At 37.4% G+C, this 71,026-nt stretch overlaps 5 protein-coding genes across 7 annotated transcripts in view; 3 read left to right on the top strand and 2 right to left on the bottom strand.

Annotated features, from left to right (window-relative positions):
- Positions 1 to 18,978, bottom strand: part of LOC146168565 (calmodulin-binding transcription activator 2-like) — a 24,417-nt gene extending 5,439 nt beyond the window's left edge. For all 3 annotated transcript variants that reach the window (XM_083398010.1, XM_083380342.1, XM_083398011.1), the window contains exons 1-22: positions 18,726 to 18,978; positions 17,125 to 17,245; positions 16,820 to 16,906; positions 16,336 to 16,483; positions 16,008 to 16,048; positions 15,675 to 15,769; positions 14,748 to 15,439; positions 14,135 to 14,322; positions 13,874 to 13,934; positions 13,346 to 13,491; positions 11,380 to 11,503; positions 10,930 to 11,061; positions 10,449 to 10,592; positions 8,809 to 9,041; positions 6,680 to 6,765; positions 6,193 to 6,268; positions 4,797 to 4,939; positions 4,293 to 4,375; positions 3,281 to 3,423; positions 2,186 to 2,282; positions 1,633 to 1,737; positions 778 to 857 (exon numbers count right to left, since the gene is read on the bottom strand). In XM_083398010.1, coding sequence (XP_083254136.1) covers positions 778 to 857; positions 1,633 to 1,737; positions 2,186 to 2,282; positions 3,281 to 3,423; positions 4,293 to 4,375; positions 4,797 to 4,939; positions 6,193 to 6,268; positions 6,680 to 6,765; positions 8,809 to 9,041; positions 10,449 to 10,592; positions 10,930 to 11,061; positions 11,380 to 11,503; positions 13,346 to 13,491; positions 13,874 to 13,934; positions 14,135 to 14,322; positions 14,748 to 15,439; positions 15,675 to 15,769; positions 16,008 to 16,048; positions 16,336 to 16,483; positions 16,820 to 16,906; positions 17,125 to 17,245; positions 18,726 to 18,892 — 3,192 coding nt within the window. In that variant the 5' untranslated portion in view covers positions 18,893 to 18,978. The remainder of the gene's footprint in view (positions 1 to 777; positions 858 to 1,632; positions 1,738 to 2,185; positions 2,283 to 3,280; positions 3,424 to 4,292; positions 4,376 to 4,796; positions 4,940 to 6,192; positions 6,269 to 6,679; positions 6,766 to 8,808; positions 9,042 to 10,448; positions 10,593 to 10,929; positions 11,062 to 11,379; positions 11,504 to 13,345; positions 13,492 to 13,873; positions 13,935 to 14,134; positions 14,323 to 14,747; positions 15,440 to 15,674; positions 15,770 to 16,007; positions 16,049 to 16,335; positions 16,484 to 16,819; positions 16,907 to 17,124; positions 17,246 to 18,725) is intronic.
- A 1,545-nt stretch (positions 18,979 to 20,523) lies between these two features.
- Positions 20,524 to 22,885, top strand: LOC146168564 (catechol O-methyltransferase A-like). Its single transcript, XM_083389283.1, has 6 exons — positions 20,524 to 20,663; positions 20,730 to 20,901; positions 21,120 to 21,260; positions 21,355 to 21,545; positions 22,025 to 22,180; positions 22,511 to 22,885. Exons 1-6 carry the CDS (start codon positions 20,637 to 20,639, stop codon positions 22,718 to 22,720), a joined length of 897 nt encoding a protein of 298 aa, XP_083245409.1. The 5' UTR covers positions 20,524 to 20,636; the 3' UTR covers positions 22,721 to 22,885.
- An 11,398-nt stretch (positions 22,886 to 34,283) lies between these two features.
- Positions 34,284 to 54,868, bottom strand: LOC146168563 (RNA polymerase-associated protein CTR9 homolog). The gene is made up of 23 exons (XM_083386237.1): positions 54,588 to 54,868; positions 50,686 to 50,784; positions 50,444 to 50,545; positions 50,134 to 50,271; positions 49,585 to 49,792; positions 49,151 to 49,299; positions 48,836 to 48,943; positions 48,472 to 48,579; positions 48,020 to 48,148; positions 47,818 to 47,949; positions 45,016 to 45,255; positions 44,350 to 44,533; positions 43,889 to 43,977; positions 42,913 to 43,098; positions 42,082 to 42,225; positions 41,127 to 41,336; positions 40,031 to 40,176; positions 38,971 to 39,178; positions 38,344 to 38,490; positions 36,800 to 36,958; positions 36,208 to 36,374; positions 35,265 to 35,470; positions 34,284 to 34,772 (listed from the first exon to the last, which is right to left on the bottom strand). The coding sequence occupies exons 1-23, from the start codon at positions 54,627 to 54,629 to the stop codon at positions 34,564 to 34,566; spliced, it is 3,510 nt and encodes a 1,169-aa protein (XP_083242363.1). The 5' UTR covers positions 54,630 to 54,868; the 3' UTR covers positions 34,284 to 34,563.
- Positions 54,869 to 55,991: 1,123 nt separating this feature from the next.
- LOC146168562 (NF-kappa-B inhibitor-interacting Ras-like protein 2) lies at positions 55,992 to 56,933 on the top strand. Its single transcript, XM_083382872.1, has one exon. The coding sequence runs from the start codon at positions 56,037 to 56,039 to the stop codon at positions 56,604 to 56,606; it is 570 nt and encodes a 189-aa protein (XP_083238998.1). The 5' UTR covers positions 55,992 to 56,036; the 3' UTR covers positions 56,607 to 56,933.
- Positions 56,934 to 56,990: 57 nt separating this feature from the next.
- On the top strand, positions 56,991 to 61,100 carry LOC146168561 (ubiquitin carboxyl-terminal hydrolase MINDY-2-like). Its single transcript, XM_083382758.1, has 8 exons — positions 56,991 to 57,275; positions 57,376 to 57,433; positions 57,502 to 57,725; positions 57,866 to 57,968; positions 58,292 to 58,434; positions 58,874 to 59,062; positions 59,523 to 59,614; positions 60,023 to 61,100. The coding sequence occupies exons 1-8, from the start codon at positions 57,075 to 57,077 to the stop codon at positions 60,144 to 60,146; spliced, it is 1,134 nt and encodes a 377-aa protein (XP_083238884.1). The 5' UTR covers positions 56,991 to 57,074; the 3' UTR covers positions 60,147 to 61,100.
- The last annotated feature ends 9,926 nt before the right edge of the window (positions 61,101 to 71,026 follow it).

Raw genomic sequence — 71,026 nt, 5'->3', positions numbered from 1 at the left:
ATAACCGGAAAAATAGGGCTTTTTGATTTTATAAACTCTTCAAAATGTCTTACTTACAGCGCCGTGTCTTGCGCGTTTTATTGCAGACATACATACAAAAATCCAGTGTACAACTGGACAAACAAGATTAAAAGTTGGTTTCTCCAGGAAATGTTTTGCATGTTATAACACAACCACATGCTAAATTATGCAGTTTGCATAGACTATTTATAGCGCGCAATGCATTTTAATAGGCGTTCGACACGTAGGCCGTGGTCAAATGCAAGCAATGATATTTTAAGGAAGGTATGTATTTATTATTGTCCGCCGAATTATACACAGTCGTTCGAGTGATTGCTCAACGAACGAGTTGAATCACGATAAACTATTGGCTATTCAGGACTGCGATCTGTTTGCAAATTTTTATTTCGACCATAAGGTGTACATTTATAAAACCATACTTACTGGCTGCATGTTGAGCTTTTGTAAAACCGTACAACTCATATAGTTTAAATCTCTATTGATTTGCTTGACAATGACTTCGCCCGGATTGAATTTACTTAAACAGAAATCGATTGGGCAATGGGCAACTTAGGTAAAATATATAATTTGACATAATTAGCCCATTTTTTTCATAGTCTTGTTTAATTGACAACTTGTACTATTGTATGAGTGACTTTAATAATTTGTTAAAGGATTTATAACCACAAGGATACATATATAAATACCATAAAATTTGATCATAAAAAAACGATATCATTAATATTTGCTGGCAAAAGCAAAAAGGTTACCTCTTACCGGATTAGCTTGACTGCCGAAGTAGCTTGAAGTAGCACAATGCGAGTTAACGAACTGGGGAAAGTTGCGTAGAGTCAAGTCTATCAAGAATAGTAGGGTTTATTATTAAAAGCATTTTACTGACTAGCCTTCCACACAGTAGAGAGACAAAGAAATAAAACAAGAATCCATCACTTTAAAAAAACGCCAGGCATAAAAAGGTGTGATACAAATTAATTTACAGCAGCACTAGCCATTAATTACAGTGCACTAATTGTTCTTGGCATGCGGTAACAGGCATTAGTGACGGGAGAGACCACTAAACATTAGTAACACGTTGTCCGCAACAAATCGATAGCCAATCATCTCACCTGGTGTAACAGCAATATATGCAAGAATGTTCGCATAAAATTCCCAAGAGAAATTAAGAAACCGAATATAATCTCACGTCGTTTAGGTTAGATTAGGCCGTTTCCAAAGTTTTAGTCCTACGGCCACAATATTGGTAAAAATCTCGTGCTTTAGAAATTGTAACATGAATATCGCTGTTATAGCATAATGGAATAATATGGAAATATCTCTGTTGCACCTCAAGACAGTTTGCTTCAATTGAAATTAAATTCAACAATAAAACATAATGCAAATAGCCATGTACAGCTAAATGGCAATAACTTTAGGGCAGTCTTGTCCGGAAATTACAGTTGTACTTTATGGTTCTTTTGCTCGCTAAAAACGTTTTGTGGCCCATCGTTGGGATATTGTAATAGTTGGGAACCATTGGATTATGCGATCCCAAATCGGCCATGACAGCGGTGGTATACAATGTCCTATTTGAACAAACTTATGCCTGGCGTGTTATGTGTGCCGCTGACTTACCCGCGTGGTTGGTGGGAGCAAGAAGATTGCCGCCGTTCCTCTTCACGTATTCGGGCGCGTTCTCGACAATTTGCTCGGCCAGGGCAGCCACACATTCGCCGGTCGCTGGGTAGAAGAAATAGTGACCGTTAACTCAATTGTTTATTATCTATCGTTTGCTGATTTGAAATCTCCATAAAGCCAAGGCAAGCACTGCACTCGTCGTTGGACGTGCGCAAAATGGCGAGAAATTGCTTAATTTACCTTTGGCGACATATTTAAATGAAACGGAACGGTTAAACCTTGTAATAGTTTTGAAATAAGTTTCGCAACAATCAAGTGAAATGTGTTTAGGCCTAAATACCAAAGAATTTGTCTTAGTACAAACACGATTATCCGTAAATATTGTACAAAAATCGTGACAAAGGTAAAAAGAATCGCGATCAAAAATTTGTTCATGACGCACTACTTAGGGGATGTAGAACTAGAAGGCTTGTTTTATAGATAAGAAAAATAGCGAAAGGCCGACCGGAAGACTATTCGAATCTAGTGAAACTGCAAATTTGCTGCTCACCCAGAGACTGGTCGTCGGACAGCATTTCGTCACGTTCCCAGGATGCGCCGTCGTTCTCTCGCGTGAAAGTTGGCCCGCCGCGGTTTGGGGAGTTAACCTGGAAGGAATTTTTTTACTGTTTCTCCAGGTCGCGTTCGGCCACACTTTACCAATGAAACAGCAACCTCTGCCCTTACATTAATAGGAAATTTTAGCAAAATGCAATTTAACGACAGAATTTATTTCACGTTTGTGTCTTACGGCCAGCGGCAAATTTCCGGGTGACTTTCGCATAATATATATAGCACATTTTAGCAAAACGCCATTTAACGATAGTATTGTGTCTTACGGCCAGCGGTAAATTTCCAAATGACTTCGGTAAACTATATATCTGCGATTAAAAATGATCGTTCTTTTATACATCGATTGTATTCCAGTCATACCTTTTGGAAAAGTTGAAAACGCGAAATTTTTCCGATGTGCCCAAGACGCAGATGTAATTGCTAGCCTCAAGGATTCTATATTGCTACATTCTTTACATTATATTAGCGGTCGTAATAGCATTGCTATATAACGTTATACGATGATTATTACATCATTCTTTAAAAGGTCGCGCAAGGATTTAAAACAGCTGCCACTATAAAGCATAAAGCAATGGTCAGTATTGCTACCTAAACTAATATAATTATAAAACAATTATTGTAAAGACCGGATCGGCAATATTGCGCGAAGTGAATGCAATTACAATGTTGTTGTTTTTAGGTGAAAAATTATAAGAATTAGGCCTTTAATCACAGGAGTCAAAAAATGTACATCAACGGTCAGTGTAAAACTTATTTGTTTACTCTCAATAGCAACTAATTTCAGCCTGGAAACGAAAATCAAAAAATAATTATTGATAAATCTTTTCAAGCATAGCGTGTTTTAATCTTTCAGCTGATGTCCTGCTAACCCCCCGAAACAGATTCAAAGCACCCCAGGGGCCTGTATAAGAACCACTGTTCTAGAATACTTAACAAATCTTCGTGAAGACACATTGGTAAGAAAGTTGCATACAAATTACAGAACAACATATTTACATTGAAGAGCAAATATAAAAAAGATTCTAATATTCACCTGTAAAGTTCGCGACGCGGCAAAGTTGCTCGATTGTGAGAATGGCGTGCCCGGAAAAGGATCCCACAAAAAGCTGTCGTCTGTTTCCATGGAATCCTCGCCGGAGTCGATCGTGTCCAAGGTTCCCGAAATTGTCGTGTCGCCTTCGGGAAATGACGCAATCAAAACAACAGCAATACTTGCTTTGGGTACGGTTGCATATCAACAAGTTTGAAACAATTGGATATAGGGCCGTTTTGCTTTTAAGCAGGTTCTATCTATCTACAGTAGGGCAAAGAGTAAGCCGCTTCATCGTTTTCTGAGGCCTGGAAACATGTTTTAATCGGTGATCAGGAAACTTATTTCGTTCGCAAACGATTTTTTTGCTTTTGCCAGCAAATATTAGAGTCAATCCAAATAACCTCCAAGGTTTAGTATAAAAGTAAAAGATTTTAACATCTATTAAATCAGGGGCGGGCAACTTCTCCAGTCGGCGGGCCGGATATGGTAAAATAAAGTACTTGGCGGGCCGTATTCCTGAATCGATTCATTAATTGTGTAGGTGTATGTATTTATCAAACTGTACAAGGGATAAATCGTATTTTGTTGTACTCTTCAAACATGGCAATATTTTTAATGCACAGCAAACATACTGTTTTTTTGGCGTATTTAAGTGAAAAAGTAGCCTATATGAGCATACTATCCTTTAAATTTGCGACACTCCTTGTCAACTCAATAACTTTACGTTTCTTGGCAAAATTCATGGCGTAATATTTATTGTAAATTTTAAATCTAATTTTAACTCAAAACAAGGAATCTAAAAACACAAAGAAAACAATGAACTAAAGAACAACTAAGAGTAACTACCATGGGTCCGGCCCGCGGGCAGTATGTTGCCCGTCCCTGTATTAAATGAGTTTAAGCCCGTGAGTTTAAAAAGAGTAGTATCAGCCCAGCAGTTACTGTGTTTTTCCGCTATCAACAAACCAATAATATTGTAGCCAATGATGAAATCTTGGGATCACTCTCTTACCTATGGAGCTGGTGTCTGCATCGTCTGCTTCTTCTTGTTCCGAAGGCGGACTTCCATTGTGTCGATCGGCAAACATTTCCAGCCTGAAACAAAACAAAACAAGGATTCGTACGATGCTCTTGCCTCAGCGAGGCCAGACGTATGAGACCAGGCCTCAGGCTCAGCGAGGTGATACGTGACGTGACATTTAGGGATAATTGGGTTGGACGTGAGATACCGAACCCCACACTGGGCCGTCGTAAAGCAGAAAATTGCCGGCCCAGTACAAGTGATAGGCTGCAATTTGTCTAACCGTGAAAGCGCGAGGTTCACCTGTGTGAACCCTATGGTAAAAATCTAAATTGCACATTTTTCGACCGATCGGTTTCAAGAAAAAAAAAAACACGGGCAAATTCGCGATTTTAATTCATATTGCATTTTACAGGCCATTTCAGTTGCCGGGCTTCAATCAAGTAGAAGCAAAATCAGAAAACAATCTCCGAAAATTGGCGTTCAGTCACTCACCTGTTGCACACGGCACTGTGACCGCGCTGCCTCGCCACGACGGCGGGCGATCTTCCCAGCACGTCCAAGCTCCGCAGCTCTTCAGATCTCCATCGGCAGAGAGACTCAGCGCACGCCAGCTGACCGCACGCGCTCGCCCACATCTGTAAAAAGCGTTGGATGGTTAAAGCTGGAAAGGCTAACACGCCATTCTCGCTTTGATTTATAGGCATCTGTTGTCGGGAGTTCGAAACCTGCGCCTTGCCTTTCCACAGCTGGGAGCGCGCTTTTAATAAAAACTGGAGCAATAAAAGTGAACAGATGACCTACGGGTGTATACATAAATTTAAAAAAAGTAGTGAAATTCCTATTTTAATCCTGTGTGTGTCTAAACTACTCTAACATAGATACAGGGTGCAAAAACTATAGTAGAATGCCTCGCAAGTGGCCAGCCGTGAACGCTGCGTGCCGCCGGGTTTCTGGTTGAGTAGCAGGCCGCGTGATTTATTTGAGTTGGTTAAATGTGTTGCAGCAATATTCGGCTGAAATGAACCGAAAATAAACGGCGAGTCGGCATGATTTTAAACAGGCACGAAGCGTTAAGGCTTGAAAACTAATTCGTGCTGCTTTTTCAGGAACCCTATAATTTCAAAGAATATTGATTTGTGGCAAGTAATACAATTTCATCGCCGTTAAACAGCATTCAATTCTAAATGAAAAAGCGTTAACTTAAAATCAATAATAATCTTTTCAAGAAACCGCGTCTGGCAAATGTGCATCAGGAACCGAGATAGGAATCTACACTTTAAATGACAATGAAGAAATATTGCTAAAATCCACAGTGAGTGCGTGAAAGGAATCGAACCTTACATTTACTGTCCTCGTCTTGTTGGGAGAACGACTATACCCACAAACGCAATGAAAGCTGAATAAATGTCGCAGGTATAAAAGTATAATGGCGATGCCGGCGGTGGTCAAATATTGGTCAATGTTTCTATTGACATAAGTCTGGAGCCGATCGCGATTTCCATCACATTTCTTTAATCTTGGCTTCGCGTTAGTCGGCCAACTTGGTGTATAATCGGGGCATATAGCGTTCTGGTCCATGCCGCAGCGTATGTTGTATATCAATAGTGTTTAGAAATACGCTCAATAGTGTTTAGCAATACGCTGCAAACACCTATTTTTTAACAATTTTAAGGAAACTGGGTGCGCAAAACAAAAGTGATAAAGCAACGTGATTCACCACAACATAGACCAGCGCTTTTCAACCGGTGCGCCATGGAAGGCTGTTAGGTGCGCCGCGAGCAAAAGGAAAATTAATTTAACATATAAAAGATTGCGACAAGGCACGATAGAATATTGCGACAAGGCACGATAGAGTAGGATGTAGCGATAAAGCCCTAAATAAACGTACCAAGGGCGTGCAGTCGAACTTATCCACATTCTGTGGGTCGCATTCCGACTTGACGAACGCGTTGTCTGATTCCAACCTAAACAGATCACACTTGTCAGTCAAAGTTCATACAAGTACTGTACGCAACACGCTGTTGAAAGACCCTTATTTCAGTATAGACTGTAGACTGAAGTGGGATTAAAACTTCATCGAAAACTATCACGGAAAATTTCAACAAAGTTCAGCAGCGAGTTTGGACAAATCATTGGGTTTATTTAAAGTAAATTGCGTCAAAAAACGTTGCATGGCTCACAAGACAACACGAACCGCTGGCCGCTTCGCGTGTGTTGTAAATGCAGGGGAAATTGGTGCATGTACATCGCGTGCTAAGTTACAACAAAAGTCCGTTTTTACACAGCCCCAGGGGCTTGCTGCGAGCTTAGACAAGCATCCGCATTCACGACAAGGCAAGAACGATAATGAAGTTCGATTGACAAGCAAAATTTACCTCATCGAGCGAACGGCAGCCACCAGTTTGGAGTAGCCGAGGGCCGCTGAGTAATGAAGAACGGTGAGGCCTTCCTTCCTCGTTTCCTGCAGGCAAAAACACAAAGGGCTGAAAAGCATTATTCTACAATACTATATATATGACATTCATGACCTGCCGGGGAGTGATTCCCATAAAAAAACTTGCCAATATAATATACAAGCAACTTGCAAATTATATAATTAGTCGACAATGTCCTTTAAATTGCATGTTTATCAATTACAAAAATGAATTGTTCATTTTTGCGGAGATGAGGTGTTAACCATATCATGAACGAAAAAATAATTTCAAAAGTCGGAAAAAAAGATTGGCATAAGTTGTGTTTGACAGTGACTGGATAATTTTTTTTTATGTCTTTTGCCAGTAGATGCAAAACCAAAAGCGGCATTGGTTAGAATCTGGTACTATCTAACACGTTTTCTGCTTTAAGTCACAATCGTAACTGCACAACAAAATATCTACGAGAGAATAATATTACAGAGGGCCAGCTGCAGATCCAACTGAGCCCAGTAAAGACGCAACGATACAAAAATGCGGACGGTGTAAACAGGTCTCTAATAATGCACAAAATCGTGATCGAAAATACGGGCGGTATGCCTGCCAAAGCGCAAAACTTGCAAGAAAATGCCGTCTATGACTAATTTCAGTAGTCAAGTTTTCTTATGTAAGGGTAGCTTTTAAATATATAACAAGAGCTTCCCTATAAACAAATTTAAATATTTTAAATCATTTACACTTGTTAGTGAGATTGCAGAGCACGCGTGTTTTGACTTTAATAAACAAGTTTTTGTATTACACATAAATAGCTGTAGTATATTGTAATATCGTTTCATCATCACCGTAAAGCGGAAGTGTATGGGGAACGACGTGCTTGCTTTATCGGGCGCGCCGGCCATTGAAATCAGCCCGCCATAAAGTGGTATTGAAATTTATCGTGGCGTGTCACAAAACTTAGGTGTACTTAGTTACAGGACACTTGACAGACCGGGCTGTTGTGTACACGCAATATACTGGAATTCTTACGGAGTTATCCGTGTCTCTCCGTTGGTCTGGCGGGCATATCAAGTTGGAAAAGAGAAACGCCACAACTTGAACGCTTCTAAAACGCTAACTATGTCGTGCCTTGATAATATTTATCAGTTTATGTAAATTTTTATACATTTTTCGGAGCGCGGATTTTGTGGTTGGAAGGCGCATCCTGTAAATTTACGGCACGAACCGCCTTGTAATTTCCAGCAGGCGTGCGATGTATGCGGTGGTGGTGACGCTGGCGTATTGATTTGAAAAGAGACAAACAACTGATTTATTTGACAGGCAATTGCCTCTCTTAACAAACTCACCGGGGTGGCGTTTTATTGACTGAAAATCAATATACAACAGATTAATGGGTTTGCTTCCATCATGATAAAATATGAATATTTCGGTAATCTTATAGAAATATTTCAAGTGCGGGTTGCAATTAAAACACCGTGATAAACGCCCAGAAAAATGCTACCGAGTTTCTCAATAAGCACTTTTCTCAAAAAAACGAAAAAATTGAGCCCTGTTATTAATGAAAATAATGGTTTCGCAAATGTTTGTCTAGCGTTTTATTGATTAACAAGATCACAGGTGGCGGAAGGAACTTGGCGCCGCAGGAAAACACAGCTCATGAAATTGGAAAACAAGAAAACGCCCCTTCGCCATGAACTCATAACTTTGCGCCGGAAAACGATGCCGCACAACAGTCTTTGTTTGCTTTGGCTCGTGTAGCACTATATCAAAAATGTGAAAGCAGACCACCGACCCTTGTTTAGTTTTGGTACCCATAAGGTATAGCTTGATGATCTGTGAAATATATTTCGGCGCAATCATTGCCTAACAGATTCTGCGGCATTTTAAAACTGAGAGCAACGAATGACTGGCAACCTTATAATGTCCACATACTTAAGCAATGCCAACCACGGTGGCCTGATGCTATATAGCAAAACACACATATACATTTGGTAGCAAAACAAGTGCGAAATTTAAAGTTAAAAGCGCCAGTGGAGAAGTTTTAGAATTATGTGCAGCCGGACAGCACAAAAAAATGTCTTCGATCGTCACCCTACCGGTGGCACGGTGCAGCGCGGATCAGTGGTCGTCTTGGCGCTGTTGCTATTAAACACGGTGTTGATCTTCTGGCAGAGTTGAATCAGTCTTTCCTCGAAGTCCAAAGATTCGGTCGTGTTATTTTCCTGCTTCGAAGTGCCGCTGTAACTGGGATTGCAACCAAACGACGAAATATTTTCATCGCGTGTTTGGCTCGTCGTAGGTTGGGCATCGCGATTCGCACTTGGTAGGTCTTAAAACGCAAAGCAAGTGTTACACTTAAAAAGGGCGGGGTGTTGTTACAGTATTGAAATCGGTCGCTATTGATCTAGTATTGTTAAGGTACATTTTTGCTTAATGTTTTTCTTTACTTGTCAGATAAAATAGAAGTGTACAAATCGTTTTCAACACGGAATTGACATAAATAAATAGTTCTGTTCATATTATCCCAGTGAAATACCTTCTAAAGACGTGGGTGCTGATTGATAAATAAAACAAAATTACTCTCTATCGCCTTGATATAAAAAATCATTGTCTGCAAAATAAACGTCGTAATGCGATGGGCTTTTTGTACAAGATTTGTAAATTATTTATAGGCGCGCAAACATTTGTAACTCGATCGACGTATTTCAAGCTGGGGAAAATTTACTTTAAGCGATAAGGTGATATCATACTCAAGACTTATTATCAGGACCTGGCACAAAGTGGTCGCGATAACACAAAACTCTCAGCAACGGGTTAGGCAATTGTGATTTTCGCATATCACAGATTCCAGATAACAAGGACATGTCATACGCGCCTCGCCCCTCGGGCCATAAATCAATGCATTATGGTGTGATGGTCTTTCCTCTTTAGACAAGCAAAAGGGTAACACGAAATGCAATTTACACGAACCTTTTACTCCACGTTTTTAGAAATGCACCCTTGTTTAAATCACTCCAAAAAGTGCTGAAAACGGGTTTGGAAAAGCAATCTAGTTAAGTTAACATAGAAATTTTGCCAAATGTTCAGTTGTTATCTTAAACACACAAAGATTAAGTTATAAATCCACTTTGCTAAAATAAATAAATATGTTAAATTAATACTATGACGATTAAAACACATACGATTGTTAAAAACCCCAAAAATAAAAATTATTATAAAAAACGCATACGGAAGCACAAGAAATTCTTAACCTAATTTAGAATTTATATTAGTTCATTTCAGGTGTTAACTTAGCAACTATGTAACAGTTTTTCTTTGTGAACCGGAAATAATAAAAAAATGTTTAATTGGAAGCAACTTTAATGTCAAGAGTATCTCATTTTGCCCCAAAAATACTAAAATTTGCAAATACTGGTTGAATCAAAAGACAAAATTCCTTATCCTTCAAAAAACTTTTCGTTCGATTTTAAAAATAAATGTTGACTTTCATCGCAAGGCTAAAGAAATCTATAAAAATCAGAATACACTCTGTTAACATCAAAATCAGAATGCACTATATTACCCCCCAAAAAAATTTAACACCGAAAATATTACTCAATAAAACTACCCGCATTGAACGGATATATGACGTCTTCGAGGCAATTCGATATACGCAAGCGCTATAGAAACAATTTGAATACGCAGTGGCCCGAACCCGACCTCCCCATATGCGTTTAAATTATTAAGCAAAAGTCACCTAGGTTGAGAAAGTGCAGTCCGTATTGCAGCTGAGTTGGCGTGTGCCCGTCCCCTCCGCGGCTCCTGTGGTTGGAGCCCAGCGCGGTCAGGTGTTCCTCCATTCGCTCCAAGCGTTCCAAAATCGACATTTTGAACTCGTTCTCTGCGAAAGCCGCAAGAAGTCCGCCCATCAATAATTGATCGCCCGGTTTTTTCGCGTTAATTATTGATGGCATAATTTTATTTTTGTAGCATTTCAGGAAGTTGAAGGGCGCCGCTTTGTCCTGGCTCGCCGTTTGGCGCCGAGGTCATGTCTGTAAACAGCCACCCATTCTAAGACGATACACTGCAGCGATAAAAATCACGCACGAGTCATGTAGTTGGTTGCAATCTCGATAGACCACGTGCAAGACAAAATGGCAAGACTTGCTTTGTGGCGTTTTGTTAAAAAAAACGGGACGCATTAATAATTTAGCGAGGAAAGAAAGCGAAGTGCCCACCATTGAGTTGCAGCCAATCTGCGTTGAGCGTCGAATATTGCGTTGGCAAAGTCTTGTACTCGAACTGCACCGAGTTGGTGATAACCTGCCCGTCACAGGTCACGCGAAGACTAACGTGGCCAGGTATATGAGCTGAAAGAGCGAAAATACATTAATGTTTTAGCAAGTAATTTCAGGTCTTAAAACGAACGATGGGCAACTCAACTATTATCGGGCTCTATATAACAATATCGTACAAACTTGTCTAAATATGACTAAAAGGGTGACACACAATTCGTGTAAAGTTTTTCTATGGCAACACGACATCAATTGTAGTCAGCGGGTTAACTTATATAATCATGTAGAACATATTTATTTATATAGGCTAATCAGGTAGGGTATACTTCAAAGGGCCAGAGTAATCCAGGAACGTTGCAAAAGCGAGTAATTTGATTTATTAGCCGAACCCACCTGGGCAATAGCACCGCAGAACCCCGATCTGCAAATTGATGGCGGGAACGGCCACGTCGCCGAAAACACATTGGTAATTCCCAGAGCGTGACCATCGCCCGGCAACCAATATCTTTATGCCACCCTGGAGATACAAATTACATGATATGTGGAACAGCCCTGCTGTTTCTATTTTATCTGACTTGAAATTGTCGTTTCAGTTGACAATCTCGTAGAGTTATTTAAGGCAACATAACTGATTTGAGTTCATAAATGCATATGGATTAGGTGAAACATAGCAACGATAACTTAATGTCAATACCAAAAGTCAATGGTAAGCACAACCGATGAACTTGTATAATTAACAGGATTGGATCGAAAAAGCTGCATAATGCGTGAACACAATTCAATGAATAATGTTAACTTTGCAAAATGGCCTGGCAATCGGCTAATTTTTCTACTCCTGACGGATATCTGATACATCCTTTGCGTACATGGGTAAACAAATAGGGGAAGGTATAGGCCTTATGTATAGACAAAGATAAATTATCGTGAAAGCAAAACACCGGTCGGTGACGTTTTGTTTTCACATTGTCCTTGTAAAAACCGAAACAGTCAATACCAAGAATCCAGGAAAAAATCTTGGTATATGCGCTATCACCAATGGAATCAGCGATTGGAGCTCTAGTCAATTAAAAAGCACACTCGAAAAATACCCTTTCTACTTGGCATTTGTACTAAAGCAAGGGTCCCAGCAAAAATTGCTATGAGTGCCAAATGAATTTGAGGATCAGAATACACTACAAAACGGTTAACCAATTTTACAAAGGCCCGGATAATCGTAAGAATTGATGAACGGGGCCGGCTCTAACACTTTATGTTAAACCTTATTAACTTGATTATTCGGTCAAACGTAGAAATTATAAATGAATTTGCAAGAAACCTGTATGGAAAAATTGTAGTGAGCCTTGATAAATCGCAGTTAAATTTAAAATTCAACCAAAATTTAGTCTTAAATCGCATCCGACAAATTTTAAAAATACTTTATCTTAATTCGGAAAATGTGCCGCGGCCACGTAAAATTATCTTGGTGGCCCGTAGTTTTGTGACTCCTGCTGTAATAAAACCTAGCGAAAGATGTACTAAGCAAACAAACAGTATAAAAGTGCTGAAGTAAAGTGATTGTAATCAGCGTTAAAGGCAGTTTTTTTTTGCCTAACACCGAAAGCCACGAGACAAAGAGTTAAATTTAAAATTTCAAAGCTTACCTCGTGCCGCGTGTGTAAGACCGATGTACTAAGCAAGGTTTAAAACATACAGTAGTCGGGACTTATTCAAACATAGCAAAGTCAAAAACGTTTGCTTCTTTTCAGTCTACCATTCGATGATGGCCTTCGGAATTAAATCGCATCCCGGAAGATACACTTAACAGGGCGATTGCAGTGAAACCCGAAAACTTTTACATCACAGAAATAAACTGCTGTTTTGCATGTTTCGATGCAGTGCATCGTATAATCGTAAAGATGAAACCCAAAGCCTAATGCAACTCTACACAAGTCGGCCAAAAATTAGGAAGAAAATTAACACATAAAATATCCCAAAATAACAAAAAAACAGCATGCATTCTCTCCTGTTAAGGGCCTCTATAATAGTATTGATTTAGAAGGCACTGGGTCTTGTTCGTTTCGCCCACTCAGAATCAAGCTTGTTGTTTAATGGGCTGCTGGTTTGAAGCATGTGTTTGTTTTTAACGAAAATAAATTATCGTAATACTAATATTATATTTATTTATCCCAATTTGTAGAGATAATACTGTGGAGATAATGTTTATTCGACGATATGATTGTTAAATAGTGTTTATCAGAGCAATCGAAAATAACTCAAGCAGTAAATCGTTTCCTTCTAAACTTTTGCGCCGAAATTAAACCCGTCCTGAGCAAACTTATAACAAATCGAAACACAACAAACCATCACGAGGTACACCCACCTCCGTGTATGACCAATCTGGCGAAAAGTCGGAAATAGAACTCAGATCATTAAGAGGGAGGTCTGTTTGAAGGCTGTTGAGCGGCGAAGACGCTTGGCAGGGTAACGACGACGATTCAAGTGCATCAGTATCCACTCTATCCAGGTCTAGATTGTACACTTAAACTGTGAAAAACTTGAAAAATCACTGTCTGATTGCAAGTACCCATGTGCTGAAACACTATAAGCTTAGGCCGCATGATAAAACAAATTCAATGACAATAATACTAATACTAAATAATATTACTATCAATAAGCTTTCTTTGTAAATGATGTTCTATTTTCTATATGTTTTTTTTTAAATACTTAATAGTTTATAAATTATAACATTTTAATAATCTGTTGTTTATGTTGCTCATATATCGACTAGTTTCACCTTTTCAAGTACAGTTAATGGAAGTTAATCAATCAAATGAGAATACTCTGTTCTTTATGTTGAGGGTAAAAAAAAATCTTATAGAAAACAGCATTTTTCACAAGGCGTTCTTACTGTGTTCCCATAAGTGCTTGGGGAAAAGGTCGCTTACGGCACTTTCAGTGGATGAATTATTCTGCAAACAAATGAGTAATATATTTTAATGTCAAAGCTTTGACAAAGCAAGAGTGCACAAGTCGAGAAATTCGTGATTAGAATGTTTAAAATATTTTAGACAAAACATGAATTCCCAGAAACAAAGTGAAAACTATGTCATCAATGATGTGAATGAGTTATAAAATAAAACAGTTTATACTATATATTTTAGTCGTTTACCGGGTCCGAAGAATCCGGTGATGTAGAAACAGTGGAAGAAGATACATTAAATAGACTTTCCACATCGAACACATCAAGGGATGGATTGTTGTTGAACTGACTTATCACAGCATTAGTGTCAGCAAACGGGGAAGGTTCTGGAAAACTTGAAACCATTCTACAGTTGGGTACCATTGGATCGTTAACTCCTGTTTATACAATATGGTTGTCAGAACAATTAAAAACATCCACATAAAGACATACATTGAGTACACTAAGCATAGATCTTTAATGTAGCTTGATAATGACTTTTAAAAGTTCGAGTAGATCGACATCACCTTGATTAATATTTTTCGCTAATCACTTGTATCATCTTCAGAAATACATTGCTTCAAAAAAATTGTTTTAACCATTTTTCCAATGTCTACATAACATTTAAGTATTATAATATACTTAACTACCTTATGTTGCTGCTATTCTCTAAGTGAGTGAGCCACAATTTGTCATTAAAACTCTTTATAAACTATAAGTTTACCTAAAATGCTTTCACAAATAAAATGGTATGCCCCACAATTTTTCAGGGAAATAAAAAATTAAGGCTGAAAATTTACCAGGAACCATCATAAAAACCTACCATAATTTCTCATTGCTGCGTTTGGAAGCATTTGGCCTAATTTTTCTTCACACATTCTTTCCTTTAGTTTTGTTTGATCTTCATTTTTGTTGTCACCGAAAACCTCCAAACACGTTGTCGTGTTGTATGTGGAATGATTTAACATGGGGGTGTTGTTAACAGAAATATGCCCATCAGCACCATGTCTGTTCGGTACTGCTGGGTAAGTCACAGGATTGAAATTTTGAGAATTAAACAAAGTCTTAGGATTGTCTTCTTTTATTTCTTTAACATCCACAAATGATGGAGAGTTTAGAAGATGGTTTTGCGAGGAACTTTGAAAGTTTACTTTTTCAGTTGAACAACCATTTGCAGTTTGGCAATTGTTTGTTGAAACAGTTGGGACTCTGTCAACTTTGATCACATTTTGAACAGAAGATTTATGAGGACTCAGGTCAGCTTGCACAAGTTGGCATTGCGTCAAATTACCATTGCTAAGGACCAACACAGTGCCGTTGCTGTTCACAGTTGACATTGTCGTTGCCAGTTGCAACTTGCCATTGTGTGGAATGCAGCCATTGCTGACAAGTTGGTAGGTTGCAACAGATGTGGGCAACTGACAAGCTATGGGGATGTTATTGCCAACAGGCGTTCCAAACCTTTTTGTATCTTCCGCTGACAAGGCTTTTGGTTTGATTGTCCGTAGTTTAATCCTGCAATTTATTAAAATAGAATTTACCATATGCTTGAATGATATAAAGGTGACAAAACAATAACACGAAAAAACCCTTGCAATTTAAAACATTATTTCAATAATGAAGTATAGATAGCTGCATTTTAATAATTATAAATTATGAATAACATCCATTTTGACTGACATTTCAATTTAAATGTATACATATATATCTTTACTTTAGTCACGAAAATTTGCTTAAAAAACAAACCTACCTGCCCGCAAATAAATCAACATTATTTTGATTGCTGAAGTCAGAGAAATGTTTCTCCACCAGTTTATTGATAATGACCTCGCCTTCAGCACTTGTCTAAATTAATGTTTAAAATTATTATTGAAATCCATAATTGGCAGGACACACCAAAAGTAATATATAAATAACTTTTACCACAAATTAATGAGCACTTTAATTTAACAGCTAAATTTCAGAGGTAATTCCAAACATAAAAACAATTTGTAAAGGGCAAAACAGCCCACAACAATTTAGTTATATATATTTGTATTTGTAAAAGGAAACAATACTAATTAAAACTAAAAGTTGCTCTTACTAATGGGTCAGCATCCAATTTGGGCCAAGGCATGTCAGCAACTGCAATATATATTGACGAGTTTTAACTGGTTTGAAATCAATATATACTGTTATAACAACAAAGTGTAAAGATTATATCATTTATTTAAGTCTTCATATGGAATAAAGAGCTTATATTGGCGAAGCATAACTTTATAAAATTACCCAACAAAAATCCAAACAATAAAGTATGATTTTCTGTTTGCTTATAAACAGTGTCTTACACTGTGCAATTTAGATGTATCTTTATAAACACTGGTCTGTTTTTAAAAGTACATAAAATACAACTACTGAAGTTTAATCCTTACACATTGGCTTTAACTGGTCAATGACATCTTCCCTGGCCAGATCTTGCCATTGCTGACATTGGTGATTGAGCGAGAAATCACGAACAACATGATTTCCACCCTCGATGTAGGGGAAATTAAGGTAGTGAACAAGAACAATGTCAGGATTCTGCATAACATAAATAATTATGTAGAGAATTATTTTCTAGGGCTACATCTTGTTTTGGGTTGTTTATTGGTATTGCAGTTCTTGATTTTACTGTCAAGACCTGACAAACTAATATAACATATTTTGCACAAAACCACACAAGCGCTTAACCTGTTATCCTGACAGAAAAATCTATTTTTATATGTAAATCACAACATCTGATATAAAAATCTATGTTTATACCTAAATTACAATATCCGATAGCACAATCTGTTTTTATACCTGAAAATATAAAAAATAGTATTTACTAACAGCAGCAGAACTACAAATGTAGACTGAGTGAGCAATACATTTTACCTGAATAAACCAGTAGCAACGTCTGTGGAATGTAGGCATTATATCCGAATGAACATATAGAGCTGTTATACATGGAATGCCTTCAACCTGTCACAATACAATACACATGTTAAACAATGAAGGCCACATAACCTTCAGTGATGTCATACCATTTGTACACAATTGGCTATTTAAATTTTAGAGAAAAAAAAACATCAGGAAAAATAAGCAAAAGAATACTGTATTGCAACAACATTGCAGAGGTTGCCAAATCACCATTAACTACTAAACTGGCAATGTGTTTATTTTAAATACAATTTACTAACTTTTAATTTGACATGGTCCTCTCTGGGCCATTTACTTTTTCGTTTTGTCTTCCATGTGAACATATCCTGGCGATATTTTACCTTCTTGCGGTTGAACATCAGCAAACTTCCATTTTCAGGTCTAAAAAATATTAACAATGGACTATTCATTTTGAATAACTTGCTGCTTTAGCGACTCAAGATAATTTACTTATTCGGATTTCTAATTAAATTAAATAAAACAAATGATTTACAAGATCTCCTAACTGTTAAAATCTAAAAAACTAATTGTTATCATTTATATTTTTTTTAAGTTGGTAAATACTTAAATGTTTACACCCACAGTCTATATCAGTTAAACTATCATTGTTTAATTTTGACAAAGTTTTTAGAAGTATTTGTTTTATCTGTAACATGCAAGAGAGTATTTACTTATGAATGCTCCAACTAAACTATTATATATATAATAAAAAACAGTACAGGGTTGGCAATAGGCACTCGCCCAGAAAATATATTGGACACTACACAAATAATAAGGTTAATCAAGGGTCATGTTTGATGTAATGATCATAATAAAGACTCTTTGTCCCGTTTTAAAAAATCGTTTACCACAAACAATCAAAGACGTCTTTAATGTAGTGATAAATAGTTATGAGTGGGGCGATTATTTTTTGAATTGTCAAAAAAAGTCAAAAATTTGTCAAAATTTACATGTTAGGTCAAAGTCAAAATCGAATAAAAATGCACACAAATCGCTTAAAAAATAGAAAAAAAAACTAAAGTCAGCTTTTTGAAATTGGTTGTTTGGTTATTTTGAAATTTATCGTCCATTTTATCAAAAAAACTTAGTTTTGATATATTATGTTCAAAGTCATTTTAACCGTATGATATCTTTATTAGAGCAATATACGGTAGAAAAAATGCGTGATTAACAACGCCTAAGTTATTTAAATCAATGTATTTCTAACATGTCAAAATTTTGTCAAAAGAATTATTTTCAGGTAAAAATTTGTCAAAATCTTTATTTTTCAGGTCAAAAAATAATCGCCCTAGTTATGAGGTTTATTGTTAACTTAAACGTTGTTAATTTTTAAATGTTTAATCCGGTCGCCTTTGGAAAAGTTTATTAGACTTGCGGTGTACCCAGCGATAAGAATTTTACTTTTCTGTATTTATTGAATTGTTTGTATAAAGTAAATTATAAGCAATTGCTACAGTTTTGGTAACAATAAGATTGAATGAAAATATAATAATATTTGTAAGCAGTGTTTTTTAAGATGTTTTGAGGGACCGAAACGGCCCGCTGAACACTGCAATATTTTGGAATATCGCCTACTTGTGTACCTACAGCTGAGAATAAGCTACTAATCGTCTCACCCTCGCAAAATCTAAAGTTTCCAAACTGGTATTTACATATATATAGAAACCATAAGACAGGTTAACGATAACCCAAGAAATGACTGCGCTATAGAACGAAAATTTACCGACGGCGTGCCAACAAATTTGGCGAGTGTGATTTCGCCTGGGCGAGTGCTGATTGATAGCCGCTCGCCTAGCTGGCGAGTGTAAATTTTTGCTTAGGAACAAGCCTGCAGTATGAACCAAATGTATGCCTGTGTTACCTGTGAACCCTGGAAACTGAGAGCCAGTCAGCATGCTTTGGAAAATTAACAAGGATTGCTGCGATTTCCTCGTTTGACAGCCATGTGTATCTTCTTTCTGGCTTTTCCAGTGCGGGAGGAGGCATTTTGGACATTAAATGCTCAGGTATCACCACATCGCCATTCATGGTAACTGGTTGTCTAAAAATTCTTAACCACCTAAACTTGTTAACAAAAAGTGACCTTTAGCACAACATGATCACCTAATAGTATCAAAAATCTTGAACAATAAATAAAACATATAGATTTATTTATGATATATACTATCAATGTACACCTTAATAATTAAAAAAAGCACATTCAGGGCGCATTTTTATTGGTAGAATAAATTTAATTAGGTTTTTCTGCTGGTAAGAGCAAATAAAGCAACTCAGGCAACCACTTTAATAGGTTTGGTAATATATTTTCTTTATATCAGCCAAAAACGAGAAGTTTTTTTAAGTTTTGCTATGTTGCCATATAACGGGATTATAAAAAATTGGGATCACTATTTCACATGAAATCCAGAGAATTTCCCGTCAAAATATTCCAGGAGAGGAACCCTAATCCCTCATGATTTGATTCAAAATGAAAACGGAAAAGCCTGTTTAACGAGACATTTTGCTACATTTTTGCACACTAAAAACCGAGACACAAATTTCTTGTTTTATTAAATTTGATGATGTTTTTAGAAGGACATCAGCCATAATGAGAAAAGGAGCAACTTTGTGCTAATATAAAACCCCTATTGTTATAGAAATTTGTTAAAAATGACCTGCTTGCTGTTTCTTTTCCAAGGTTGTGCTATTCACAAAATAAACCTTTTAGCTAAAGCAGTCTAGAATCCTACTACATTCACGTCCGGGGCTTTATATAGATAAATTTTTGGGGGTTTAAGGGCACAAGTTATAGTTTGGGTTTGAGTGGGTAAAGTATTATTACTATATTTATCCTTCTATATTTATTTATTTATTTAGTCCAGTTTTTGGATGTTATTTAAAAACATTTTGCGTATATGCCACTGAATTCTTTTTTTTCTGAATTGCAACATAAAAAGTAGGGCGCTGGTCTAGAATCCTTCCACAGCGTTAAAACAACTAATAAAGCAACGTACTTTTATGTTAGAGAGTCGGTTTGTGTTTGGGTGAGGCTAGGTCAATTGCCTAACCTACCCAAACCCTAACCCAATAATGTTCGTTGTGGTAGGATTCTAGACCAGCGCCCTTAATAAGTTTAAATAGGATCTTTTTTTAAACGAGAAAATTTAACGCATTAGCTAAAATTCAAAGAACGGTCACTTCACTCATTTCTAAATCGGATTTGACCCTGAGTTTTGACGCCCCGCCCCGTCCTCCTTACCTTCCTACTACAGTTACACAGTAGTTGTCGCTGGTTTACCCGGCAAACAAAATATCACTATTGTGATTGCCGTTTCGCTTGAATGATTACCTTCATTTTGCAAATAGAAAAAGAAGAACGTCTATTTTGGAAATGACTTTAGATGGGCTGGATTTGCAGACTGGTAAACTATATAAAACCAATAACTATGTTTTAATCAAGTGTTACAATCTATAAATATGAAAGTGGCATGATGTAACATTTTGCTGATGTCCTAAAATGACTGAGCATCACACGACAAGGCGCCGCTAACGTTAGCGGATCAATTAACAAAAAACACGTGATTCCTGAATGTTTTATTTGTTTTGTTTAACCGACGCCTAAGTTGATTTTACTGGCTACGTGAGGCTGACTGGCTACGTGATATAATTTAAAAAATACCCGATTAAGTTTTTTATCTTCTGTTGTCTAGGTTGATTTGTACTTTTATAGTAACAACTAGAACACGCTACTTAATGTAACATCAACTTGGTTTTTAAAAATTACCGTTTGGACATGGTGGAAGAATCACAATTTCCAGGAGTAAGTTGCTTTGATGTGTCATTTGGTTTAAAACATTTAAGGTTTTGATTTGCGTTTTGATTGTAGGAAAAATTACTGGATCCTTCCAAATATGGAAATGAAGAGTATTTGGTTATAACGTTATTAGTTTTTGTTATTTTTGTTGGAGTGAAGCACCTTATTTTTCACACATTTTATTTTTGGTGGTATCAGTATGGGCAGTTTTATATCCCCAACAAGTTTTGGAGCATAGTTACAGGTATGTTTTTTTTTTTAAACCTACTTGAATTAAATAGTAACTAATACTATAAATAACAGTTGTTGCCCCAAATTTGTCGAAAATACCTTAAATTTTACTGATAAAAGGTCCTAAAAGCAATTGATCATGGTTGCTAAAATTGAAACATAATTTCTTATGAAATTGATTGCTCATGCCTAAGTATATTAATCGGAGAATAAAATACATGCTTCTCTCAGGCAAGTCTTTAGCAGAAAGAGTTTTGAGCCATGTCAGCAGTCACATTTCCCAAGAAAACAAACCACTAGAGTCTGTGCTGGATTCTATTGACAAATACTTTGCGGACAAAGAGTTTGCTCCAAGTCTTGGCAATGTTAAAGGTAACTTATTGCATTTTAATAAAAGTAACACTATTACACTACAAATATTTTATGTGATTTAAAAATTCCCTAATGGTTCAAAAAATCTATTCAGGAAAAATACTGGACAGCGTTGTATTGGAACACCGTCCAAATACTGTCCTTGTAGTTGGGTGCCACATTGGTTATTGTGTCCTGCGAATTCTCAAAGCTGCCCCCAGTTCAGTAATTTATGTTGTGGAACATAATTCAGAGTTTATTGCCGCAACAAAAAAGCTGCTTGAAATGGTCAACCTAGAATCTCAAGTAAAGTTATCTTAATGTTAAATCAATAAATATATACTGATTTTATATTATACTGACCTGTTGGAGTTTTAAATGATTGGCTTTATACAACAAACCGAAATAAAATATAACAACCTAAACCACAACACACGCATTAAAAGCATTTTCAACAACTACAAATTTTACCAAATTACCGATTGCAATTTAGTGTAAAAGAATGTATAAACATCAAATCATAGCCTTTCACATAGAAATAACTTTTTTTACATTATATATATATATATATTAAATAAATGAAAAACCCTACTTTGGTGAGAACTATTTCTTTGTAACAGTGTCTCCTGATCAATTGTTTTTAAACGTTTAATTATCTCTGTTAAACATCAGCAATGATTGACAGGCAAACACTGGACTGCAAAATAGCTTGCATAGTATACTCACTGTAAAACAAAGTGACAAAGTGTTTTGGCATTCATATTATCACATGATCCTTTTTATAGGTAATTTTTCTTTGTGGTAAAGCAATTGATGTTCTTTCCTCCCTTCATGCTGACTATGGTGTTGAAAGTTTTGACTTTGTGTTCCTAAATCGAGTTTTTCATGATGAACCGTCACATCTAAACTTACTTAAAAAGCTTGAAGGAGTGGATGCCAAGGTAATTGCTACACAGTTTGCACATGTCCATCTATCTGCAAATTTTAATCAATGGCATGTGATTCGGATGTGGCTGCAAGTCGATAGACTTGATACGATGCTGTTAAATAGATATATTAAGAGCAGGTTTTTATGGAGAAAATGTCATTATAACAGAACGCAAAACAAACCATAGGACTGTAACTTACAAAGCCGTAATGTTGCATTTAAAAATTCTCAGAAGATTTGGGTTTGAATGAAATGTTGTAGCTTTCAGGCTACCAAATAAACAAACAATTAAAAACAAATTAAAGAATTAACATTAGTCAAAGTGAATTTTATTTTATTACAGACACATTGTTTTATGAATGACAACAGCACGGGCAGAAAAACAGTAATTGTTGCTGAAAAAGTGGTTATGTTAGGTGACCCGCAATATTTGAAATATGTACGGCAATCTGATGCTTATGACACCAAGTATCATCAGATGTCACTGGAACACACTTCCCATGAAATAGTAGATGGCATGGAAGTTGCAATTTTCAAAAACGTTAAATCATGACATGTTAAATTATATGATATATTAGTTTTATCAATAATCCACTTCAAATAAAGTTTGTTTTTGTTTGTTCAGCTCTTTTCATTTGAACTGAAATTTATTGCGTTGCAAATTCGCGTTTCCTCGTTTTATGAAGCTTCAATAGAAAAATTGTGTTTTGGTTTGCCATATTTTTGTTCTATTCCAGGCAAAAACGCACACCTTATAAACGTTGTACCTATGTCACTATACACACACAAAAAAAATTTAAATCGAACTGTTACTAATTTGTACTAGTCATATATGCCTTTATGTTAATTTTGTGCTGATATAAAAAGCAGTTTAAGCATGATGGCAAACTACAGTGTCGTTTTTTTCAATGCCGTTTAATTTTTGAACGCAAAAACGCTTTTGTCGAGGTACCATATAGCTAGCGACTATTTAACGAAAAAACAGTTAAAAAGGCCATACCGATTAAAGTTGTTGCAATTTTAGAACATGTTTGTTCACAATGGCAAATGATAAAATAGGGTGATATGCGTCTTAAACCGTCTTGGATGATTACCTAAAACTTCTTCGATAATGATGCGACGACTTTTTCCGCGGCGACCTAAATAATAAACGTAAGTAAAAAAGTAAGCTTTAGCGACCATGGGCGCCCCCTCCCCCATTTCTCTAAACTGAACCTTTTGTATAGCTGAACACAATATAAGACCAAAATCATAAATTTATTTTAATTGAGTTACTGTTTGCCATGTCTTGTTATTTCTTTAAGCGATATCTGCCCTGAAGTAATCCGAATAAAGCTAACCATGGGAACTACTCCAGTCGGCAACCAAATCGAAGGGCATATAGGTTAATTGAGAAACACTGCGGTAAGGTAGGCCTAACCTTTTTTTAAATCCTACGGACGCGCTTAGCAAATCTCCTTTCGTAGATTTGGACTGTCTACCAAAGCAAGTTACGTCACTTATCTATATATTAATCAGGGGTAACACTATCAGGCTTTATTAGGCAAGGTAATTTTTGTGCATTTCCAAACAGCGGACGCCAGACCGGGTGTCCCAACCATCCCTTAACCCAGTGGTACTCAACCTTTCGTGCCTCGTGGCCCCTTCGATTATAAAAAATGACTAAAATTGTGTTTAACGTGTTTTCACTTATTTTATTTCACCACGTTGTTAAAAAACACTTCAATTGCAATTGGAGGAAAGCCAACGAATGAATAAATTAATTAAAATCCGAAATCAGGTGACGTCGCTTCCTGATCAAATCGCAATTTTTTAGCAGAAATAAAATCGGCGGCATCATCCTTTTTTTGGGGGATGCTTTTTATCGCCGTGATTTTGAAGTTTGGAGGGTCGTAATGACGCATTTGACATCACCACCGATCAGCGCAGACACTGCGCACAATCATGGCCGCCTTGTCTAACTTTTGTGAAGCCATAAACACGTAACTGTCGCACCATTTGATGTCGAGCGCAAATAAAAATATCAAGCGCAAAAATTAAACATTGCCTTATCGTTTTCAAAGGATGTGACGACACACAATACGACGGCAGTAGCTATTGCAAAAACGTTATCGATTCGCGCAAAAAAGTTTGAGTCCCCCAGTTGCTAACCTGTTATCAAATATAAAATATGATAAAAAATAGTTTGAACGGTGGATGATTTTATCGTTTATTATAAGTTAGCAAAACTGTAATTAAATAGGGCCGTTATACCTTCGATGATATAAAAACATGCAATGGCACTTAAAAGAGACTTTTTGCTATAAAAGTTAACAAAAGTAGATAACATAGATTCGAACGAAGAGCGAAAATTTTTTGCCGTTTAAATATTAAAGTGGGCAAAAACAGAGTTCGCACAGCGCTGTAGGAGTGGTAGCCAATACAACCCAAACGAAACCATTGGAATCATTGCAAAAAATTTAAATATTAATTTAGAGCTCGCCCCCCTAAGAATTGCTTGGCGCCCCGGTAAAGAACCACTGTTATACACTAACTATAGACAAGCTTGTGTAAGAAATAAGAACATAGCCCACCATATAGCAACACTGATAGTAGGCTAGGCCTACAAAACTCACACCTTTGATTTATTAATTGGTCTTTTTACATGTTGGGTTCTGTTGCTATTTAAATGTTTGCAATACCAATCAAAAGGTTAGGGCCGGTAGTGCAATTTGTTGGAAAACCTGTTTTAAACCAGAAATTCAGCATGTTTTATGGATACAGTATTTTTTTGGAAATAAATACAAGGTCTCACCTAAAAGTCGTGGTAAAAGTATAAGCAACTATTAACTCGAAATGCGAATAAAGAGGACATTTGGGCATTTTTGAGCGTCCTCGGGGGACCATTTAGTTTTCTTAAAAAAAAAGGACATATGGTAGGCCTAAACTATGGTGATGTAGATAGTTTCGTTTACGATATCTTGCTTTACAGGTCTTATTGTATGTTCCCCCTTCAGGGGCCTTTGAATTTGAATTCATTTCATTTTTACGAACATTTGTTACTATAATAATTATAAGTCAAAGAAATTATGAAAAAAAATTGAATACAACATATATTTTAAGGAGCCCAACCGAAACTGAAACGAATAATTTGAAGGAATATAAACCGAACCTGACCCTGTATACAAAAGCGGTTTACTCCAGCATATAACGTCATAACTTGTATTTTACAGAGTCAAAGTTATGCCATGTTCGAAATTAATTGAAATGACTTACAATTTAAAGAGTATTCTCTACATTTATCGACCCACATTTTTGGATTTAACGCAACTTATATTGTATCCGAACCGAAACTTTATGAACCGGTTTGAAATAAGAATGGTCGAACCGGAGCTGAACCGAAACTTTTAAATTGCTCGAAACCGAAACTGAACCGGATTCCGAAAAAATTCTTAAACCCGAAACGAACCTTCTATGGTCAAACGGTTCAAATCCCTGTTTATAAACAGCTGCTGATTTCTTGTTATTAAAATCACCATTGGTTGTGATGTCACAAAACAAAAAAGGTATAATTCATTTTCATTTCCCTATCTGTATTTAAATAAATAATTTTCATACTCTTCCACAGACGAAATAATTTGTTTAAATGTTTTTCCCTAAAGGAAAACTGTGAACGACAACACAACTCTAATTTTATTTATAAAAAATCCAAACACGTCAAGAAAATGCATTAATTACCGGTACCTATAGCAACTATAAACAATGGCAATTGTTAACAAGAAAAACAGAAATTTAATATAAATTAGAGGTGGAAGAAGTTGGATAAAGAGAGAGGTTCGAGCAATATTATATCTAATTTTCAGCAAAATGACAATTCGGGCAATGTTCAAATTGCTTGGAATGTCTTTAGTTTGTATTGGAATTGTGGTGACAAGTTACGCGCAGGTTGCAGAAGACCCGTTCCGCTGTGGAACAGAGGTAAATCAAAACAAGACGTCGGAAATTCAGCAAAACAAGGTACCGTAATGTAAAAATATGTGAGATTTCGCGAAAATAATGTAAAGATATGTGAGATTTCGCAAAAAAAAAAGTTAAGGAACCTTAACTGTTTCATTAAGTTCCAGCTATCCAATTTTTGTTTTTGTTGCAGAAGTGGGCTAAATTTTTTGAACCATTTAAGAAATTATTTATCTTCTTTGTCCGGGGCGCGCCCAGGGGAGGGCCTGAGGCCCTCTACCCAATTTGTAATTTTGTTGCCGTAGCCTAAGTCCAATGTATAAAACTTACTTATGTTTCTTTTTTTGATAGCCCCAAGGGGTAGCTCGTTTCATCGCACTTTTAAAAATGTAAGTTTTCGCAAACTAAAGGATCTTTTTTGTGCGGCATGCGAAGGTTTTCCGTCGCTTAAATATACAAAATTAACCGTCATTTTAAAGCTGCACATTTTAAATAAAATACATTTAAACTATATTGATAGGCCTAACAGCCGCCTAAGTGATAAGTGTGCCGCGCAAATCGTTTAAATTGTAAAAAAAATTTTTTTTGTATTTACATAGTTCACAGCGGCGAAAATACGATTTTGGGGCGAGACCTCGTTCCTTTGAATCCGCCCCTAGCACGAACTAGAATTCAGCCGATTCTTCTAGATCAGAGGTTCCCAACCTGGGCGGTACCGCCCCCTTGTGGGCGTTGGCGAGTTACAAGGGGGGCGTTTTGGGTCTGTTTCTAATTTGGGGGCGCTGAATGCACATAAGGGGGCGTTACATAAAAGTACTTATAGGCTAAATTTTATAAAAAGTTCACATAAAAATAGTAACAAACAGGACTGTAGGTAACTTTTAACCTTAAATGGCAACTTTTGTACTGCGAACTTGTAGTAGTTTTCCGACCATTGTTACGTAATAATTGACTTTGTTGGTTGTTGTTGTGTTTCACAGTTTTATACGCGGCAAAATGTTTGTATATTTAAAGCAGGGGTCGCCAACTTACGGCCCGCCACCTCTTTGACAACTTGACACGAGTCCATTTTAAATACTTTTTGACGATTTTAACTTAGTACGGGCAAAAATTTTCGCGCTTCGCGCCAATGATCTTTCTACGTCCAGTTTGTTTACGTTTTAATGCTGTCTTTGGAATAGATTAGCGCTTTTTTACGGTTGCGGACAAAAGGAAATCGTATTCAAAAATATTAGACATATATTTTATAACATTTTTTTATTTTTTTCGGCAATGTAATGAATACTAGCACGAAATTTAAAAGAAATGTTGGTATACCCCAAAAATATTGCGCTCGCTTCGCTCGCCAGGTGCGCCAGGACTTAAAGAGCTTATAACAAACACTGAATTACACTATCTATAAACACTAAGGTTATCGCGTTTCCTCAAACTAGCTTTATTACACTTTTTATTAGTAGTATGGATGAAAAAAATCCGAGGTCCGCCTGATTCACAGTTGTTCTAACATTCCAATAACACAATTCTTTGTTAACATTTTGTGTGGCCCACAGAGACCTTTCTGAGTTTGATTGGTGCCCGTGACAAGAAAAGGTTGCCGACCCCTGATTTTAAGTATTGGTGCAGAAAGTTGAATATTTCCTCGTAATGACATAACCTGGTGAATTAATCTATCCATAAATTCCTATAGTGAATGTATGTTAGACAACCTAAAATATTACGGACAGCTTATCGAAACAAAAGTGCAGACAATATGATGTTAGACAACGATTAATATGATACTTTACTGTAAAGCAAGATGAGGGGGCGATATGAAATAATATTTAGCCCAAAGGGGCACTAGTGTAAGAAAGGTTGGGAAACTCTGTTCTAGATTCTAGAACGTTTAGTCCCATTTAAAAATAATAACTTACTTTTTATGCGTATTTGAAGGAAAAAAGTTGTTGGTGGCCGATTTTTCAACGGTACATTGATGCCACAGTCCTCAAAATACGAAATCTGTATGTTCACAAAGGAAAATCAGTCGCGGAAAATGGCAATATTGAAACAATTAATCAACGAAAAGAACTTCACGTCAGAATGGCAAAGGTGGGTTATGTCTTAAATTATTCACGTGATCCGAAATTCAAATTTAAGACCTTTCAAATTAATTTTTAGTTATCACTTATGCTAAAAATGTCGATACACAAAATCACAGGGTACATTGCGAAGAGGATTGAAACGGGCTGTCCAGGATTTCCACAACTCAGTTGAAAATCATCGACAAGTGATCAACTTTATCACAAACAGTAACAAGCAATGTTTGGCGGCAACTGTAGCACCAAATGTAAGTTGAATAAAAGAATAACAATGTAATGCTCTAGGCCTGAGACCTGGGAAACATACAACCCGCGGGCCGGACAAGCAATTTAATCCGGCCCGCGTTTATTGTCCTTAAAATACATAGGTTAAGCGAAAATAAGTGGGATTTTATACATGTTTGGTTGTATCGTAAACACTTTTTCTAGAGAAGGGTCGAGTCATGACCCCGCCAAATTCCATTTTTAGCCTGCTTTATACTATCACGGAATTTTTTTCGCGCTTCGCGCGAGTCTCTTTTGTCTCAACTTAGATTCTGATTTATTTTTAACGCTTTGCATAATAGTAGTATGTATTTTGTAATTGCTCAATGCTCATACTAATTACATATAGGCTGCCCACCATTTTCCCTAAGATTAAAATAGCTCTTTAAAAGTGCACGGCCCACTCTAAAGATATTCCAGCGTAACGGTTGCAATTAGGTCAGACAAGGTTTAACCAATACGAACTGTGGCAGTCTTTCTACCGAAGTTTAACAAACATAGTGTTACGTCTAAACCAAGTAACCTTCGGAAACCTATAAGATTATTGTTTGATCTCGTGCATAAATATGCACTTGGTATATTAGTATTATAAATACATTTAAGTTGATAGCTTGTTAAAGACCGGTAAAGGCCTGGTGAAAAAATATGGCGTACCGGAATTAAATAATTTTTTTGCAAGAACACCTTTTGAACCGTTCCTAACCGTTTCGGTTACTTTCACCACTGGTTCAGATAGAAAGAATGGGAAGAAAATTAAATGTGAGAGTAAACAACTGTAGCATCTGAGGTCATTTCAGATGTTTAATTGAGTATTTCAAATGTTTATTGAGTGTGCATTATGTTAATGCTTTTTCACGCTTTTATTGAAAACTTTCGCTGTCACTTTGAGAACCAAGCTTCGGCTGTTTTCAAACATGACAAATGTTTTTGTGTGACACATATTTCCGTTACAGATAAAAGTATTTCACCTATTTGAACACGTTGCTGTCACAGTTCCCGGCTGCCAAAAAGCCTTCGGGTTATAAAACATTTCCGCTTTTCCGTGTCGCCTTTCTTTTTCATGCAAATTCTCAACTTGTATATGCGAGAGCGTTATATGAATATACACCAGTCATGTCTAGTCAATAAACAGGAAGGTTGTTGCTTGCTGGCTTGCTCAACACCAGCCAATGAAAACTGTGTGGACTTGTAATCAGACTCAGACAATCCCGATTGAAGAAGTAGGGAAGATTCATCGGGCAAAGACAATTAATGATAACTCATAATTAACACGCTTGCTTCACATTTTTACAGAATTGGGAACGTCAAAATGTAATAACAACTAAGTCTATTATTCAATTTGCTGAGGAGTTCTCCATACAGCAGCAAAAAAAGTACACCTCTGGAAGCTCGTTGGAAAACATTTACTTCGTGGAGTGCGAAATAGACGTTTCTAAAAAGGTAAAAATGTTAATATAGCCTACTTTCGACGGTTCGACCAACAAAATTTTAAGCATTGTGCAATATTATACAGCGACGGAAATGTATTTAGGCTACATTATCTTTCTTTCATTAATTTTAACTCTAATACAAATACGGTATTATAAAAACTTGCATACTTATTGTTGCATTGTAGTTTGAATCGAAAAGTTGGTGGCGAACCTTCGCGACACTCACTGACAAATTTGTCCAGTGTTTTAGTGCCAACCGAGACATCGATGTTAGAGCGGAAACAGCTGCAAAGAAAATAGCCGCCAACCTGGAGAACAATATAAAAAAAGCGAAGGTAGCCTAGTCACTGTGGAAAGATATCTGCGTTAATTTGTTGTTGTTACTAAAATTAAAACACCTGCTTTGTTAATGCAGGAACTAAGAAGTGCGAAAACAGCGAATTTAAAGAGAGGTTACCGGTCTGCTATTAATAGAGCTGAACAATTTACGAACTCAAACAGGGATCGGATTAAAACAAGTGAAATGTCTCAACGAGAAAATTTACCGGTATAACAATCATAAATTAGATTGGCTATTTCGATAATTTGTAGTTTGGCTGTAAGATTGGTAAAAACGAATGGATATTTGTAAAAAAAAAACGATATAAATCATCTGAAAACAACCCTTTTAGAGTACGGCAAGTTATTAATGTGAAGAAACAAGACTTGTTACAAGACGTAATGGAATACTAAGGAATATTCTTAATGCCAAAAACGTCTCTGTTAAGACCTTGCCTTCAATAGATGTTGGAGTATGACTTGATCGCCACACGAACACGTCTCCTGGTTCGTTGTTGGCTTGCAGAGAATGCACAGCCACAATTCCAAGATTGTCTATATTGTTGATATGCCGGAATTCTCTGATGCTAGGAATAGCAAAATGGTCAAAGGCCGTCCTCTTGATAATGGCCTCAAAAGATCCGTTTTGAAGTCTGATTTGTTGAGTAGTTACTGCACGAGCTTTGAAATAAGAATCGACAAAAGGGCAAGATTCCTGATTTTCAAGTAGCCGATCGGAAGCAATTTGCTCTCTTGATGTGCCTGCACTAAACGGGACGTGGATTCGCCACGAAGGTCTTGGAGCTGGCGGGAGATACAGTTCGTAAGAATCTTCGGATTCCGGAGAACGTTCGTGGCTATTTCTTCTGTAATTGTTTCTTCTTTCCGATGGATATCTTCTTATTGGTGGTGATCTTCTGCTTGATGGTGATCTTCTGCTTGATGGTGATCTTCTGCTTGATGGTGATCTAGATCCTGAAATTCGTCTAATCAAAGGTGGAGTTCTTGGACCTCGAGATGGCTTGCTCAATTGTATTTTCGCTGTATGATTAGCAGCTGCTGAAGTAGATGCTTGAAGTCTATCAAGATTAACGAAGGGTTTACGTACCTTCTTGACAGGAGAATTTCTGCTTGAATCTGAGCTTGCAGAACTGATTGGCGAGAACTCTGGTTCTCGGCGTACAAACCCTGTTCTGTCCGCTTGCTGCGGTTCGGGTGAGTAGCCTCTATCTGGTTCAGTCACAAAAGCACTCAAGTTTGCTGTCTGAGTAGAAGCTATAAAAGCCATTTTATATTGATTGAACACGCTATTTATAGACGAGAATCAGTTAAGAAAATTTCTGCGATAAAGAAAGATTTACGTCATTAATTCTTATAATACTTAACAAAATATCACGTGATAACAAGGCGTGGTCTAAACCTTTTTCACACTTATTTCTGACGCGAAACATACACATTTTACGTCAAAATGCGATTGCGAAACAGCCTCTGACTCCAGTTAAATGTCAACAGTTTGAAAATCACACAACCGGGGAAACCGACTAATGTTCAGACCGCGGTGTTTTGAAACATATACAAAAAAACGGATGTAAATACCTTGACGCATAAAAATTGGTGTCAGCAATTTGAATTTTTGCAAATTCGCTGCAAATATGTCGCAAACATTACAATGTGGTTGCAAGAAATCTACGTAACGGAATTTTACCGAAAACTTTCCGCTTATCGTTTGCACATTGGCTGCAAGGAGTAACGCAAAATTACAATGTGGTTGCAAAGAATTTAGGCCATAGATTTTTACTGAAAATTTTCCGTTACGACACATCGATTAAAAACAAAAATTCTCTGTGTAAACACAATATGACGAAGTGGCTACTACAAATGTCTATATTTTTGTTATCAGGAAACTATAGCAAATGTAACGTTGTACGAGGATATTTATAAAAAAAAACGATATAAATCATCTGAAAAACTCCCTTTTACTGTAGGTTATTGTCTATATTTTTGTTGCAGGAAACTATAGCTAATGTAACTTTGTACGAGGATGTACTTGCCCGCGTTGAGTCGCAGTCTTGGAGCTTATTTGGTGGATATATTTTGTTTGGATGGATTGAAGAAGACGATTTTGAAGTTTACAAAGTGGCGCTTAAGTGGCGAGGAAAGAAACCGCTGGTAATCTTTGTTATTTATTTTAAAGAAGGTATAGACCAGTGTTTCCCAACCTTTTTTACACTAGTGCCCCCTTGGGCTCAATATTATTTCATATTGCCCCCTAATCTTGCGTTACAGCAAAGTATTATATTAATCGTTATCTAACATCATATGGTCTTCACTTTCGTATCGATAAGCTGTTAGTCATAGTTAAGGCTGTCTAACATACATTCACTATTGTAATTTATACGTACATTATTTCACCAGGTTATGTTATTACCAGGAAAAAGTCATATCTTTCTGCACCAAGACGTTAAATCCTTTTCTAGTCGCGGGCACCAGCCAAACTCATAAAGGTCCCTGTGGGCGGCACAAAATGCTAACTTAGAAAAATGTTAGAACAACTGTGAATCAGGCGGGCCCCGGTTTTTTTTCATCCAAACTACTAATGAAAAGTGTAATAGTGTTTGTTAATGTTTTGAAGTCCTGGCGCACCTGGCGAGCGAAGCGAGCGCGATTTTTTTTGGGGTATAACGGCATTTCTTTTAAATTTCCTGCTGTAGTTTTTATTACATTGGCAAAAAAATAAAAAATATTAAAAAATATATGTCTAATATTATTGAAAAAGTTTTTCGTTTGTCCGCGACACACTTGACAGCCTTTCACGTCCCAACGGTAAAGAAGCGCTGATCTAGTCCAAAGACATCATTGAAACGTAAACACACTGGACGTAGAAAGATAATTCGCGCGAAGCGCGAAAATTTTTCACCCGTACTAAGTTAAAATAGTCAAAAAGTATTTAAAATGGACTCGTGTCTAGTTGTCAAAGAGGCGGCGGGTCGAGGGCCGTAGGTTGGCGACCCCTGCTTTAAATAAACAAACATTTTGCCGCGTATAAAACGGTGAACGCAACAGCAACCAACAGCTTTACATAAGAAAGCCAATTATTACGTAATAATGGTCGGGAAACTACTACAGTTCGCAGTACGGAAGTTGCCATTTAAGGTTAAAAGTTACCTACGTCCTACAGTGCTGTTTGTTACTATATTTATGTGAACTTTTTATAAAAATTTGATATAAGTACTTTTATGTAACGCCCCCTTATGTGCGTTCAGCGCCCCCCAAATTATGAAAAGACTCAAAACACCCCTTGTAACTCGCAAACGCCCACAAGGGGGCGGTCCCGCCCACGTTGGGAACCTCTGGTATAGACTATACCGGTACGCAAAAACCTGCATTCACTGCCTTGAATCACTAATTTTTAAACGGTAAGGTTGATAAATGTATCCAATTAAAAATATTTTTTTATTCAAGCAACTGCAACCGGCCAAGTCGTTATTTAAAACTACCAATTTCGAAGAAGGATTTGTATAACTTCCAAATTAAATATGCAAACAATTTCGTCAATCTAGGTTATTGAACCTGCGAGATTTACCGAAAGAGCACAAAAGTTACCGGTGGAACGTCGAAATATTTTGCGCTTTCTATTTTTGTTTATTTGTTGCGTTTTTGCCGAGGCGATTATCAAGCGTCGTATTCCGTTTTTCTGTTATTTTAATTTAAATAAAAAGTAGAACAAGTCAACCAGGCTGTTTTTAATTGCCATAGGCATTAACAATACCAATACATTCATAATATACATGACTGATCTCGCTTAGCTCAATACCTACCTATATTTTGAGCAAAATGCCAGAAAGCCTTGTTTCTCATATTTAATCGGGTAACTATGAAACTCATTTTGACATCTACTGTAGCTGGCAGTTCACTTATTTAATCGCTTCAATCGTCTAAAATATATGATACAGTAAAAACACTCCAAAACAAAATCACTATTTAACTCGCTGTATTCTCAGTAAGATATGATATCAAACTAATTTGGTTTTGAACGAAACCTTATTGGTTATACAGTTTACTAGTTGCCCTGGCCTTAATAAGAGGTAGCATGCACAATGCACATGTGTATTGACAAACATTAGATCAACCAAAAACGATATACAAAATGTATATGTTCTTAATGTGGTGCTGCAAATTTCGCCGTGAAGGCACTACTTTACTGAACGGTACAAGACCCTTTTAAGTATTTTTCTCAAAAAAAAAAAAAAATGTGTTTGTAAACACAAACAGTCAACTTAATGCACCCTTACAACAAGTTGCTCGAAATTGCTTTTTGTATAGCAGCAAGCCCAAAATAATATTATCGAAACGACACAGCGTCGGCTTCAACTTCAATCGGAATCCGACGCCGCTTCCCCTTCGCTGCTGGAAGCTTCGGCAGTCACGTGTTCCTCAGGTTCGTCATCGGATGCAGCCACGTCATCGTTTTCGCCTCCGGATTGTGCATTTTCACCATCAGATGGAGCATCACTCTCGGGAGCACTTTGTTCTTCCTCTTCGGCGTTTTGGTCTCCATCATTGCTTTCGTTATCGTTTTCAACTGGGAAAAAAAACTTTTGTTAAGCACAATGTATTGGTTCAGTGGCATATTTGGATGTGGATCGTGGCCATTTAATGTGGTGGCAGTAATGACGCAGTTAAGCAATTCAAAAGTCAATTGGCAAGTCAAACAGTTACAGGTGAAAGTATGTTGGCACATGTGGGAAACAGTGGACAAGTCCGCATAACAAACCTTATATTTATATATGCGATTAGTATGCTTCTTGAAAGCCGCTTGTATTGATTAAACCTTGTCTGACCTAATTGCAACCGTTACGCTGGAATCTCTTTAGAGTGGGCCGTGCACTTTTAAAGAGTTATTTTAATTTTAGGTAAATGGCGGGTATATGTAATTAGAATGAGCATTGAGCAATTACAAAATACATACTACTATTATACAAAGCGTTAAAAATAAATAAAAATCCAGATAAAAAGTAGACCGCGAGATAAAGGTTAATAATGTTTTAGAGCAAGCAATGCGTGTTCTTTTTACCATCTGATTGCTGCTGTTGCTCAGACTCGTTGTCATCCGAGGACGCTCGCTCATCTTCTTTGTCCTCTTGCTCTTCTTGATTTTCGTCTTGTTCCTCCTGGTCGCTTCCCGACGATTGTTGCGTAACTTCCATCTGTTCCTCACCCCCGCTTCCGCTCTCGTCCTCGGACGAAGAAGCAAGGGCATTGGATGCGGAAGGCTGCTCACTGGTTTAAAATGATAATTGAAACACCGATGGGAGGTTGTAAGAAAACTGGTGTTTAACTTTTGAGGATGGAAACAACTGTATGCAATTGCATAATCGCAATAAGTAATATAAATTAATTATTTAATGAAAGGTGTCTGTGTAGTTTAGTTGGTAGAGTGATGGTCCCGTTATGACCGGAGGTCGTGAGTTCGAACCTCACTACAGGCTAGCTGTTTTTCTAGGTTGCCCATCATTGATCGTCATATTTGGCAAGTCTGCGATAAATTCAACTCCGCAAGTTACAGTTTGGGCGAATGGCAACACAAAAGCATGCAATATATAAATTATTCTACGACTGAATCCGAAACCAAAAATTTAATGAGTATGGAGATATTTATTGACAAGGCTATGGCTTGATCATGGAGAATAATACCGTGATACTACAGAACAATGAAACAATGTTTTGAGATGAACACCAGTCTAAGTGGGGTCAATATTGCTAAGCCTGGCATTAAAACAGTGGTTCTCACGTATTTTTAGCTTGCGAAAACACTAAAAAAGTAACACTAAAACTTAACAATCACTTTAACAACACAGTAAGGTAGTAGGTAAATACCATAATATTTATAAGTTATGTGATAGATAGCGTGCATTCAGGGCTCGCATCCTTTTTTAGTTGCAAAACGTTTCGCGACACACTTGATAATCTCCGCACTAAAAGTCTGACCGTTTCTTGCTTAACATTAACATTCGTACCTCGCGATGGCCTGTTGCTGTCCTCCATCTGAAGAAGACGAGGAATCCGACTCGGAGATGTAGGCACGTGACTTGATCTTAAGTTTCTGTTTGGCGGATAAGACTTCCTGCTTTTTAGACGCTGGCTTTTTGCTCTGCTGTGTTTCAGCGTCTGAATCGCTGTCCGCCTGCAAGGAAATAAAACTAAGTTTGAAACTGAGTTGCATAAAATGGATAAGTGAAACGTGTATCGACTGTTCCGGAAGCATTTAATATTTGCCTTGCAACACCAGTACAGTGTAAACAAGTATTTTTTTTAATAATTAAAACCACCGGCTGTTCCTATTGATAATGCACTGACATGAAAATTTACCACCAATCTAAGATAAATAACAAAGTCCCACGTTAGTTAATTTAACGGAAACTGTTAAATTATTTTTAGCGGAGCTTTTGTTGTTTGTTTTAGATTGGTAATATTTACAAAAACTAAAAAATAATGCATTAAAAACCTTGTTTCTGTTAAACGTTTATCCTTTATGTAGGTAATAATATTTTAATGTTTAAATCCACCAATATATTCACTATGAACTCTGTACAAAACAAAGCACCCTACATTTGACAAGTTTCCACCGCGTTCCTTCTTCGACTTGAGTTTCTTCTTCTTCTTTCCCTGCTGATCTCCTCCTCCTCCTCCCTTCCTCTTCTTCGATCCTCCCACCGCGTCATCGCTACTCCCGTCGTTGACGAATTCGTCCAGGACCTTGGACTTTCTCTGATGGACGATTAATGTAAAGACCAGAAGTTGTTGATAGAAACTCGCTTGCGTTTATGCAATTATGATATTTTATTGGATTAATTATTTATCAACGATGTAAAAGCTCAATGGAATCGCAACCTTATCACACTTGAACGCCGAAAAAGGAAATTTATTTATAAAATTACGTAAATTTTTAAATACAAAAGGTTTTAAAATGTTAAACACATTTCAGAAACATATTACCCTTGAAAAAATTAATACCCCTCAAAAGGCATCGATATCTATATTTTATCTAAATATCTGCCACAGGTAGAACTGTATCTATACTGGAGTTTTCTCTGAATTATTTTGGATGGAACACTAAACAGGGATCTGTTGATTATCTTCAGTAGAAAGAGAGACTGCACTGATGATGGCAAAAGAAATTGCCGAAACGTTTGCTAATAAAAGAATGAATCTTTTATCTATTATTTGGGCCACTCTCTTTCTACTGAAGATATTTTGGATGGCTATTGGAAAAACAGTCATTTTTTTAACATGACTCTAACATTACAGATATTAGTGCTACATTGAAGAAAATAGATCTAAGTCAAATAACTATATAAACCTGGATAAGTAATGTACTACACTTAGTACACACACTCACTTTTCTAGGTTTTCTTTCCTTCTTAGGAATTCTCTCTGTTTTTGTTACTTTTTTCGTGATCTTTTGTTTTCGCTTTTTCTTTTTCTTTTTCTTTCTTGGCTTCTATAATTGATTTTAGCTCAAAGAAAACTTAAATGCTTTTGGAAAATTCTTCATATTATTTGTTAACTCATCATAAATAATCAAACAGTAATAACGCACCTTTTTTAAACTGCATGCTCAAACTACGACAAAAAACATTGCTTTTTGTGTCTTTTTGGAATGAGATACGAAACAGCTATATAACAAATTAGGACTGCAAAGTTTCACTAACTGACAAACGTATGGTGGATATTGTTCTTTAACTGGGCTATCAATTTTCTGGTTGAATGACTTCCATCATTTGGATTTTATACAAATTCCGTGCCAATGACAGCCATGCTAAAATTGGTCAATGGTCACCACTTCTATTGAACAATCGTTCAGTTTTAAATCTAAATACATTGCTATTTTTTTTCAACTGGTTTATCCTAATCCGCTGTTTAACGTCAAAGAATACGTGCAACTTTTTTTTAATATTACTTGCTATTTCTAATACAGGCATTTTGTTCTAAACTAACGTCTAAATCAGTGAGTTTCATACTGGTCACTCGACATGCTAGGACGACAATAGAAGATAATTTTTCACAAAAACGCCAAACAAAGCTAAACTTTCTGTTAATGTACAGTTGGTGACCTTGACTGCCTACTCTGAATAAAACAGTAAAGGCATCACCTTGGATGAAGACTTCTTCTTGGGAGCTTCGTCTTCCATCTGTTGCTGCTCCGCCTGTTGAATGAGAGCCTTGTTCTTGTCGCGAATCTGAGCTCGCTGCTCCATCAGCGCTCGCATCTTCTCTTCCTTGGCTCGGATGCGTTGGCGCTTTGGGGAAAACAAACAATGATATATGTTTGTGGAACGCATAACATTGTCATTGCTTCTGTTGGTATATCAATTAAAACAAAATATATCAATCAAAACATTTTTTTTTAAAGAATCTTGTTCAAGATGTCAGACCTATTGCAGCCAATACCAAAAAAAAAAAAAATCACTAAAGACTAATTAATTAATACCTATTTTTATCTCATTTCAGACAGTTTTGTTCAGTTCATTTTATATAAGAGGACATGGTTTTCGATCTATTTTATCTCGAAATTAACCTGCCTCTTTTTTACCAAGCGCTGATTCCATCACGTTAATCAATTATGATTCAAAAAGGAGTTACTTTTATGGCCATCGATATTTTCCCAACTCAAGTTCGCCTGGTGGCATTGCTTTACAAACGCGTAAAAAACGATGTTACATTAAGCGATTGCAGCAGCCAAAGCCCGAGCTTTGTCATCGTGCAAAGGAGCAAGCTACCTCTTCCTCGAGCTGCTTTTCCCTGTGAAGCGCCTTCTCCCTGTTCTGCTCCTCCTTCATCTTGCGCTCCTCCTCGTCCTGCCTCCTGGCGCGCGACACGTGGTACTGGGCCTGGGAGCGCAGATCGCGACATTTGCTCGCTTCCTTGCCCGCCTGGTTCAGGTCGAACTTCATCCGGTCGCCGTTCTTGTGCAAGTAGGTGAAGTAACTGCGCGGGGGATAAAATATATGGGAAAATTAAAATAATGAAGGTATCTTTTTGAGCGGATTAAGCGGCTTTTAAAGTTGCCAGTAGGTGAAGTAACTGCACGGGGCAACAAAATTTGACAGGGTGAAATCAAAAGGTGTCATCTTCCCGAGCCACTTCGAAGCGGCTTTTAGAGTTGCTATAGTAGGTGAATTAGCTGGCCGAATGAGTCAAAGCGGTTCTGTTACGGGCAGTTTTCTTCTAATTTTGGGCACTTGCGCACTTTTTTTTCACGGAAGTGCGCAAGCAAAAAAATTAATTAAAAGTTGTTCTTTTTACTAAAATTCGACCCCCAGTCGTCTCCCGAAGCCCACATTATTACTATTTTGAAAAGTTTATTACGGCTTTTAGGGTTGCTATAGTAGGTGAAGTAGCTGATCAAACGAGGGAAAGCAGTTTCTCTTTGGGGTTATAAAGTTACTTAGCAATCTTATTTTGTGATCGTCGTTTTGTTGAAAGTTGCGCTAATGGAAACTGCTCGTTGTGCCGCGGTGTTTTAATACAATGAAGTGGTTTAGCAATAACACTGAGTGATCGTCGTTTTATGGGCAGTTGTACGATAGTGTTTGTTCGGAATTAAAACATTACGTCTTTTTCCCCCATAGAGCGCGTTGTAATGTTCCTGTTGCGAATATATTTACACTTAAATTTTCGCAGACCAATTGTTTTTTAACATGTTAAACGCTTTTCCAATTTTCTGTATTTTTTAGGCCACCTAAGTACAAACAAGCAAAACTCGCCGATACTTACCAACCCCGATCTCCATTTCGAGTACCCCACAACCATCAAACAAAACAAACGCATCATTCTCACCCCTGAGCCAGCTCGAGCTCGTCGACCGCTCCTAACACGGTCCGGAGGTCGCTCTTCTCGTCCTGAAGCGCGGAGGTTGCCAGCTGCTGGAGGACGACTGAGGTGTTGTAGAGGACGGCCGTGTCGTGCGGCGCCACATGCCTCGCCTGTAAGAGCAGCATTACGGTCGATCATGTCGAATGGCTTCCAGCGTTACTTTTGAATTTTTAAATTAATGAAACTTGATCGTAAAAATTTTTATTGAGGTTTATTATTTAATCGACAAGATATTTAATCAACAAAAGGTTTATATGTGTGTATCTTTGTGGGTGGATTGGTAGGGTTGTCTCCCGAGACCAATAAAGCCTTTGGAGTCAAAAGCGGATCGTCCGATCCCGATGGTTGTTTAGGGGTCGGTTATTAAGGTATAGGTGACCTGGTGTTGGGGATATGACAAAAAAATTTTCCAGGTTGCGTCTATACCAGAGGTTCTTAAACTGGGGTACATGGACCCCTTGGGGGTCCGCAAATTAGTTTTAGGGGGTCCATGAAGGCCTAATTGAAATATTAGTTTATATTTAAGAAGCAAACAATTTTTCAAAGAACAAAGTTTAAATAAAAATATTATGGTTTTGCACTTGTATTAGACTGAATTTCACATTCACATTTTTAGGACCGAAATCAACAAATTTATGAAGTTTATTTGTATTTGGACGTCGATTTATGACAACATATCTAAAATGTCCTTGCTTACCGTTGAAGCCAAAATAATATTTTGGGGTCCGAGGTAAAAAAAGTTTAAGAACCCCTGGTCTATACAGACAGGCGGAATATAAAAATATAAGAATTGCCGCTGCACAACCAGTACGCGTGACACGCAGGTCTCTTTAGGAGTAGTCTAAAAAAACGCTTACTTTAATGGACAAATTGTACAAAATGAAGTATATGTAATATGTATAGCAAACTTTTTTTTTTATATATCTGGTAACCACGAAAATCAGTCATGGGTCCATAGTAAAGTCTATATAACGCAAAGTTAAGCGCAAGGCAAACGGACAAGTATTATACGAGGAAAGGGTATTGAAAACAGCGCCAACAAATGAATACAAATACTAACCCTGAGCAGCGTCTTCTTGCACTCTTGCAGCTTGCCGCACTTGAAGTAGGCGCGGGCGAGGTAGAGCAACAGCTCGGGGTCGCGCCGGCTCTTGAACTTACGCGCGCAGTTCTCGTACATCTGCACAGCGCTGATGTACTGACGCTGCTCGACGTAGACGTGCGCCAGGTTGAGCCACACGTCCGGCACCTCGGCCGTGGCCTCGCGAACCTGGACGAGAGGGGCGCTTTTTTAACAGTGTTTTTTAAAATGGCCTACTACTATTGCAGTAGTGCAAGCCAGTCAGAAACAAATAGCCCCCTTTTCTAGAACTCAAATTTACTGCATAAACCGTGCATTGTTCTTGACAATTTTCACGCACGTGTAATATTACTGCGAGTGCCGTGAATTTATATTTCTCCCTGAGCGATAAAACAACTTATTATATAAAACACTCGAAAATACTTTTTAAAACTTATTTCGTACGTTGTAATACACATAAGTCAATTTGATAAAATGCTTTTTCCTAAAACCAGGTGATTTAATTGACAATTAAAGGCTTACGCGGACGGATAAAGTTTAAGAAGCACTGTTTTACAACAAAAGGATATCGGTTCAAAATTACTTTTTAGCACAAAATATTGTCAGGGGTATTTGCAGGAGAGATTATAATTTAATTTTAAAGAAAAATTCCTAATTCCTTATGTTACACTTAAAAAACTGACCCATATTTTAAAGCTTGTTGGATTTGGCGCGGTTGATGTAATAACGACTTGTCAATCGCCATAGTCTAATTATATCCAAGTTGTCAAACTGACGAACTATATATAGTTATTAGTTATATACGCAATTATCTTTGAGTAAAATGGGGACAAGCGAAAAAAGCATTGTAATAATTATGAAAAAAACGGATTAATAGGCCATAAGGAAAATGAGACTCAACACCAATAATTAAAAAAAATATTTATTTACAGACCTGAGCAAATATGTCTCTGGCCTCCCTGATGTAGCCTTTGTGTGCGAGCACGGCCCCGATCCCGTTGGCGGCGAAAATGTTCTTGGGGTCGTTACGAAGTACTTGCTTGTACATGGCAAGCGCTCGATCCTGGTGCCGCTTCTCCTGCAATGCGACGCAATAATTGTTCGCGAGATTGTCAAATACGAAAGTGCACGAACTTAGCTTTTAACCAAGAATAGCAAATCAATTTAGAATTTAGGCCGGTAGATTTTCGCGAGTAGTTGAATGCGAATAACAGTAGGCCATAATCATTGCTCTTAAATTAAGTCAGTGTTTCTTAATCAGGTGAATCGTTCACCTCAAGGTGATTACATTTTTTGCACGGGTGAACCAACCAAAAGGGGTGAATCAGAGTGAACCGTCAGAAATGGATGGTAGCTTGCGAGCAGGGCGGATATTCCGCTGTTCGGTGAACAGTTAACCTGTTCAGTGAACAGGCGAGAATTCCCAAAAACAAATTCATTTCTAAGTTTTTCATTTTTATGAAACAACGGTGAATGAAATCTGGAGATAGATGCTAGGGGTGAACAAAACTAAAAAAGTTTAAAAAGTACTGAATTAAGTAGTAACGTCGTAGCAATAGGTATGTTAATCTACAAACTATTTATCAAATACAAATGTCACCTTTAGAGCGGTAAACTGGCGAGGTGGGCGCAACACTGTTAAACAGTTTAATCAAAAATTTAAACAGCACGCTAACAGTTCATAATTTTAAGAATAAAACAACGGTCGCATCCGCTTAATTTAAAAGCGCTTCGCCAAGAACGGGTGGCATTTTCAAGTCCAGACCTTTTCCTTGTCCCTGGTCGGATTGTGCAGGGTTTGGAGCCAAACGTTGCCCAGAGCCAGCATGGAGTAGGCGTCGTTTTGCGTGCTCTCGTGCTTGAGGATTCGCTCGAACTTCTTCTGCCCGGGTCCCCATTCCTGTTTAGCGAGGTGCAGGTTGCCGATCAGCGACCAGGCGTCAGGATGCTCCTGAATAATGTGCGTTTACGTTACGTAGGCAGGGAACGTTACGTATGGCCACCTGGGGTATAACGTGCTCGGCGACTTCGAACGTTTGAAACCCTACCCTTGGATCTTGTCATTTGACCCGTGTATTTATCGGTGAAGATTGATTTTAGTCAGCAATTAGAAGCTAATTAGAAATTAGTCATGTTTCGTGTCACGTAATACAGGACATTTTTAAATAAACGCTGGAATGTAAATATAGGTGTTACAGAACAACGAGCCGAATTTAACCATTGTATGGATTATTATTATTTATGTTGAAGGTACTTTTCTTTATAATAAAATGCTATTTTCAAACGCTATATTTGTCCAATAGCAATGGCGGTCCGTGTAGCAAAAAATGGCCTCCAGTAGATAAAGAGTTTGGCAGGGAAGCGTGCGAAGGCCCAACACAACGAACTAAAACAAAACATAAAACAATACAGTATCTGCTTGATAAAAATTAATTTAAGAAATGTGCGCTAACTTCGGCATCTACTTATCATATTGGCTAGAGAAAAACATCTTTCAGTGATAACTTAATAAAAAATAAGAAAAAGTTCACAGTATTAACAATTTGTTTTTATTGTACTCAGCAGACAAACGGATTTCGGCCTCAATGATAGTCATTTAACGACAAGATTTTCTCTTGAGTTATTAAATAAACCCCAAAAAGCGAACAGAATTTCGATATGGTTCTGAAAGGAGATTGGTCTGCTGTTTAAAAAGTAAAGACTCAACACAAGAAATCAATACACTAAATTTTTTTTATTACCTGGTTAATTTGCAGAGCTTCCTTGAACCACTCCGAAGCCTCGTAAATCTGTCCTCGGTCCCTTGCCATGCAACCAAGCCGAAGGTAGCCTATGTGCATTATACAAATATAAAACTTGTTTAAAAATTAGACATAATCCATTTCATTCTGTACTAAAGCAACACATACAATATAAAAGACTTATTTTCCGAACTCTGCCTTCGGGTGTCAATACAAATAAAACGTTAAACAAGAAGGTTCATTTATTTTAAACTAGACCAATGTGCGAGAAACAACATCATGAGAAACCTGCTGAGTTCTATTAACTTATTTAAAAATTAGACATCACCATTTTCATTCCGTAGTAAAGCCACACATACAATATAAAACCCATTATGAGAACGCCGAGTTCTATTAACGACGGAAGAAAATAGAACAACGTAATCCAGTTAAGCGCACGCATCTTTCGTTAAACGACTCACAGTCGATGTAGTTGGGGTGTTCGCGCAGAATGTTCTTGTAGTGGTCGACGGCGTCCTCGAAGTGGTACATTTCCTCGCACAGCCTGCCGAGGTTGTACTGCATGGTGACCATGATGGAGCGGTAGTAGAGTGCGTCGTGAGAGGACTCGTCATCACAACGCTTCAGCGCCACTTCGTAGTATTTCTGCGAGAAGATTGTTTCTTTCGGTAAAGGGTTTCCGGCGCATAACTTTATCACGTACGAATTTGCTCAAAACAAGTGCGTAAGTTTAAATCCAATATATTTAACATAACAGTTTGGCCCTGGCAGCAAATAGTTGGTCTTAAACAGAGCTTCACAAACTGAACATTGTGATCGTTACATGGAGTAGCACTAAGGGTTTCTCATATGGCGCGAGCAGTTGTATAATGTTTCGTATAGTGTTGACATAGATATATATCAAAAACAAATCAAAATACAATCGCAGCATGCCTCAATCCGTATTTGATTCATTTATTTATTTTATTTTTTTACTGTTTATTTAAATGAAAAATCTGAAGATGCCACTTACTTGGCGAAATGCGTACTTAAAGTTTCTAACAAATTGCTTACCGATTTTTGATCGAAGCAGTATTTTTTATGTCAACAAATAAAAACAACGCTGAAAACATAGACCAGCTGCTCACCTTGGCTTCATTGAGATTGCCAAGGCGAAAATGCAGGGCGGCAATATTATTGAGAATTTCCGGCGGCACGTCGGCCTGGACCCGGTCCCTGACCAGCGACGTGGCGGTGCCATAGGCGGCCAAGGCGCCCTGGACGCCGTCCGACGCGGTTCCGCTGCCCGACGATGGCGAAGGTTGTCGCTCGAGAAGCTGAGCAAGTTCGATCCAGGCTTCGACGTCGTCCGGGTATTGCTCAGTAACCTGGTGCAGTTGAAGGTTGATTGATTTGCTTTTAGAAGGGTAATAAAGGTAGGACATTTTTTCTAAAGTTTACTTGTTTAGGTAAATCTTTGTAAATGGCCGTATTTGTCTATTGCTAAATAGAGGGATCAGGTAGCACTATGTAAAGACAAATGATATTGTATTCTCGGCAAGTTTTCGCACAAGCGTGCTTCATCAGGTCAAAGTATAAATGAAAACGATTAAAATGCACGTAAAAGCACTCGCCAGCTTTGCGAGCGGCGATCAATCAGCACTCGCCCAGATGAAATAACACTCGCCAAATTTGTTGGCACGCTGTCTGCAAATTTCCGTCCTAGTGCGGTCATTTCTTGGGTTATCGTTAACCTGTCTTATGGTTTCTATATGTAAACATTAGTTTTTATAAAAGTCTGATCGTTTATTTCCATGCATGGATGAGCAAATTAATGACCCATAAAGCAGTTTACGCTTAAAACAATGTTTTTAGCCGAGATATTTTTACAGTCTTTAGTGAAAAAAAACAACACTGACAATTTAGTAGCCACGGCCTGCCTGTTTTCCATTTTTCCAAAAATGCTCGCGCTCTTGTTTTTTGTATTCTGACATTTCTTTGCTTGAAGGACGTTTCACCGCAGGTTGCTTCGCACCACAAACAAAACGCCACATTTCGCCTAACACTATAGTTACTGGTTGAACAGCAAATAATCACAAAATAATTATAAATTTAAACCATTCTTTCGCAAAGTTAACAACCATATGCCAGAGGTTCTGTGCTGTGCGACGTGGGTCGTTTCAATTTTCCAAGGGTAATTGCCATAGCCCATATAAAATATGACAGTTATTTTTTAACTTTGGCTTGGTTGACCGCTATGGACTTGAGAGATCGCAACAACATATTTACGTAGACTTATCGCTGATTCTCAGCTGTTGTTACACAAGTAGGAGATATTTTAAAATACCGTAGTGTTCAGTAAGCCATTTCGGTCCCTCAAAACATCTTAAAAAACACTGCTTACAAATATTATTATAAGACATTTGCATTCAAACTTATTGTTACCAAAAACTGCAGCAATTGCTTATAGTTTTCTTATACAAACAATTCAATAAATACAGAAAAGTAAAATTCTTATCGCTGGGTACATCGCAGGTTTAGTAAACTTTTCCAAAGGTGTCAACGACATTTAAAAATCTACAACGTTTAAGTTAAACAATAAACCTCATAACCAGGGCTGGGGAGCCGGAGCTGGAGCCCGGAGCTAAGCATTTTCTCTGGAGCCAGAGCCAGAGCCGGAGCCGGAGCCATTGTTATTATTTTTGTGGAGCTGGAGCCGGAGCCGGAGCCGGAGCCATCTTTATTATTTTTGTGGAGCTGGAGCCGGAGCCGGAGCCATTTTTATTATTTTTGTGGAGCTGGAGCCGGAGCCGGAGCCCTTTTTATTATTTTTGTGGAGCTGGGGCCATTTTTCAATTTGTGGTGCTAAAGCTAAGAAATTATATTTTGTTCCATCTCCAACGTTAGTTAGCCAAAAGCAATTTTTAAAACTTGCCATTGAATAAGTGACTGGTGGCACCGGAGCTGTAGCCGGAGTCATTGGGTGTGTGTTTGATGGCTCCGGAGCTGTAGCCGGAGCCAAAGGATTGAGTTTTACGACTCCGGAGCTGGAGCCGGAGCCATTTAATAATTGCTGGATGGCTTCGGAGCTGGAGCCGGAGCTAATGCTATTTTACGGTGGCTCCCCATCCCCAGCCCTGCTCATAACTAGTTTCCACTACAGCAATAACGTCTTTGATTGTTTCGCCGGTAAACGATTTTTTAAAACGGGACAATAAGCCTTTATTACGATCATAGAACGGGACAAAGAATATATGTGTATTGTTGAATTTATTTGCTCCTTAGTGTTTAACGAAAGTAATATTTCGGTAAGAAGTGGTGCTTAACGCAATTTAAAAATGTCTCGCCGAACCCACTCGCCAGTCGGGCGAGTGAGTGTCAATCAGCACTCGCCCGGAGCGATTTGCACTCGCATTGGCGAGTGGGCGAGTGGGCGAGTGCTTAAGCCCAATCCTGAAATTGTAAGAAAACTAAGAAGTCAATATATTTTATCTTACTCTGACACTTTTTTCATGTTTAATAGGTTGCTTCGAAAATATCTTAAAATAAATTATTCAATAATACCAATAATTCAACAATTGTCCAGTTTATAAATACTACTTACTAAATTGAAATATAAACAAATAATTAACAACATAATTAGCTTTTAACAAAAACGCACTTTGGCACTTTAAATAGAACAATGCATTTCATAGCTGACAACACTACGTGCCAGAATAAAAAACACCTTTAGGTAAACATAGCACAATTAAAATAAGTACCTTAAAATAATACCAGCTTAAAATAAGTACCTTAATATAATACCAATTAAAACAAGTACCAGCCAAGATCGACCAAGTTTGTGAAATGAGCCGTCACACATGCACATATAGATAGCACGCCGGTAAAGAATAACATTAAAAATAAAGATACTGGTAGTAAGACATATTTTAGGTAGTGGCTTGTCTTACTTTCTTTAGGTGCTTTTTGGCAAGCTCTTGTTTATCTGGATGATCTGATTGAGCATAAAGGGATCCGAGAATCTTCATTGTTTCATAATTGCTCGGGTATGCCTTCAGCACCTTCTCAAAGCACTCAGCAGCCTGGCAAAAAAACATCTATGATACTGTTTGTGCCTATACAATTTCTGATAAAAACATCACTTTCACCTACCCTTTCTCTATCCTGGTCGTCCCCCTTGTAAATATACATCTGACCAAGACCGTAGTAGGGAAGTACAAAGTTTTGTGAAGCAAACTGCGTGGCCTGATAGTAGTACTGGAAAGCTTGATCGAAGTCACCCTGTAGAATAAAAATAGTCCCATAAAACTTTTTAAGTAAGAGAAAATGCTTGATACATATAAGTATTTTTTACATATAAGTATTTTTATATCATTCCAAAGACACCAATCTACACAAAATATGATGATTTTTTCCTTTAAATTTATACTTGTATTATTAGTGTGCCTTGTTTACAGATGCAAGTTTCTAGTGGGATAAGTGGATTTAAGACAGAGCTGGGTTACAACTAAGGATACTTTGCAAGCTTATGATGTGTACATTCCAGAAAAAAGGATTTACCCAGTGCCCTACGAGCATAAAAATTTTTCAATGTTTTATCTTACCTGTATGTGAAAGCTTCTTGCAAGTTGGTAGCAGCTCTCAGCCTGAATTGCCTCGTTCTCAGTGTTGTGAAAAGCATGAAGGGCAAGATGCTGTACTTTCTCATAATCCTACATAAAACCAAAAATGTTTTTGGTATTGCAAGACAGATTACCAATATCATGTTATTTTAAGCAACAGTGACATTTCTTTTCAAATGTAAAATATGTTTCCATTGCCTTAATTTGTGAATTAATTTTTTCCTAGTCATAATATACTCATAATATACATACTTTGCACACTATAATAAAAACCTACAATAAAAGCAGAATTATTGCAAGGGATAGAATACCTAACTTTAAAACCCATGTTTAAAAAATGTAATACCTTCTTGAAGAAGAAGTGATTGGCAAGGTGGTTTAAAACCATTGGATTGCTCGGGTCGATTTGATAACCTTTTGAAAGCAGCTTAATTCCATTACGAATGGAATCAACCTAATACACAAATAAAAAGCAATTAGTTCTTAACAATATAGGTATTTTACACTTTCTAAAAATTCTATTCATTTTATATAATGTTTCTACTCATAGATAATAAACAGGTTTATTGCTCTTAAATGCAATTTAACACAAACATTTTTATTAACAGTGGAAAGTTGCAAATATTTTATTTCAATATTAGAACAATTGTTCTAGACATACATCCTTATTGTTTAGATCGAGTAATGCAATGCCGACCAGTGCTCCAACATTGCCTGAATCTAGGTCCAATGTACGCTGGAATGCTTGTCTTGCTTTTTCCAGCTTGTTTAGCTTATAAAAGCAATGTGCCATTCCCAAACGTACATCAGCTGAAATAAGGTTTATGCAAGTTAGTATCCGTCTGCCAGAAAATTAAATGTAGAATGAACTGCATTGGCAAGATAGTGTAAGTGGTCTTCCTGTTAATAATGTGGAAAGGATAATAATCTTCCCAAACATTACTAAAATAGCATGCTCATAATAAGCTGTAACACGAATATACATAAGCATTTGAAGAATCTTGTGAAAAGCCGAATGTAACTTGAATTTTTTATAGCGCTTTACATATATCAACAACCAAAAGGTTTTATTTTAGCAATCATCAGCATATACACCTGGACAATTTGGATTGCTTCGTAATGCCTTCTTGTAATAAGCAAGAGCCCCTTTGTAGTCCTTCTTGTTAAATGAGATGCAAGCTTTGCCAAGAAGAGAGGGGATGTTGTCTGGCGACTGATTCATGACAAAATTAAACTGGGCATCAGCTTGATCCATTTTATCTCCCTCCAGTAGACAGAAACATGCACGGCCCAACAAGTGGTTCTACATAATAAATGTTGAAGAAACAATTAATAAATATAAATCTTTAACTATACTACCTTACCTGTTACAGGTAAGCCCTATTTTCTTGGTGGTTAACAGAAAACCAAACTTAGTAAAACTGTAATTGTTTTATCAAGGTATATATATTATATATAATATATATAATATATATATAATCAACATATTCATATATATTTATATATATGCTTTTTAAGTAAATTATCATTATTGGAATATATTTTTTTTTAATTTGGTAAAAATAATTGGCAACATAATAAAATAGTTTTGTAAAACATGCTAAATGTGTTATCCTTTTTAGTTACCACATGCTGGCAGTTTACCTGATCATACATGATTATCTTATCAGCCATAGTGTAAAGTTGGGTTGCTTGCATGAAAAGCTCAGTTCTGCGATCCTTATTCTTTTCTGAGCGTGCTTGCTCAACATAATATGCAGCAAGTGTATCAAGGCATGTCATCTAATAAAAATATTACATTTAAAGAGCATCCTTGTTTTTTTAACATATTTGTAGTACGGTGTCACTCATTTAAACTCATTTAAAACAGATTACCTGAAAATACTAAAAGCTAAATGAGAAATTCTGATACTTGAAATAAGGGAAAATGAAAGGATATGTAACATATATATACCTGATCTTTTTCATGATTGGAGTACTCAAGGTTTGCACTAGTCCGAGCATTTTCTAGGATTTGCACAAAATCTGGAACTTTTCCTTGTTTGTAGTACTCCAACTAAAAATTATATATATGTTGCAACTTGCAAATCACATAAATCTAGTTTTGTCTACGCTATTGGTGCTAAAATGATATATGGTTATAATTAAATATAAATCACAATAGCTGATAAATAAAACAATAAAACTACCACATACTGCCAATGTAATCCATATGTTTAGTGTAGTGTTTTCTTGCTTTAATATTCCAAGAACCTCTTCACCATCGGGAAGCTGAGCAAGATCCAACTCAATTACCTAGAACAGAACATAAGCGAAAAATAAGTACGTCAATTTGATTCTTAGTAAGGCATAAGTAAAAAAAAAACATTTATATTAAAACTAATATTTCAATTCCATGAAGCATACTAATAAAATGCAGCCAGCATTACAAACCTGAAATACAGCAGTTTCATAGGTTTAAAAAAAATGTTTTGTTGTAAAGGACTACAGGCCTATGGTTTCATTTAATTACTGATGACCACTCTTGCACAACTACGACAAGAATTTGTCCAAACGCATTGAATATGGTAAAAAGTCCTATGCATTCAATATTTTCACGTCGAAACAGTTGAAACGGTCTTGTGGAGCAGAAAATAGTTATTTTGATAGGCATCTGATTTGTTTTATAATACTTTTAGCAGAGATGTTGTGGTGTGAAAATAACATAACAAAAGCTTACTTAATTAAAGTGGTTCATAGAGACTAAATGTGGATAAAAAACCTACGCGCAACATGCCAAGATCATACTCGCCAGCTGTATGGCTAACTTATTGTTGCCAGGATGGCTCTATTTAACTGTTTGTTTTCATTCTTAAAATCCGAGTATGACTTACTTTGTGTAGAGGACAATTATTGTTTTTTGAGAAAATTACTGACTTATTCATAATAATTTAAAAGTTGCCCTTATAGTAGTAAGGTAGCTCTATAAACTGTCACAAAAAAAACATATATTTATTACTTTGTCCAGGGCTTTTGTAATGACTATAAATCTATGAGTCGGATTCAAGGATTGATCAATAGTTCAAATTATTGTTAATTTGGTCAACCTATTGTGGGGGATTTTCAATAAAAACATGAGTTAATGTCAAGCAGAAAACTACATTAGATATATATGCCTGGCTTGCAAAAGCAAATTCTAATTAAGGCCAACCATTCTACAAAAGAACTAAGGTTACTAACTTTTAATATCAAATTAGAATGTTCTGGATCATTTGTGCGGGTTTTATACACAACTAATAAGTAGCAGTGAAAGATCATGAAGTGGAATGACAAGTAGGGTCCAAATTGTAATTCACAAGGAAGGTGCTTAAGCAGGTTAAAATTGTATGGCTGTAATTATACCACTGCTAGAAATTGTATGACTGTATTAACAGTACCACCCAAATCTGTAAGTGCAACTTTAGTTTTTTGTTAGCTGACTCAAGTTTGAGCGACTGACCAAATTTAATGATGATTTACTACAAATTGTGCGGCTGCAACGCGACTGAGTATGTAACTGCAGGTTAAACATTTTAGTTTGGAAGGGACATTTCATTCCTTGTCAACAAGAAATACTCAAACAAAATGATTCAGAAAAATTCATATTTGTTAAAATTTTTGGTTTAAATTACAATAATATACATATATTAGAACAGAAATGTAAAAAATAAAAAAAATGGAATACAAACGATCCAGTCTTCTTTTTAGGCTGAGATTTCTGGTGAAATCAAGGTTTTATGCACACCGGAGGGTTTGGGAATTTAGCAACTAAACCTTTGTCTGTCTGGAATTTAAGTTACTAATTAAAGCGCGCACACAAATTACTTCGGGTGTGCACAGGGCACAGAATGCGGACCATCAAGGGTAGGCCTACCTACCATACGTCCTCTTTTAGGAGGATTTGTCCTCTTTTCTCAAGAAAACTGAATGGTCTTCCGAGGATGCTCAAAAATGTCCAAATGTCCTCTTTTTCGCATTTCGAGTTGATTTCTTATACTTTTAACAAGATTTTCAGGCAAGACTTTGTATTTATATCCAAAAAATACTGTAGCCATAAAACATGCCGAATTGCTGGTTTAAAACAAGTTTTTCAACCAGTTGCCCTATCAGCCCTACCTTCTTGATTGTTATTAAAAACATTGCGCCAAAAAAATGGCAACAGAACCTCACATCTAAAAAGGCCTATTAACAAAGCAAATATATGACTTCATTAGGCCTAGCCTACTTTCAGTGTTATGGTATGGTAGGCTATGTTCTTATTTCTTACAGAACTTGTCTATTTAGTCTATAACAGTGGTTCTTAACCGGGGGTTGCACCCCCGAGGGGGGCGCCAAGTAATTCTTAGGGGGTCGCGAGCTCTATCTTGATATTTAAAGTTTTGCAACATGATTATAATGGTTTTGTTTTGATTGTAGGGCCTACACCACTCCTACAGCGCTAACAAACTCTGTTTTTGTCAACTTTAACATTGAAACTGCAAAAAATTCCACGCGAATGTTGTGTTTTCCACTTTTGTCAATTTTTTAGCACAAAGTCTCTGTGAGTGCCATTGCATGTTTTCATATCATCTCAGGTATAACGGCCCTATCTAATTACAATTTTGCTAACTTATAGATATACGATGAAAGCCATCTACTGTTCAAATTATTTTTTATCCATATTTTATATATGAAAACAGGCTGGCACCAGGGGACTCAAACTCTTTTGCGCGAATCGATAATGTTTTTGCAATATTGCTGTTGTATTGTGTGTCGTTACATCTTTTGAAACACGATAACGCAATGTTTAATTTTCGCGCTTGACATTTTTATGACACCACAGCCTTATAACTGTCGATAAATGCCCTCACAAAACATTTGTCAAAATCAGGTCGTGCACAAGCAATTTGTGAAAAAAAAAATTTTATGAAAAAAGCCTTTGACTTTACAGTACAGCGCCAATTCAACCTATTAAATTCAATTTTTTTTGCAATTCGCGCGACCGACATCAAACTTCACTATTTTTAAGTTGTCTCAGTAATATTTAATTAAAAATGACAAGTTGCTTTTCGTAGGGGCGCAAGACATAGGGAAATTACCAAGGGTGTCCTTTAGGGTTCCTCTTTTTCCCTGATTTTTTCACTCCCGGGAAACGGGATTGAAAAATAAAAATTCCCGGGAATCCCGGGATCCCGCCAAAAAATTATACATAAAATGACGTCATTATGATGTTTGAATTTTTTTTATTTTAGCTCCAAACATTTAATAAAGCTCATTTATGGGCGTTCTTTCACTTATGTACGGGGAAAGTTATGCAAAAAAACAAAACAAAAAAATACCGCATACCACAACTCATATTGTTTGGGTTAGTGTTTGGGAGAGGGTTGGTCAAGTATTATTATGTTTATTATTAATAATAACGCTTGACCAACCCTCACCCAAACGCTAACCCGCACCCTAACCCAAATAATATGCGTTGTGGTATGTGGTATTTGAAGACCGTATTTTTTATTAATTTTTACGTTCATAACTGAAGAAGCGCCCATTTATGTTCTGTAGTATTGCTTCTGCCATCTTACAAGACCTTCTCGTAGTAAAGTCAGGACCCTTATTTGTTTTTATTCAAAAAAAAAACGCATGCATTTTTATTGGTAGAATAAATTTAATCAAGTTTATCCGCTGGGCACAAAATAAAGCAACTCAGGCAACGACGTTAACATAGTTGGTACTATTTTTTTCTTTATATTAGTCAAAAACGACAATATTTTTTAAGTTTTTCTATGTTGCCGAATAACCGGGATATAAAAAAAAAATTCCCGGGATTCGGGATTGTTAAAATCCCGGGAATTTCCCGTCGAAACATTCCCGGAGAGGAACCCTAGTGTCCTTGTTTCAGAAAAGAACAGACTAATTTTAAATATGAATGCATTACTAGTGGATATGGCATGTTATTCTCAAACATAACAATTCTAATTTTGTTTTACTTGCAGGCAAAAAAATGTCCTCTTTTTGGGTGCTGAAAATATGGTAGTCCTAATCAAGGGGTTAATCAATTATGTATAGAGAACCTAAAAATTGTGGACTGATTTTTTGCACCATACCTCATCAGTGTCGCGAAGTGGAATCTCTACAGAAGTAGCCATGATTTGTTTGTTATATCCCGATTATAGTGGTCCAGATTACGAGTTATTGATCCCACTTTGAAATGTGAACCTTCTTCTTCTTTGATGGGTCGTAAATGAACTTTCTCTCGTTGTAAAGATGAAGGGACAGTGTGAGAACGAGAAGGGTAGACAAAGCACCGTATCCAAGTTTTTTTGCACCTGGCAACTTGCTCCACCAGTCCCTTATTTCACCCATGCCATAAAATAACGATTTTTTTACAAATGTCTAAATATATAAGCGTAAAGATAATAGTTTTAGGTTAATATTTTCAAGTTTTACCGTTGTTTAGATTTTATACAAGCTCAGCTCTACACATTTTAATTCTTCATACTTTTATAAGAGTTTTTATAGCGACATGTGTCTTCATCAAGAAGAATCCGTGCGTCATCACGGATCAGTGGTTTCTTTTTGATTGAAAATCCAACGTCAAATTTCCAGGCCTATAGGGTACTTGTAAGGTTACGAGGTTACGATTGTAAAATGCATGAGCGACTAGCACCTTACCTATTCGGCGTACTATTACCTTCCTAGCATTAGGTTAAAAAGTTTGTTTACAAAATTCTGAAACGTATTTTGCATATCACGACACTAACCGTACAACCTCAGTTTACGTAGTCCCTAATTCCACAAATGAATTGAGTTTTTTATATCTTGTTGTTACATTTTCGTCAAAACAATTTTACTGAACGGAAGGCTTATTCTTTTGGCATATACGGTGTCATGGAATTTCTGTTGTGACTAATCGCACCTTAAATCGAGGAAACTTCTTCCAATGTACTGCAATATACCCAGTAATTGACAAATGGTCGCTGGTCTAGAATCCTACCACATTTATTTTAACACTAACTAAACGAGTTGTCAAAGTTGAAATCGCAAGTAAGGCATAAATAATATAAAATATCTAAGAAGAAATATAATTTTAATACTTGAGACCAACCCAACCGCTAACTCTGTGGTTACATATTGGAAAGGTTACAATGATGAAGTTTGCCTGGCGCTAGAATCCTACCACAGCATTGAAACAATTATTAAATCTACACCCAAAATTTGGATTAGGGTGCGAGTTTGGGTGTGGGTTGGTCAAGTATTAGTCTTTTTACTACTTAATGATAATACTTGACCCATCTAAACCCAAACACTAACCCCATACGCCATACCCTAACAATATGCGTTGTGGTAGGACTCTAGACCAGCGCCGTTTGCCCTCCTGTGATAGTATTTTTTATCGCTTCAAAAATCAAACTAAATTTTATATTTCAATGTGAAATAATTTAAACCAAAATTTACATATCAATAAGCTGTTTGCAATGCCTAATATTATTTACTTATACAGTGAGGGCATATATGGCTCTATTTATTCAATAGTTACTGTATGAGCTTGTAGTATGGGAAAAATAATACGGCTCGTCATTTGTGGGGCAAGTAAAACTGGAAAAACGTCAATGTTGGAACATCTCATATATGGTGAGCATGCCTGCAACGTTTCATACAAGACAATTGAAGATACCTACCTGGCCCAAATAGACACAGATCGTGGGGTAAAGGAAACTGTCAGAATTCAAGACACTGGTGGATCAGATTGGTTAAATACTGCAATTTATTCAAAAAACTTGCATTTTGGGGATGGCTTCATCTTGGTGTACAGCATCACGGATAAAGACTCTTTTAAATGCGTTGAAAACATCAAAAGAGAAATTGACAAGGCTCGTGAAAAGAAAGACATTTCCATCGTTGTTGTCGGGAACAAATGTGATCTGGACAAAGAACGCACAGTGGATAATGCGGTTGTTCAGAACTGGGCAACCAAAGAAAAAATTAAGGCTTTTGAAGTCAGCACAACCAATCGAAAACTTTTAGCTGAACCATTTATATATTTGTGTAGCAAAATGACCCAGCCTCCAGTGAAATCAACACTTCTAGGTAGCCGTCGGTTGAAGCAACAAGCTACTGAATAATGGATATACAGATTTTAGTTTACAAAGTGCAATCCTGTTACCCAAAATGCACCTATGCATGTTATTTAAACAGACTATATTTTTGTAACCTGGTACAATTTCATTTATATACATTTAAAACAAGAAACAATTTATATATAGTAAACACATATGGGAGTAGTCTAAATTAATAGTTCAATTAAAAAAAAAAAAAAAAACTAGGATCCTAAAGCTTTGGAAGTCTAATTTAAAGTTGATTTAACAAATATGCTCGGATCTTTATATGAAACAGTTTTATATTCACACTACAAATAATCTTTGTCTATATCTATCCTATGTTTTTTCTCTTTATGCATAATACAATTAATCTATACTGTAGTACAGATCTTTAAATTATGTTTTTCACATAGATTGTCTGATTGGTATATATTCTGTTTACATTAGAGATTTTTGTGTACACATGGTAAACCAAAGTAATTATCATTCATCATGAATGTTAATGATGAGGTCTCCACTGAAACTGAAAACAACCTTTCAGCATCAACAAATATTGTGAATAAAGATGAACCGTCTATTTATTATATTAAGTGGATAACTTGGGTTGATAGCAAAACCCCGATCATTACCCAGAATCTCAATGGGCCTTGTCCTCTTTTGGCTCTTTTCAATGTTTTATTGTTATCAAAAAAGGTAAACAGCAACTTAAACTTTAAATTTGGTACTTGAAGTACTTTCAATTTGTTTAGGGCTGTGAATTCTGCTTAAATTATTAAATCAAAATTTATTTTAGGTTGTGCTTCCAGAAGAACAGGAAATGATATCTTCAAAACAGATTATAGACTACCTAGGTTTGTTTGGCTTGATTTTTATTGTAGTGGCCTAGTGGGTGCATTTTTCAATACGGATCTTGTTTTAGGTGGCCTAATTCTTGAAGACATGCCAAAAGACTTGCCTGATACACAAAAGACTAATTATGAACAAAACATGGCTGACGCCATTTCCATTTTTCCAAAACTCCAAACTGGCATTGATGTCAATGTGCAGTTCAAAAGCACATCAAGCTTTGAGTACACACCAGAGTTAGTAGTTTTTGACCTTTTACGAATCTCTTTGTATCATGGGTGGCTTCCAGACCCACAGGTAACTATTATTTTCATTTATTTGCATAATCTGTTATACTTATTTGTTCAGTACTCTGTTAAACATAGCATTATTTTGTTCTTTTTACCCCCCAAAAATATAAAGGTAGCATAAGGAATAACTTGTGAAGTTATGTTTAGGATAAACTTGCATTTGATGCTGTTAGCAAGCACAGCTACAACCAAGTGATTGATCATATTATTTCTAGCAAAGATTCGTCAGACCAAAATAAAATAGAAGCTGGTAAGTGATTACACCCCTAACAACCAAACAAATGTAATTTGACATTTGCAGTAGGTTGTAGGATTTAGAGTTCATAAATATTTGATCTTATGGAAAAAAATGAGTGCAGAAGTCCAGCATTTACACTGTCTGTTGTTTAAATTAAAATTATTGAAATTTACTCTTTAAAACTTGAACTAATAAATGCCAATGTGATGCCTTTTAATCCAACTGAAGGTGGGAATGCTGTTTTTGTGGATTTATTTTATTAACATGGTTACCAACCCTAAAGAAGGGTTAAAACAATTATATAAATCTCAAACATATTTCTTGTATTTCTGCAGGGCTCGCTGCTGAGAATTTTCTAAACAGCACTGCGGCTCAGTTGACTTATCATGGGATCATTAGCATGTTGGAAGCTATGAGCGATGGGCAACTTGCCGTTTTGTTTCGCAACAACCACTTTTCCACAATTATCAAAAAGGGGGTAAGTCTGCTGATCCAGGCTTGCTGGACCCAGCATTTTTTAGAACGACACACAGTTCAGTTATTTTATTAAAGTATTTGGTTTGATTGGTGTTATTTTCAACCCAAAACCCATTGCAGAGATGCTATTAGTTCTTGCAATACGAAAACTCTTTTATAGCATTTACGTTGCCAAAACTATTATTTTTCATGGTGTGATAAGATGAGTTACTACTTTGGAAAAAAACATTTAAACTACAAGTAGGATAGAATTATTTTTGCAATTACGCAGTTTAAATAGTAAAAAAATATCTAGTTTTATGCAGTGCACCACGTTCTCCCCATCCGCTGCACCCTGGATCCGCCCTTGTGTTTAAATTTAGATTGATATAAAGATTTAAAAAACATTTTGTGTACACTTTTATCCATTTGTTAGTTATGCAAGTGAATTTTGCCGACAGAGTGAGCTCTTTACCCTTGCCACCGACCAAGGATTCCTTAACAAGCCCAGTATAGTTTGGGAGACGTTGTCCAGCGTGCAGGGAGATACCCACTTCACTGACGCTTCGTTCTTGACCGCCCCAACGGAATCGTCGTCCAACGAAATGACAGTCGACGCAAACCTCACTACAGATCAACAGCTTGATCAGGCATGTTGTTTTTTTTCTGGCGGCGGTAGTGCCGGTATAATATATTGCTGCTTTGGCCATAACGAAACTTTATTCGATTAATCACATTAACTGAAGATAATACAAGCTCGTAGCGAAACTTTTTAATCAAGATGATGTCGATCTACTCGAGCCTTTTGGCTTTGCAATTTATTATCAAGCTATACATTACAGATCCGTGCATAGTGTACCCAAACGAAACTTTGTTCACTTTTCGTGTACAGGCTTTTTTGGCTATATCAAAGATGGTTAGAACGTGACAGAAAACTAGACATTCTCTCGAAATCCTATTGTTCTCAGAATAACATTTCTGAGGTTAGGTATAGAACTCCGGGTCGCCGAGCGTGCTAGGTCGAAAAACAGCCTTTTATATCATTTAAAAAAAAAAACTGATAACTATATACACCATGTGATAAGTTAGGCTACATTTGCTGTGTTTTAGGACATGATGCTTGCCATATCCCTCAGCCAAGATCAGGAAATGTCACCGGGAACCTCCACAACAGCGCCACAAAGGAACACAGGCGAAAGCGAGTAAGTGCAGAACGACTAAGTAGTGGACGTCGGTTTTAGATGTTACAAAAAAACAGCTGGGCTTCATGACGCATATCCACGTTTCTATAAGAACAACTTTTTTATTACATTTGACTCTTTGGAGAAGAGCATTTTAATTAAAATGATAACCTTAAGCAAAATATATTACCAAATGTATTAAAAAGATGGTTGGAGCTCACCATCTCTACGGCGTTTCTCTATAAGCGTTAATGCAGGCGAATGAAAACTTTATCGTGATTTAGCGGAAGTTTTTTATTTGACTAGATCCTTAGGTCGGTTTGCTCGTATTTCTTTTCTATTTTTCCTTTGTTGGTATTTTTTTTCGTTTTCTTGAAAAATGTACTTTTTACGTACTTGCGGCCCAAAATCTGTGTGTGAATATTTCAGTCACGAGATGGCGTCCCGACTTCAACGCGAGTACGACCAGCAGGTGGCGACAAGGAGTCGCGAAACGCGGCCTCGGCGAAGAAGTTCGAATGAGGAGTCAAAAAGCAAATGCGTTATTTTATGATCGCGGTTTAATCGCTGGTACACATCGTATGGCATTTGATGCCACCTTCAATCAACTGCCTGGAAATTAATCGAAACGTTGTAGTGTAGCGGATACGAGTTGCATGATTCACATAAAGATCCGACATAAAATCGTTTGTAAAACAACAGGATTACCTCCGTTTTTTTTTTTAAAGGAATTAACGAATTAGTACATTTTTCTTGGCGGTGTAGTTTAGGATTTGGTGGTATTTTTTGGTATTTTAATTTACGGCAAATAAAGTTCTCTTTTTTAAAATCATATGCCGGTATGTTTTAAGCTATATTAAATGGTACCAAATATATATAGTTATATATTTATTTTCTTAACTTCCCAAATCGTTTAATTTTGGACTTGCAATACTACGACTTTAATATTGTAAAGAAGAATATAGAGTAACATGCTTTTTTACCGTATATTAGCAACCAAATTTTTACCCACTATTTAGTTGCGTAACTGAAACATAACTTACTCTCAATATCGCCATTCTGAGCGATAATTGTTATATAATGTTTATTTATTGGTTTTCAACTTACGCACCTGGTTTAATGAAACCGACGGCCCGGGTTTTAATGATGCTATCGACTGTGTAATCCTGTAGGGAAAAACTCTCGCATGACGTCAAAGAGCTCGGTATTTGTGGTAAAACGCATTCGATATTTCGGTGCTTAAAACCAGTTCCCCTAAAAGTAGTACCTTTGCAGTAATGCATCCATTAGTTTTGCCTGTTACATTGTTGTAACTTTTTCCGCACCTTACTGAAAATATTTACCAGCCTTTCAACACTATTTTATGCAGTATGCTGCATTTTAATGTATGGTGGCGTTTGTTACTATAGTTGTGTATTTGTGTAATGCTTCGCAAGCGAACTACAGGTTGCAATTTACCAGTGGTTCTGCTACTCAAGTTACACAAATAAAACATTTTATTTCTGTCGCTGTGTTTGGTGTTTGAATTTTGTGTGTCCTGTGATCAGCAAACCACAAACTCGTCGACAAGCAGATGTTTTAAATACCACGGTACTACATGTCAGTTGTGCAAACAAATCATTTTCAAATGACGCATGTGATTTAATCCGGCGCGGAATTTTTTTACCATTTCTCTTCAAAATTGGTTGCCCTTTGCTATAAATTGTGTTTTTTGTAAAATGTTAAAGCTTTAGAAAGCCGCCATTTAACTTCGGTTAACAACCTTCATCTTTACACAAACGTTTTATTTCAGTCATGTTTTTGCAAAATGCAAAATTGCCTTTGTTTTGTCTGTTTTAATCAATTTTTACTTTAATAGCTTACGGATATGTGACATATGACCTTTGAGTAGACGAAAATCCTTGCAATAAAACTTTGGTAAAATTTTAAAAGGTCAAGACGCGCCAGGTGGCAACAACTGTAGCCGCTTTACTCATCCACAGATTAGCAACTTTCAGAAGGGCACTGACATACTTTGTTATTCTGCTTGACACGTCATTCAAATATTTAAGGCCTACAAGGCAAGATAAAAATCTAAATTGGCAAAATAATCGACCTAACGATCAAGTGAATTTTGTGGATGGTATCAACATTAGCTTTATCTTCTCTTCCTAAGTCGCACGCAATATTGATTCTGGTTGTCTGTCGGCTTGGGCGTGGATCTTTGGCACTTGGATAAAGTCCAATATGTATTTTTTATCATTAAAGTTTCGATCCATACGTGGTAAAAAAACTTTAAAGTAGTAAATATATTTTGAAACAATGTTAGCAAAAGTTAAAAAACGTGAATTAAGAATTTATTTTTAATTGATTCACATAAGATTCATTTTAATTATTCCTGTTTTCGTTAACTTAACTCGTCGCCAAAGTTTAAAATGGTACGCAGCTACGAAACACGGATAGCGCCACGATCTACAAACCACCTTCACTAGCCACGCATACCTTCTCAACAAACAAATGGAGAGATAATGCCAAAACGAAAGCCGGCCAAAAGTTTTCACCGACCGAAAATACCGCCGACCTGAGAAGTGTTAAGTGCGGATCAGGGCAGAACCAATGGATTCCTTTTTAGACGGCATAAGGCAAATATTTTCCCGGTGCGAAGTTTAGATGCCTAGTTTTGATTCCAATCAATCACGATTGGCGATCGCTCTTTCGAAATCGCGCACGATTGAAGTTCATGACCGGCCTCTATGGTCGGTGGATTTACGGCTTTGCGAACTTTCCAATCAACCGTAAACCGGGCGGCACAGTTACACAACTGCTCCCGCCGCAAAACTTTCGGCGCGGCTTTCTCGCGTCATCCCCGTTGGACAACCTATCCGCGGCCGTTTTCGTTTTGTTGTTTTTTCTTGTGATGCCACTCGCACGGGGCAAGGTGGCGATGCGATGCGCGCCGGCCTGTGTACGACCCAACAGTTGTGGCAGAACAACAAAAGCAAAACGCCGAACGGCGTGGGGGGCGAACACGGTGCTGGGGACAGAGGTTCTCGGGTCGGATGTCGCGTGCCGCCGGCCCTTCCATCGCGTGCGACCTCGCTCGACGGCGAGTTCGCGTGCGAGAAAACAGCACGACGAACTGCCGTCAGCTCCTCCGCTGGCGAGATGCGCTTCTACCGACTTCCGCCGCCGCTACCGCCCGTCGAAGCGGCCAATCTTATGTTTTATTATGAAAAAAATCGAAAGGCTGGTAAGCCTTGTTGCTCTATCGAGGGAGCCGTAACCTAAAAGCAGCGCACCACTTGAGCAAGGGGCATGCGCCGGCACTTGTGAGCGGTCACGATTTTTTTATGCGAGAGTGCCTGTGTGCTATTCGCTGATGGTGCCACCATCGCCTCGTAGCTCGTCAGATCGTGCCAGCCGTTGACGGGATTACGCTGTCTCGGCAAACATCGACAATCAATGATCGCGCGCCGGTCAGCGAGCGGGGGAGCGTATAGACACGCGAGGTGAAAACAAACCGATTTTTTTCGCTTTTTCCGCGCCACTCTGACACGCAAACGCCGCCTCCACTGACCCTTGGGTCGCGGCCTGCCTCACTTGCGCTCGGAAGCAGTGCCGGCTTACCTGGCGCGGTTAATCGGTTCCCAGTAAACTGCTAATTTTTCTAGACCGCAACCCGGCAACATGAAAGGCGATCGCGTGCGCGGCAACAGACAGCCAACTGCCGGTAATCGTACAACGCCAATTCCCGTCGCCGCTGCATTCCACGAGGCCGCCGTAGTTTGTTGTTGAAGGCCTCTAAAATACAGAGCTGCAGACTGGAGTCCGCTGCCTGTGCGTGCTGCTAAAGTCTCTAGGCTGACGTGCGCGGATTTCCTTTGGCGTTGCGCAAATTGATATCTCCACTGTCGGGCAACTGCGCATTAGTCGATCGGAAGCTCCCTTTCATGCGCAAATCTTCTCCGCCAGGGACAACAATGACGCGTGGATTTTAGGCCTGAGTATATACGGTCGTTGCCACTGAGTCCCATTAAATTGCTACCGTGTGAAATCATCATATTGTCACGATTTTCAAATGTTTCAGATATTCAACAACCCCGTTCAGACCAAATATAATGAAGCGATGCATATTGTTTGAATTATTCCATTTAATCTTGTTTTTGCGTGGTTGCTGCGTTTGACGATGCGTGATGTATTAGGTTTGGTTCTTTCTGTAATTTTAGCCATACAAGAGCTGATGGGAAATGCGCGTGACAAAGGCCAGAGCAGTGAGATCGGGTTCCGAGCAGTGGACACACGCTGTTCGCGAGCCCAATTAAATAAAAGTGCTCGTTCGCTTCACACGCGATATATTTGATGCGACTTGCAACGTACACAAATCGCCGTTCTCAAGTTGCAGTTTTACTTGCTGCAAAAGTCGTCACTCTTGACAGATGCGGGGGCAATCTGCGGACAACGAAAACTTCCTCCTTTCCTACCCGGTTGAAAGTTTGAATATCATAATTACGGCTTATATTATTGCTGTTCAGCGCACCCGAGAGCCTGTCCGCAAATTTTAATTAAAAAATTAATATGGATACGCAAACTATCTGTGTTGTGTACGACAATGTATAACATCGACCCTGCAGCTGCATGGCAATTAACATCGGCCCTAAATAGGATTTTTAAGGATCGGCGTGGCTGCACAGCAGTTCACGCACAAAGTGGGAAGGTCTTCGTGACGGACTGCACGATCGGAATTTGTACTTTAAGCATTTTCACGATCTATTTTTTTAACGACATGGCAATATGCAATTTTGAATTTCCCCCTAGCTATTTTCATTTAGTCAAACTGTTTCACAATATAATATGGCCAATTTGCAAGTTATGCTGTAGTGTGAGTGAGAAACAAGACACCACTAGCTGGAGTGGTCATACGTTAAGGTCAGATTTCAACGGGTTTGAAAAACGTTTCAAGGTGAAACCACATGGTTTAAGTAGGAATCAAGAAATATTGCAATGTTTTTATTGACGAGATGTCAACGAAAGTAACAGAACTGTTAAGAGTTGAAATTTGTGAATCGGTTAAAGTAAGATTTTGTATAAAGTTAAGTAAATAACCAAAACTCGCGTTTGCCTTTCAATAGACAACTTTTGTTAGTTGTGGCAAAGGGCTCAGCAATTTGCTTGTATTAGTCATAAATATAAATATGTTTAAAGAAGAGTTTTTATTTATTTTAGGTAACACCACTGTACATTTTGTAGCGTAACATTTCAAAAACAGTTTTACAGATTCGTATAATTATAAGCACTATTAAACACTAAGGAATGACAACAAAATCAGCTTTTTTAGACCCATCTTGTTAAACTCGTGTTTTTTTTACTGTTACATAATAAGCGTTAATTCGATGTTCCAAATTGTGGGAAATGCTTCGTCACTGTGCTGCACTGGCATATCCTTACAATTAAATAAGAGGACGCATCTTTATCTAGGCAAAGTATTGAACTAATTGTGCCTTTTAGAATTTGCTAATCATACAATTATGTATTCTCGGCGAGAAAAAACGTGTATTGTCAAAGTTCGCATTGAGTCATACTGACGGGAATGATTAATCAAGCTAATCTTGGGTTTTTGGCGCCATAAGAATGGACTTCACTTTCGGCGCCGGTCATTGCGGTTCTGTTTCGTGGAAAACCAGCAAAACTAGAGTGGCACGCGTTTGCACAAATTGCCGAGAGCAAATAGTTGCCCTCCACGCAGTTGTGGAGAGCCATGTGGACTCTAACCAGCGGTTAAACCCTCACGCGATGCACATACCGGCCCATCAAACTGTTGACTCTCGAAATGCGGTCCTTGTACCTTTACACTCGCCCAAAACACGACTAGCGACCTTTCGCCACCAAGTTATACTTAATTCCACCTTTTGGTGGCATTACGTGTTTGCAAAGCGACCGCACTACGTGCATTTAATCGTATAGCGATCTGCGTCACGGACTGCAAAACATGGTACGATCGCAAGACAAACCAAGGGTCATCGGGTCATTGCAGAACTTCCAAACGGATCGCAATCCAAATGCGCTAAATTGATTTCTGTTGCGCTTCGCACAGTATTACTTTTATTGGTTTAATTCGGGAAGTTATATGCAAATGGTGCTTTACCAGATTGCTTTTGAAACGTGCCGCTTGTGTCGTAGTAAGACGCATGGCCATTAAGTATGGTTTGCGGGGCATTTTTATTCAAAATTACCATCAATGCGTCTTTTTTAAATTGAGCAGAACTACTGACCTCGTCTATGAAGTTTCTATTTACTGCCTTGCAACAATGTAACAACAGTTTTTTTTTTTTTTTTTTTTTTTTTTGGAAAAAAGGGCAAAATCAAACAAGGGAAACACAAACAGTTTAAAAGTTGTTAAGTAACCTTTTAGTATCTGAAGTGGTGAAATATAGCTTTCGTTCAAGCCAGGGATTCTTAAACTGAGGGTACGTGAACTAGTGATAGAGTATCCTAAGCCCTAATTGAAATATTTTTGTAATCCATTTGTAGTGTGACACCAATTTATGACGTCATCTTAAAAATTTCTTGCCGACACTGCGTCCACGCGAAGCAAAAATATATTTAGGGGTGTACGGTCAAAAAACTTGAACCCCTAGTCTAAAAGTAGAACAAATCGGTTTGGATCCAACACAGTGTATATTTAAATACATTTTAGTTAATAGTAGAACACAACGTGCGGTTATAAAGTGTAACAAATAGTCGAGCATGAAAAGAATATGCAACTCGTGCCTGTTGACATTTAACATAGATCTACTGTTTGTTGTTGTGTACTATTAGTTCGAAACAAGAACTTTCATATTCCACCGAATCGCAAACTTGCCGATACCAGCAGACAACAGGTTTTTTTTTAAATCATTTAAAGTAAACATGACACATGTGTCGATGACACAAAGGTTATGTCAACTTACGTAACACATGTTTTGATTGATTTCGTGAATGACAACTTTATTTAATCTCAAGCTTAGAGTTTAATTTATTTGTACATATTCAATGGCCGAATTATGCCAGTCATGTTTTAATATTCGGTTCTGTCAATTATGAAAAAACCCACGTATCCCTATCTGGGCGAAAAAACTATTTTCAGTATAAAACCACCACAAGGTAAATAATGTTTTTTATAGAATACACATTAGTGACCCTTAAGTTTATAATATATTAAGGTGTAATTTACGTTAAGTGGAGTTATGACAGCATATATAGATGCCCAGCAATTTGATTTATTATAGAGAGCAGCTTATTTAACAACACACAATATATTCACAATTATATACATAGGGTAAACTTAAAAAAATATATAGTTATATATAATAAATATTTGGCACATGTCACTCGCGGTAATTTTTGTAAGATCGAGAACACCTTATTTGGTTTGCTTTAACTCAACTTAATAAGTTGCTTGTTCAATAAAGCATATTGGGCCGAGATGAATTAGATTATTAGATTGAGTAAGCCGCCGATAAGTTTGGTTTTGTGCAAACGATTCCCCATTCAATTTTCTCATTACTGGTAAACACCTACAACTGGGGCACGCTGGAGTAAGAGTTCACAACAACATTTTCGATTCGTGTCTATCTTCCAAAGTACAATATTAATGACATTCCGTGCTAAATGTAAACTGTTAAGTACCAGACTAGTTTATGTTTAACATTATTGTGACGGTAGTTTCACAGGTTTGTCCCATGGTATACAGATAATTCTATTGTAATATGATAGGCCAACAGATAATTCTATTGTAATATGGGGATTCATTCATAAATAATCTGACGCAATAGAGAATCATTTAAAGTCGCCTAATCTACCTAAAAGATCAATCACCGTCGACAAGATCCCAAAAATCCCATACTATACCACAACGTTTTGCGTTACACTGCAAATTCCATTTCGAATCTTAAAACCGACGAGGAATTTTCGCGAAAATGACTCACCGCTCGACTTTCGATTTTTAACCGAAATCGTTTCTGTTGTTCGTATGATTGCTCGAGAGCAGCCTACTTGCTACCGGGAAAATATTTACTACGAATCAAGGACGTAGCCTTCTGTATACGTCGAAAACTCCTAAATTCCTTGGGAACTGTTTAGCCCCTGGCGAGCGGTGATGTAGACGGAGGCGTGTCGTGACGTCATAAGGCGAAAAGAGACAGAATTGGCGGTGGCTTGCGCACCCGCCCACAACGGCGGACGGGCATTCGCGTGCGAATCGCGGGCCTGAAGTGCGAGGTATGTGTGAGACCGCCGAGCGCTGACTTTCGGTCGACCACCTGGGATCGCATGGGCAGCGACGCAGAGCCGCCTTTAAATGGTCAACGTCAGCTAATTGGCCACGCTTCGCTTGCGACTAAGCGAATTAATAATTACTTATATTAAAGTGTGTGTCGGCCCTCGAATCCCGCCATACGCACGGAACCGCCGAATTACGCAACAGCGCTCGATTGTGTTTCTATACTTAGACAGTTTTCCTGTTGTTTACTTTTGCTAATTGCGCTGTGCAAGCTTTAAAAGAATGCGTTCGAAGGTATAAGGGTAAACCTTAAACGCCAAGGAAGCCCACACAATTCTTTGCTTGCCATGTTATACCTTTGAAGTGATTCGTGTTTCGTTGAGCAACGTTTTCACGAAACGAAATTTGAAGAAACACATTGGCACCCCCCTTGGTGTTAGATGTTGTTGCCCAAGGCTTTTCACGGGAGAATGTAACCACCCATTGCTCCACGCACACTACGACCACGCAAACACATCATGTGCAAGGTCAAAGTCGTGCGCTCGCTATAGGTGACAAACATACTTTTTATATACGGCATGTCAAACTGTTGCGCGAAGCGCGTCACTTGACACACCCACTTTTGCCTAAGCACACTGACAACATAAATCATTCAAACTTGTCTCCCTTCAAAGGTGTGTTGCGGAAAATATGGACATATATTACGAAAAACAAATGATATTTTAAATTACGCTAAAGAAACGTATCAAAACTTTTTTTGGCACAATTCTTCTTACATGGTCAACTTGTCTTTGTCGTTCACTATTAAGTTGCAACGAACTAAAATGGTGTTTACCGATTCTCGAGGTTGTTTGCGTCATATGTGGAAGTGAAAAGTGACAATATTGAGGAAGTGGATATCCTTTATATGACGAGTTCCGTTAATCGTGATTTGGCGCCGAATTAACTTGCTTCGGACACCAAATAGTAAATAAAAATCAGTCTGAGTTTAGGCCTTTTGGTAGAGAAGGCCGTTTAGTAGAAAATAAACCAACATGTAAATATAGCTAGCAAATAGACGAAAAGGCAACTCTAAAAAGATTTAGTGTCTAAGTTTAAAACGTTTTCAAGCAAAAGAAATCACTAAAAAATAGTGTTAATATTTCCTATATCTGTTATGTGGGTCGTAGCATTCTCAACCCCGTACCCGCCATCGTTCGCGGCGGCCCAGTGAGTATAGTTGTTAAATAGCATAGCAAGTTTCCGTTTTTCTAATAAAAATTATGCTAATATTTCAAATATTAGGTTTATCGTTTAAGAAGTTATATACCGTATAAACTGTAATTTGAAAACACACTGGTCCACGCGAAGCAAAAATATATTTAGGGGTCTACGGTGAAAAAACGTTTAAGAACCCCTAGTCTAATCTCAGTGATAAAAAATCGGTTTGGATCCAACACAGTGTGAAGTTAAATATATTTTAGTTAATAGTAGAACACAACGTGGTTATAAAGTGTAACAAATAGTCGAGCATGAAAAGAATATGCAACTCGTGCCTGTTGACATTTAACATAGATCTACTGTTTGTTGTTGTGTATTATTAGTTCGAAACAAGAAGTTTCATATTCCACCGAATCGCAAACTTGCCGATACCAGCAGACAACATATACAAGGATTTTTTAAATCATTTAAAGTAAAACACATAAAGTTATATACCGTATAAACTGTAATTTGAAAAACAAAATTAATAGTATTTCATGTAGTTTACCTGCATTTTACGATGAATTTACAACAAAATAAAACTCCAACATTTCCTATTGGCATGCTTTACGTAGTATTTGTGTAGGTGAAACATTCATAATGGTTTTGGCAAACGTGTTACATCCAATCCAAAACAATTGATCCGAAAATAAACTCCAGTGTATGTATTTCTGAAAGCAGCGCATTATACGGATGCTGAAAGATCGTCGAAAATGGGGCGTGGCGCGCAACTTTTCATCGAAAAAAAGCACTTGAGCCCGCGAGCGCATTTGGCACACGTCGCTTCGTGCAGAAGGGCGAGGGGTGCGTCGCATAAACGTGATGACAAATAGCGAGCGATTAAGTTATAAAACTCACTATATACGCAAGATGCGTATCCTGTAGTGTAGGGCGTAGGCCATCTGTTTTTGTCGTGTCGTCATTCTGTACATTGTCGAAACGTTGAAGCATAGCACGGGATGACGCCATGCCCAAGCGGGCATCAATAGTCCTCGCGTGTAACCCCCATGTATCGAGCGGGGATGTCCCCCATTTCCCCGCGAGTTCCCATGATTCTGCGCTCGCACTTCTTAAGTCGGGCGGAAGTTGTCCAGCGCCAAACCGGAACCTTGCCTTGCATCTTTCAGATCTTGCGTTTTGATCAGCGTCCCGGTTTAGACATTAAGTAGGTCAGTTGTGAAAAAAATATTCAACATCATTTTTTCTCCCAAAAACGATTTTTCCAGGTAAAACTCTAATCTTGTACACATTTTCTTAGAACTCATTATTTAATCGGTCACGTTGCTCGAAAATCACATAATCACATTCTAGAATATACACAAAACAAACAATTAATAATTATATTTTAAAATCATTTTCGTTCCTTATTTAGTGTATTGTGAAGTACTGCATAATAGCAATGTATTTTAATATTTATTTAATCCTTTATTTACTAGATTATGCCGAAGAAAAAATTGTTTGGTGTATAGGGCGAACGATATTTTTACGTAACAAATTCTTAAGCAATGACGTTACTCCTAGTAAACAAGCCCAAATTCAGGTTAAAAACAACTTTCCGGGAAACTTGCGCAGACTCGCTTTTCTGTTGTGCTGTGAGAAAAACTGATATAAACGGGGAAAACGTTCGTGATAACGATTCCAGATTTTCACTTTGGCGAAGCGAAGCGCATTTCAAGGAAAAGGAACTGGGAATAGATTGTCACCTCGATAGCTTATCTGAGTTTATAAGAAGTCAGTTCAGAAGAAGGATCGGGAGACAGTTTATATTGAAATACAACTGGAATAAAATAAAGCGTGTATAATCTAAAACGAGATGCTTATTTGCTACAAGGTAACATTTGGGTGCCCTAAAAACGTTTTGGTTGAGCTGCAATTAAACTAAATAAACTGCAAGTTTTGATTAAAAATCCATGACAATATAAAACGACAAAGATCAAAAATCGAAAGAAACTTGCCGC

The sequence above is a fragment of the Ascidiella aspersa genome, chromosome 1 (genome assembly GCF_963924565.1).
Source record: "Ascidiella aspersa chromosome 1, kaAscAspe10.2, whole genome shotgun sequence".
Classification (NCBI taxonomy): Eukaryota; Metazoa; Chordata; class Ascidiacea; order Phlebobranchia; family Ascidiidae; genus Ascidiella; species Ascidiella aspersa.
This window is presented reverse-complemented; position numbering and strand designations above follow the sequence as displayed.

Excerpts from the sequence above, each read along its gene's own strand:
- LOC146168562 (XM_083382872.1), top strand. The coding sequence starts at position 56,037 with ATGGGAAAAATAATACGGCTCGTCATTTGTGGGGCAAGTAAAACTGGA.
- LOC146168564 (XM_083389283.1), top strand. The coding sequence starts at position 20,637 with ATGGTGGAAGAATCACAATTTCCAGGA. Across the intron at positions 21,261-21,354 it reads AAGTCTTGGCAATGTTAAAG|GAAAAATACTGGACAGCGTT; the intron begins GTAACTTATTGC and ends AAATCTATTCAG. Across the intron at positions 21,546-22,024 it reads TGGTCAACCTAGAATCTCAA|GTAATTTTTCTTTGTGGTAA; the intron begins GTAAAGTTATCT and ends TCCTTTTTATAG.
- LOC146168561 (XM_083382758.1), top strand. The coding sequence starts at position 57,075 with ATGAATGTTAATGATGAGGTCTCCACTGAAACTGAAAACAACCTTTCA. Across the intron at positions 57,726-57,865 it reads GGTGGCTTCCAGACCCACAG|GATAAACTTGCATTTGATGC; the intron begins GTAACTATTATT and ends AGTTATGTTTAG. Across the intron at positions 57,969-58,291 it reads CCAAAATAAAATAGAAGCTG|GGCTCGCTGCTGAGAATTTT; the intron begins GTAAGTGATTAC and ends GTATTTCTGCAG.
- LOC146168563 (XM_083386237.1), bottom strand. The coding sequence starts at position 54,629 with ATGGCTACTTCTGTAGAGATTCCACTTCGCGACACTGATGAG. Across the intron at positions 50,785-54,587 it reads CACTTCGCGACACTGATGAG|GTAATTGAGTTGGATCTTGC; the intron begins GTATGGTGCAAA and ends GTTCTGTTCTAG. Across the intron at positions 47,950-48,019 it reads ACGACCAGGATAGAGAAAGG|GCTGCTGAGTGCTTTGAGAA; the intron begins GTAGGTGAAAGT and ends TTTTTTTGCCAG.